At 43.6% G+C, this 71,761-nt stretch overlaps 3 protein-coding genes across 7 annotated transcripts; 2 read left to right on the plus strand and 1 right to left on the minus strand.

Annotated features, from left to right (window-relative positions):
• Nucleotides 1–11,089: 11,089 nt before the first annotated feature.
• Nucleotides 11,090–38,524, plus strand: igf2bp3 (insulin-like growth factor 2 mRNA binding protein 3). 4 transcript variants are annotated; one of them, XM_030789092.1, is made up of 16 exons: nucleotides 11,090–11,456; nucleotides 12,452–12,512; nucleotides 24,231–24,279; nucleotides 29,559–29,610; nucleotides 29,924–29,987; nucleotides 30,497–30,778; nucleotides 32,037–32,171; nucleotides 32,291–32,413; nucleotides 32,715–32,850; nucleotides 32,949–33,083; nucleotides 33,267–33,335; nucleotides 36,489–36,608; nucleotides 36,755–36,829; nucleotides 37,269–37,400; nucleotides 37,663–37,776; nucleotides 38,005–38,524. In XM_030789092.1, the coding sequence occupies exons 1-16, from the start codon at nucleotides 11,282–11,284 to the stop codon at nucleotides 38,101–38,103; spliced, it is 1,821 nt and encodes a 606-aa protein (XP_030644952.1). In that variant the 5' UTR covers nucleotides 11,090–11,281; the 3' UTR covers nucleotides 38,104–38,524. The 4 variants fall into 4 exon arrangements, with proteins under 4 accessions (XP_030644952.1, XP_030644954.1, XP_030644953.1 ...); XM_030789094.1 differs by lacking the exon at nucleotides 33,267–33,335 and having other exon boundaries at nucleotides 36,486–36,608; XM_030789093.1 differs by lacking the exon at nucleotides 33,267–33,335.
• A 3,056-nt stretch (nucleotides 38,525–41,580) lies between these two features.
• gpnmb (glycoprotein (transmembrane) nmb) lies at nucleotides 41,581–49,272 on the minus strand. The gene is made up of 12 exons (XM_030789489.1): nucleotides 49,149–49,272; nucleotides 48,908–49,066; nucleotides 48,488–48,661; nucleotides 48,051–48,212; nucleotides 47,601–47,921; nucleotides 47,334–47,396; nucleotides 45,466–45,483; nucleotides 44,051–44,278; nucleotides 43,848–43,953; nucleotides 43,290–43,510; nucleotides 43,123–43,213; nucleotides 41,581–41,731 (listed from the first exon to the last, which is right to left on the minus strand). The coding sequence occupies exons 1-12, from the start codon at nucleotides 49,270–49,272 to the stop codon at nucleotides 41,581–41,583; spliced, it is 1,818 nt and encodes a 605-aa protein (XP_030645349.1).
• Nucleotides 49,273–60,433: 11,161 nt separating this feature from the next.
• On the plus strand, nucleotides 60,434–71,395 carry oxnad1 (oxidoreductase NAD-binding domain containing 1). 2 transcript variants are annotated; one of them, XM_030789310.1, is made up of 8 exons: nucleotides 60,434–60,550; nucleotides 60,809–60,934; nucleotides 61,201–61,261; nucleotides 63,867–63,973; nucleotides 64,979–65,120; nucleotides 66,257–66,487; nucleotides 67,503–67,611; nucleotides 70,138–71,395. In XM_030789310.1, the coding sequence occupies exons 2-8, from the start codon at nucleotides 60,834–60,836 to the stop codon at nucleotides 70,293–70,295; spliced, it is 909 nt and encodes a 302-aa protein (XP_030645170.1). In that variant the 5' UTR covers nucleotides 60,434–60,550; nucleotides 60,809–60,833; the 3' UTR covers nucleotides 70,296–71,395. The 2 variants fall into 2 exon arrangements, with proteins under 2 accessions (XP_030645170.1, XP_030645171.1); XM_030789311.1 differs by having other exon boundaries at nucleotides 60,827–60,934.
• Nucleotides 71,396–71,761: the final 366 nt, after the last annotated feature.

Below are 71,761 nucleotides of genomic sequence, written 5' to 3' on the forward strand. Positions count from 1 at the left end.
AGAGTGGACAAACAGACAGAGAGTGGACAGACAGACAGTGCACAGACAGACAGAGAGTGGACTGACAGACAGAGTGTGGACAGACAGACAGTGCACAGACAGACGGAGAGTGGACAGACAGACAGAGTGTGGACAGACAGACAGTGCACAGACAGACAGAGAGTGGACAGACAGACAAAGTGTGAACAGACAGAGAGTGCACAGACAGACAGAGGGTGGACAGACAGACAGAGTGTGGACAGACAGACAGTGCACAGACAGACAGAGAGTGGACAGACAGACAGAGTGTGGACAGACAGACAGTGCACAGACAGACAGAGAGTGGACAGACAGAGACAGAGAGCAGACCGAAAACTCAATGTTGCCCTTTGACCTTCAGGAAGACACATCCTGAAATTCCCATCCCCTACTGTCGTGCTCCTGCTCAAAGACTCCTGCACTAGTGTCGGATTCCCGTCCACGGTAAACAAAACGTAGCAAGATGACAGCAGGATGTTAGTGTCATGTCTGCGTTATGTTCTGAGGGAGACAGCTATGGTTTTGTTATATTGGGCATGTATAGGAAGGAACCAGAAATGGCAATCAAACCAGACCCTGACACCAAAACAAACAGGTCTATCACTCTAACAACAGCACCTGCTGGATTTTTCCATTTGACCTATGGCTCTGTAGATCCAATGAAATGGAACAATTTGAATTAGCATATTTTCTAGTCCCTCTTCAGTTCGTCATCCAAACGGGACTAAACACTATACACAGAAACACGCCATCAGAAACGGGTATCATCATACACGATACACAGATACACACCGTCAGACACGGGTATCATCATACACTACACACAGATACACACCGTCAGACACGGGTATCATCATACACGATACACAGATACACACCGTCAGACACGGGTATCATCATACACTACACACAGATACACACCGTCAGACACGGGTATCATACACGATACACAGATACACACCGTCAGACACGGGTATCATACACGATACACAGATACACACCGTCAGACACGGGTATCATCATACACGATACACAGATACACACCGTCAGACACGGGTATCATCATACACGATACACAGATACACACCGTCAGACACGGGTATCATCATACACGATACACAGATACACACCGTCAGCCACGGGTATCATCATACACGATACACAGATACACACCGTCAGACACGGGTATCATCATACACGATACACAGATACACACCGTCAGACACGGGTATCATCATACACGATACACAGATACACACCGTCAGACACGGGTATCATCATACACGATACACAGATACACACTGTCAGCCACGGGTATCATCATACACTATACGCAGAAACACACTGTCAGACACGGGTATCATACACTATACACAGATTCACACTGTCAGACATGGGTATCATCATACACGATACACAGATACACACTGTCAGACACGGGTATCATACACTATACACAGAAACACACTGTCAGACACGGGTATCATACACTATACACAGATTCACACTGTCAGACATGGGTATCATACACTATACACAGATACACACTGTCAGACACGGGTATCATACACTATACACAGATACACACCGTCAGACACGGGTATCATACACTATACACAGATACACACCGTCAGACACGGGTATCATACACTGTGCACAGATACACACTGTCAGACAGGGGTATCATCAAACACTATACACAGATACACACCGTCAGACACGGGTATCATACACTATACACACTGTCAGACACGGGTATCATCAAACACTATACACAGATACACACTGTCAGACACGGGTATCATACACTATACACAGATACACACCGTCAGACACGGGTATCATCATACACTATACACAGATACACACCGTCAGACATGGGTATCATACACTATACACAGATACACACCGTCAGACACGGGTATCATACACTATACACAGATACACACCGTCAGACACGGGTATCATACACTATACACAGATACACACCGTCAGACACGGGTATCATACACTATACACAGATACACACCGTCAGACACGGGTATCATACACTATACACAGATACACACCGTCAGACACGGGTATCATACACTATACACAGATACACACCGTCAGACACGGGTATCATCATACACTACACACAGATACACACCGTCAGACACGGGTATCATCATACACTATACACAGATACACACCGTCAGACACGGGTATCATCATACACTACACACAGATACACACCATCAGACACAGGTATCATACACTATACACAGATACACACCGTCAGACACGGGTATCATACACTATACACAGATACACACTGTCAGACACGGGTATCATCATACACTATACACAGATACACACCGTCAGACACGGGTATCATACACTATACACAGATACACACCGTCAGACACGGGTATCATACACTATACACAGATACACACCGTCAGACACGGGTATCATACACTATACACAGATACACACCGTCAGACACGGGTATCATCATACACTACACACAGATACACACCGTCAGACACGGGTATCATCATACACTATACACAGATACACACCGTCAGACACGGGTATCATACACTATACACAGATACACACCGTCAGACACGGGTATCATACACTATACACAGATACACACCGTCAGACACGGGTATCATACACTATACACACTGTCAGACACGGGTATCATCAAACACTATACACAGATACACACTGTCAGACACGGGTATCATCATACACTATACACAGATACACACCGTCAGACACGGGTATCATCATACACTATACACAGATACACACCGTCAGACACGGGTATCATACACTATACACAGATACACACCGTCAGACACGGGTATCATCATACACTATACACAGATACACACCGTCAGACACGGGTATCATACACTATACACAGATACACACTGTCAGACACGGGATCATCATACACTATACACAGATACACACCGTCAGACACGGGTATCATACACTATACACAGATACACACCGTCAGACACGGGTATCATACACTATACACAGATACACACTGTCAGACACGGGTATCATCATACACTACACACAGATACACACCGTCAGACACGGGTATCATCATACACTATACACAGATACACACCGTCAGACACGGGTATCATACACTATACACAGATACACACCGTCAGACACGGGTATCATCATACACTACACACAGATACACACCGTCAGACACGGGTATCATCATACACGATACACAGATACACACCGTCAGACACGGGTATCATACACTATACACAGATACACACCGTCAGACACGGGTATCATACACTATACACAGATACACACCGTCAGACACGGGTATCATCATACACTACACACAGATACACACCGTCAGACACGGGTATCATCATACACTATACACAGATACACACCGTCAGACACGGGTATCATACACTATACACAGATACACACCGTCAGACACGGGTATCATACACTATACACAGATACACACCGTCAGACACGGGTATCATCATACACTACACACAGATACACACCGTCAGACACGGGTATCATCATACACTATACACAGATACACACCGTCAGACACGGGTATCATACACTATACACAGATACACACCGTCAGACACGGGTATCATACACTATACACAGATACACACCGTCAGACACGGGTATCATACACTATACACAGATACACACCGTCAGACATGGGTATCATACACTATACACAGATACACACCGTCAGACACGGGTATCATCATACACTACACACAGATACACACCGTCAGACACGGGTATCATCATACACAATACACAGATACACACTGTCAGCCACGGGTATCATACACTATACACAGATACACACCGTCAGACACGGGTATCATACACTATACACAGATACACACCGTCAGACACGGGTATCATACACTATACACAGATACACACTGTCAGACACGGGTATCATACACTATACACAGATACACACCGTCAGACACGGGTATCATCATACACTACACACAGATACACACCGTCAGACACGGGTATCATCATACACTATACACAGATACACACCGTCAGACACGGGTATCATACACTATACACAGATACACACCGTCAGACACGGGTATCATACACTATACACAGATACACACCGTCAGACACGGGTATCATACACTATACACAGATACACACCGTCAGACATGGGTATCATACACTATACACAGATACACACCGTCAGACACGGGTATCATCATACACTACACACAGATACACACCGTCAGACACGGGTATCATCATACACAATACACAGATACACACTGTCAGCCACGGGTATCATACACTATACACAGATACACACCGTCAGACACGGGTATCATCATACACTACACACAGATACACACCGTCAGACACGGGTATCATACACTATACACAGATACACACTGTCAGCCACGGGTATCATACACTATACACAGATACACACCGTCAGACACGGGTATCACACACTATACACAGATACACACCATCAGACACGGGTATCATACACTATACACACTGTCAGACACGGGTATCATCATACACTATACACAGATACACACCATCAGACACGGGTATCATACACTATACACAGATACACACCGTCAGACACGGGTATCATACACTATACACAGATACACACCGTCAGACACGGGTATCATACACTATACACAGATACACACCGTCAGACACGGGTATCATACACTATACACAGATTCACACCGTCAGACACGGGTATCATACACTATACACAGATACACACCGTCAGACACGGGTATCATACACTATACACAGATACACACCATCAGACACGGGTATCATACACTATACACACTGTCAGACACGGGTATCATCATACACTATACACAGATACACACCGTCAGACACGGGTATCATACACTATACACACTGTAAGACACGGGTATCATACACTATACACAGATACACACCGTCAGACACGGGTATCATCAAACACTATACACATGTTCATGTTACTGGTCTTGCTGGGGGAAAAATCCTCTGGTGATTATGTATTAATGAAATAGTATAACTAGATTTTTTAATACATTTAGTTATTTATTTTGAAGAAATGGTCATCAAATAGACCCATGGATTCTCTCCAACCTGTGGAGAACTATATACAACATATACAAACACAGACAAGTGGTGAGAAAGATCTCAGTCTCATTGGAAAAACAGCCATTATTCACAGTTCTACTGAAGGACACTGCTTTTCCAGTCTGAGACTTTCTGAAAGAAGAATGGGATTGGGTTTTCCCTCCCAGTGCCGTCAGCTCTGAGACATTCACCCTGTACCTGTCCTCTCTCTCCCCAGTGGCTGGGCACACATTCTTCATGATCATATGCAAATCAAATCTGTGCCTTTGTTATATTCATCCTGATCAATTCATTTCAGACCAGCAGTACTAACAGAGGGATGGAGGGGCTCTTTGAGACAGTCTTTGATTCATATTTAGGGGGGAATCTGGAGCACTTTTCTCTGTGACCTGGAAGCGATATAAAGTAAACACCCAGCCAGGAAGTGGCTTGGACATTTGAGTTGAGGCAGGTGGCATGTTTGTGACTAAACACGCAGAGTGCCTCTCCCTGGGTCTTTTTTGCTCCACTGAAAGTGAAGATGTGAACTGCTGACTGGGAATAAGTAGCAGAGTAACACTGGACTGGCTGGACGATGTTTGCAGGGTGCCTTCACACTACTGCTCACAATGACAATGATTTCTAAATATTTTACACGTTTACATTTGCCTAATCAATCTTTACAGAAATTACTGGATAAAACAGAGGATCCACTCGGCTGTCTTAAGCAGTGACAGACCTGTGTTCGCCTGTGTGAAAACCCTGTCAGTACCGTCTGTGGGCGATGAACTCCTTTTTTCTTACAGAACCCAGTTATTATTCATAAACGGAAAGGCACTGTTTTAACATAAGAGAATATCTGAGTGTGTGAGTTGACCCAAGACGTGACACCAAACACAGGTTTATTTCAACATGTAATCAGAGGGATTGATGTGTTCAAATTTAAACTCACAGAAATGGTTTCAAGACACTGTGCAGGGATACATACAATATATATGAACTCAGTGAAAGAAGTATCACGTTATTCTTTATGATATACTCCCAAGAGTTGACCTATAGCATAAATTTCTTTAAATAAAACTCAAATCTTTTTTCGGACATTCAGAGGACAACCTGAAATTTTATACTCTCACTAAAATTTTTCATTTAATTCCGGTTATAATTTTTAAATTTATTTCTCATTATAAATTTCTTATTGTAGTGAATTTGTATAAATTTGATTTAATATATTGTACTACATCACCTTTTTGGTCCACATATATAAAATATATACATATATAAAATGTGCCAATGTTGTGTGTGTGTCTGTAAGCCATCTGACCTTTATTAAACTCCAGGCCCTTACAACAGAGCGGTGTGGTTGTACAGTGGCTCTCATGAACACATAGAGTTCACGGTTTACGAATACATACATGGACAGAAACAACAAAAAAAAATCAGGTTAAACCTCAAAGATCCGACTCTCCACTTAAATAAACAGACTTAATAAACAGTCGCTTGCTTATCCCCATCTCAGTCACTCAGCCCTTTTAGGATTGAACATTATCATAGACACTGATGTATTCACCTGGACTGAAACATATGGAATGGAAATACCTATGTATTGAAAGTGTTTCAGTCTAGGATCTCTCCTCAGTCTGATCTGTGACCAGGAGGGATTTGATGCCATGTGGCGTATTTTTGCACAAATTCACATAAAATACTGTCAGGTACTGTTCACATTTTATAGCACAGTGAAGCACCAACACAAACAAAACAGAACTGTCACATATTCATGCATCAGTTTAATTCTGCCACACAACCATCAGAAAATAACACTCTAATGCTGTTTTTTGTTTTAAATCAGGCACTCTTTATCCTGTACCATGTGTAGTACGGAGCTGGCGCGGCCTGGAGGGGTCCTACAGACAGAGCTTAGCTTGGTCTTACTACTCAGTCACATGGAGAAATACAGCAGCGCCCTATGGGTTACATAACCTGTTTTTGTTCTCAGTTCACGACAAGAACAATTATAAATCTGAAACTTGCACATCTTTACACAATACATAGCGTTACTTCATCTTAACTTTTAAATTACCCCACCAAAATTGTGAAAGTACAAGGTAATTAATGTACAGAGCAAACCACAATATTAAGCAGTCAAATGCAGTTCTTCAGCCCTAATTAGTGGCCGTTCCAATTATGCCGTTACAGATTTCCAGATGTCTGTATTTTGACAGCATGTTCCCCAGTCTCTATTTTTGACACGAAGGAGACACTACGACACGGCTGATTTTAGACCGATTTAGAATGATTAGTGTTGCATATTTATGAAAAAGTAGGTTATTGCACATATGCTAAAATACGTAAAAATCATTATTTATTATGAAATATTAAAGGTGGCCACATCATCAACCACGGTACTGAGTTACCAGAGGCAAAGATCTTAAAATCATGTTTCTAATTTATAAAATTATAAAAGTTTTTCACTTTGTTGAAGTGCAGAGTACAAAAGACGTTTACTATATACCTGACAAAATTAAATCAGTGCATGCTGAAAGAAAACGGAATACACTATTTAACTGATAACGAACCTTCACTCATTAAATTACATTATGTCACCGCCATTTTCTAAAGAAAACTTCATGTTCGGTTAGCCGGACCATAAATAATCTCTGAGAGTTAGAAGTTCGAGGAAGCAACCCTTTAAGTAGGCTATATTTTTTCACATTGACATAAATCGACATGGTAAATGGTCTTATCGGCTTTAAGTGTACTTAAGATTTTCATCGTTACCGATTATTACAGGGCATAAATCTACAATACACCAAACTTCCTCTGTACTTTTTCTGAGCAGTTGATTCACCTCAACATGGCGATTGCTTTAGAATGCTCCATACATTTCACCGGTTGAGATACGGCTCCGTAACGCGGAGAAAACAAAGGCAAACTGCAGTTCGAAGCGATAAAACTACGTGCGTAACTTACATTGGTCTTAAATCCTCAAGTCGTCAAAAGAACGAATACACTTTTCTTGCCCTTTAAAGTCTGTTGTTTACATATCCTAAACTATACGTTACATCCCTATTGTTCTAACTTACATATGTTTTGCTTCTGCGTTTATTTTCTCGTTAAATTACTGCCGAAAGGCATGTCTTTACATCGTTCTGCCTTCGAGACGGTCAAGTTATATAAACTAATCTTATAGAAAATGGCCACAACGCAATTCGGGCGGAGCGAACCGACGGATTCCTCTAAAAAAAAAGAGAGAGAGAGCATCTATAGGCATTGTGCAGTAACGTACCGTGTGACTATAAAAGCACGTCGGTTCAACACGATCGTTTCAAATGGTTTAGAGGAGCAAATAAAGTCATGCAAAATTGTTTACTGTGATACATACATATGTCTATATATATATGTATATATATATATGATTCAAGTGTGTTATATTATAAATCGTGGCATATCATAAGGCGGATCAAGAAGAAAACACATTGTTTTACGAGACAAAAAAAACGGCTTGAGCATTAAAAAAATTATTTATAAGGCAGTAACCGCTGATCGGAAACACATTATTTGGCTGTGGGATGAAATATTAAACAAAATATAAATCGCTACACCATCAGAAACTTAGGCAGAAAAAATACAGCGATGTAGTTCATCATCCTAAAACAAAAAATATGCAAAATTAGATGTGCAAGCTGGTTGCTTTGGCTGAGTTAAATAATTAAATGATGCAGTAATGTAAGCATGTTAAATAAATCACCTTGTTTCGCGCCCTGATTAGTATCGAATAGCATCGTGTGAAAACCAATGAATGGTGGTAGTAGTGTAGCGTGTAGTAAGGGGAGAGAAAGCTCTCTCTGATTGGATGATCAGTTCATCCAATAGGAGCTCAGCATGTGCATGCCATTCTTCGGTGTGTTTTGGTTGTCAGAGCTGAGGAGGGATCCAGGCCTATCTACATGGACACAGAAAAACCATAGAAGCCTCATTATATTATCAGCGCACTAGACATAACAGACTGTATACGGTCATAAAAGTATTGTCACACTAATAAACAGCAAATACATTATACAGAACCAACAACACACTGAAGCGGCCTATGAGTATCAGTCTCATTTTTGTGTTGTATTTATATCTCATATTTGCAGAGACACTTTAAGTTGATCATCTTGCAGTAGTGGTGTGTTGCTCTAAACAAGAAAGATTCTTGTTGAGAAGCAGACAGGGCACTCTGTATGACCTAAACACAGTGCGTGTTCAGCTGAAGTGTCTCGTTCCTCAGTTTACATTTTAATAGTCATAGCCAGAGATATATAGTAACTCAAATTTCGTGTCAAAAAATTGGGGATGTTTATAAAATATGGAGGTGTATTTTCATGGTTGCATGGCGTCGGGAATAATCCATGCATACAGAAGCCGACTACCGTTCGGTGTCTTCGCAATTATAGTGGTCTAATAGGGCGATACGATTTAATGTTTCAAGCGATTAAAAGCTGGAGGTTTCTGTTTCAATAAGGGTATAACTGTATGATGAGACCAGAGTCGTTATAACTCATGCGCACACACACACGGTTCTGCCCTGTTACGTGCATATGGTGGAGATGGGTGTAATTCCTGCGGGTGTCGGCGTTTGGACTACCGCTGACTGCAGCGCTGCGGATCAGGCCGGTCGGAGACGCATTACACCGTTCATTTGTTAACTTGTTGAAACTGACAATGTGCGTAAAATGGTGAACAAATTCCAAGTCAAATTCCAGACTCAAACACTAAATGCTAAATAATGATAAGCCACTTATGTTACTGGTCGTTTATCCCAATGACACTTAACAAAGAATGCAGCACACGCTTTCGCCCTTGTGGTGCTCCAGCTCACTGCAAGGCCCTCCCCTTTCTGTAGGCAACATACATGCTCCGGAAGTGCACTGGATTCGCCATGTTCGACACGATTAAATCATGCCTATCCTTATTGTCCATCATTTCCAAACATGGGAACACCTAATAAAACGGCAAGTGTCTCCACGTCGCATTTTTACACTGCTGTCCACATATTAAGATAAAGGTGCACTGCCTTATGGCTGTTTCATGTAAAATGTCAATGTTTGCTTAGGCAAACAAAATCCCCAAAGGCTCATAGCCCTGCAGCTCGCATTACATAGACGTTAAGAGTCAAATATGAGGGGCATGGTGTTGAGGTTAGGGTCGATTGCAATATACGGTTGTGCTTATTTCTGAAGTTGAAAGAAAGTGATAGCGCATTGATCCCACTCGTCTGAGCCTATATGAGTCGCTTTTTATGTCTCTATATGCTTTATGAATGGCATTCCCTCCCCCCCTTCCCTATATGGCAGCCTACTACACCCACGGTCACACGAGCCCAGCTGTAGCTCTGTACAGTGAGCGGGCGTGCGCTTCACTGTTTCAACGACAACCAATGAGAGGCCAGGACCGCAGAAAAAGGCCACCAAAATGAAGAGGAGTAAAAGACACAGAGCGTTCGCACGGAATCCCTACATGCACGTTGCTAGGTTTTACCCCAACTCCAATCTCTCTCTCTCTCTCTCTCTCTCACACACTCACACACACACTCGCTCTCACACACACACACACACTCACTCACTCTCTCTCTCTCTCCCCACCCCAGCTTCCCCTGTGCAATTTTCCCCAATCCTGCTCTTAATTGAGCAACCGGGAATCCTCACGTGTGGGGGTTCATTTGTAGTTTGAACACGTGGCTCATGCAAAAAGCCGGAATAACTGAGGGATTTTTTGTCTTTTTCTGTCGATTTTATTTAGAGGCGGTGCCTGCATGAACGCGCGTGACATTTCCAGTCGCTCTGCAAAAGAAGCTGGGGTGAAGACAAAAAGTAGTTTCTCTCTTTTTCCAGAAAAATCCACAACCCTCTGGAGAGACGGAATAAATAATTAAATTTTCTTAGCAATAGGGGAAAAAAACTATCGCACAGCCACGGCGAGCCCGTCCATCAGATACCTTGGCAGCTTGGGCTGATTGGGAGAACACTCCCAGCCCCACCGCTGAGCAATAGTGTGGTCCTCTCCAAACACTGCCCATCTGAGAGACGCGATTTTGGGCTACTCTCAACAACACGTTCACTCTCTCCGGTGCAGCAATATGAATAAGCTCTATATAGGCAACGTGAGTGAGAAGGCGAGCGCGCTTGACTTGGAAACTATCTTCGAACAGTGGAAGATACCTTTCAGCGGGCCGTTTCTCGTTAAAACTGGTTACGCGTTCGTGGATTGCCCAGACGAAAAGATAGCAATGAAGGCCATTGACACTCTTTCAGGTGAGGACAGATACTTTTGTTGTATGCACTTCTACGGCAGGTTAAACGAAACTAAATGTTGAAAAACTGTGTTATTTACAATTAAAACCCGGCTAGACGACGGATGGCGTTCGTGCAGAGTGGGTGGTGTAGCTTGGTGTCTGTTCCCCTGGATCTTGGAAACCTCTCTAGTCTCTTAAAGTGTCGGACGGGAAACACTTATTTTTCTGTTAAAACCGGTGATTGGCATCAATCAGCCACAACTGCATCAACATGAATGCAGCGCCAATATTGAATCCATTGCATTGGTCTGGTTCGATTCAAACTTTCTTATGTAGCCTCCCGCAGCACACCCAGTGTGTTTCAATTAAATTACTCAGACCTGGTGTTATTTTTTGTTCAGACCTCTGTTTCCTCCTTACATGAAGTACACTCTCAAAGTCCAGATTAAATTTAATTGTCCTTCCTGAGGAGTCGAACAGTGCCGAGTGTCAATTTGTATCATAAGTTGCTACAGTCACACACGCTGGCACGCCAGGTGTTTCAGTTGTATGCTACTGGGAAAATGTAGGCCATTAGGATGCGTTTCTACACTTGTAATATACTTTAAATGTGACAATTTTGTAGAAGTACTTAAACACCAGAGAACTGAGTTTCCAGAGGTATTTCAACAGGCACTGGAATCTCACAAGCATTTTCCTAAATAATGCCATGCTTCGCTGTGTGGAAGAGGCCTGTTTTCTGGCATAGGGTCAAACGTGTCTTCCATGCTTAACCTGCAGAAATTTGCAGTTTTTATTATTATTTTTTTTATAGGTACATTGGTTGTCCATGTCTTTGTTTTATTGTGCATTTTATGTTAATTATTTGAAGACGAATTTTAACTACATGCTAAATAAAACTCGGTCATATCTAAATATTTAAATAAATAATTTGAATAGTTTCTCGGGCGAATTTAAAAATCCGAATTAACGGCAATCTTTGAATTATTAAATGACAATTACGACTTTTTACAGGTAAAGTAGAACTACATGGGAAACGTCTAGAGGTGGAACACTCGGTCCCTAAGCGACAAAGGTAATTTTTCAATTACAATTTACCAACATTTTTATTTTTTCCCTCTCTGCAGACTGTCCCTCGTGAATCCTGATATGGTTTTGGAATGTTATATGTTAATTTTGCTTCATTCAAATTTAATTTAATCCATGTGTTACGCGTCATTCTGTAATATGTTAAATTGCTACGTAAATGAGAGACAGGACGACCAAAGTGTGTGTCAGTTTATCCCGCAATTACTTAAATTCGTGTTTGTAATTGCTTAGGAAAATGTTTGTTCTGTTGTCACCTTCTACGGCCTGCGGAATGTAGACTCATTCCGCTGCTGCAGCAGGCTTTCGCACATGTAGCGCATAGTTCCCTGACCCGCTGATTTCATGTGCACATTTTCTGATTAATCACGATTTGCAGTCTTAACATTTGTTTTAAGCACGTTATGTTGAAAAAATTGTTAATCGAGCCCACATTCTTGGAAGGCTTGTGAGTGAAAGATACAGGGTTATACTCTTTGGTGGCTTCCATTTAAGAAAGAGCTACTCGTCACTCATGCCGCCTCGCGCTTCCGCCCCCTCTTTCCCCTCCTCGTGTGCTGCTGATGCACGAGATGGACTCCTCAGCGTGTTTGGAATGAAAGGGTCGAGGCCTAGTCACGGAAACCCACTGTCTGTTGGTCCATACGTGCTGCATGTTAGGTATGCCAGTTTCACGATTAGAAGTTGTATCTGTCACACCAGTTGCAGTTAAAAAAATCAGACTACAATACAGTTTGTCTCAACCGGAGAAGGATAAAATCAGAAAAATGTAATTAACGAGATAATGCCAACGTAATGGTAAATTGACCTCTTCGTTACTGAGTTTCCCAAATACCCACAGTTGCTTAAAAGTACGCAAGGCAATCTAACGCAGTAAAATAATCAAAGGCGACATCAGTAAAATCATTAGAGTAGACAAACCTTTATTTCTCTCTCTCTCTCTCTCTCTCTCTATATATATATATTTTTTTTTTACTATTTTTTAGGGGGGCGGGGCGGGGGGTTGAACTGTTTATTTCGTCGTTGGTAATCTTACTCTAAAAGAGCACGAAATAATTCTGGGCATTTTTAGATTAATTACTTCTTGGGGTTGTTACTGTTTCACATCGTGTTTATAAAAATAAAATTGTATAATTGTAAAATGGATCCAATATAAGTGGGAGGGTAAAACGCCACGTGAACCCAAAGCTTAAATGCTCTCCGGTCCGCGGTTTAATTTTCAGAATTTTAAAATGCCCGCAGTTGTTCCACCTTAGTATGGATTTGGTGTACTGGTAAATTACTCAACTGCAAGAGTTCGTAAATAACGCTTTACTCAGGTTATCCTTAATAAAACGGCTTTTCTGGCTGTTATTTAAGTATACGTTAACACTGTTAAATCTGATTATTGTGAATAGCGTTCTCTCTTGGTGCACATGTACATATGAAGTCACTCGCATGAGGAGATTTTTTTGGCATGTGTGTGTGTTTGTGTGTGTGTGCGCCTTTTAACTATGGCTCTCCTCAGCCATGCTTTCTCTGGCCGAGGCAGGTTAGAGGTCTTGTGTAAAGTTGATTTGAGCTAGGAGCCAATGAGAGCAAAGTGCAGTGAGGTGCATGCTGGGAGTTATTCAGCATTCCATCCTGTTGAATATCAGCTGGGGTCCATCCCCCCTCAACACACACGTATACACACACACACACACTCGCTTTCCCTTCGGTTCACTTCCTCTCTTAAGTGTGTGTGTGTACATACAGTTCTGTGATTTCATAAAGTTAGGCCTCTGAGTGACCAAACTGGCTGTTACTGACCAAGGGTGCTTTTTTTTTGACAGATCATGCTAATTATTTATAAATTATTTCCAGTTGTGTGTGTGTGTGTGTGTGTGAGAGAGTGAGAGAGAGAGAGAGAGAGAGAGAGACAGACATAGTGGCTTAAGTTGCTGTATTCTGTGTGAGGCCATTTTAAGGTTGTGTCTTGGCCTCTGATGTTCAAAACCCAGCGTTCATCCATATAGTAAGTTTTTATATAGCCAGATTTTTGTCATGAGTGATGGGACAAGATTAGGTTTAGGTTTGGGCTAAGACCCTACCAAAGTGCAGGGCGTCTTTACTAATGTGATTTTTATGTGTGTCAAGGCTTGGCTCTGTACAACTCTATGGTAGACTATATTCTTTTGTTTTCATTGTGTGTGCTGTAGCTTCCTGAATTGCTTAATTTACAGTCTCCAGGTTGTGTGTGTGTGTTGTCTGGATAAACACTGAGGGAAATCTACCAGTGGTGTGCAGTACTCCTGTTTTGATGCTTTTAGATATAATAAATGGACTTGTTCTTGGTTCTTTTTTAGGTTAAATATATATATGTACATACTGAGTTAATTGGAAGCACGCATGTCTTAACACTTACATCATATCTATCTGTCCAGCACAATAATATATATTAATATAATAATACTCCTAATGAAAAGAATGAAGAATTGCAGTGGTGGTAATAATGGTGAAGTCATGCTTCGCGTCTCCTGACAGATTTCACTGGGCTTCACTCTGGGCTGCTTATGTGCCGTTGTAAAGAACACATCACAGAGCTGAGCAATATAGACCATAACTGAACCCAGCACAGAGACGTTCTCCAGCTGCACGATATTTCTGAGTGATATAATTTTGTAAGGTGTGATTGACCCTTCTGATAATCTGTACGTGTGTGTATGTGTTACACAGTTTAAAATTAAACAGCACCTTTCCTGGAAAACCACACTCATGTAGATTTCATAATGTTGCTGTAGTTTTGGTTGGGAATTTGAGTTTGTGTGAATTTAGTTGTAGTTTTGTGGGGGTTTTTTGGTTTGTGATTTTATTGAAGTGTGTGTTCTCATTTCCGTGTTTGCAGGCTTTTGTACAGCTGTAAAGTGTGCTTGTTTTGTTTGGCTGTGACTCTTTATGATTGTGTGATACTGATTTGTGTAATACACCATGCATTGGAATGGTTGAGTTGGAATGGTATTTTGTGTTTTAGTGGTTGTATTGAGGGCCTGTATTGGTTAAACTGTATGTGCAGACGAAGACAGTGATGTTTCCATGTTGTATGTTGCAGTGTTGTGATGGTGTTGGCGCTTTCCCATGAATATTCTCTGTAGGAAATCCCCTCAATTTTTAGCACGCACACCCACACCGACAGTTAAATGTGTAGAATATCCGTTGGATTTAAAAGTAAATAGAGACCCTCCTCTACTAATACATCAAGAGTCTGCCTCCTACCATTCGGCCCGCCCATTTCTGTCTGTAGGCTAACCCGTTTCCATAGTAACTGCGGCCCCACCCCCTGGGGGCAGCGAGGGGATGTTTCCCTGAAATGGGGCACTTACCTCCACCCCAGCACTACACACATACGCCCCTCGATCGCGCCTATAGGTTAACTCTTTGGAGGAGAACATTCCATAGTGCTATCCCACAGCAATGCCGACCAGGGCCGGAAAACATACCATTCCCGCCAGATTCCTAGGTTGAAGTAAAGGGTGTGTGTGTTTTTAAACATTTTAAAAACTGAATGTCCAAATATCTGAAACCAAGTTAAGAATCACAGTGTTGGGAGAGTGTATGGTTCAGTTTCTTGACTGTTAGGAGGGTAATTGGTTACAAAAATAGATCCTAATTGTTGTGCTTTTCATAGTCGTAAAATGAGCTCTTCCTGTTCATTAGTGCAGTTGTGTGTTTGTTTTGAAGACTTTTAAAATTTTATCACTTATTTTAATACTCGGTGGTCATCAGTCAAAAAATGTGATTAACGTCAGCCTGTGTGTGTCCTGCCGTTATTTAGAAAAACAGTTATATAATTCTCTCATGAAGGTGAAGCTTTAAAACAATGTGTTTTTTTTCTGTTCCTGTTTTCTTGCTCAGGAATGGTCATGTGATGGGTTGTAAATGGTCCTATGTTTATTTTTACTGGTGGAACACAACATTAAATGACGTTAAAACATGACCCAAATGATTCATCAGCGCTGAATACCTTAATGTTAAACAATACTATTCACTCAAGCTTCACACCTTTTTGCTTTTGCTTTTGGTTTTAATCTTGGTTAGGGAGTCTGATATTTGGAGTGGTCTGTGTATTTCGTATTTAATTATCGATGTGGGAGGGGTGTTTTACAGTGTCCTACATTGTTTCTAACAGTAACTAAAATTACTAGCAAATTGTTTAAAAATTTGTTTGAATTCATAATTTTTTTTTTCCTGGTCATTTGTATACTATGTGTTTAGACTTTGTGCAACTGGAATTATTTTGGATTTGTGAAGCTAACCCTTCCACACATCCATTTAAATTTTTTTTTTCCCTTTGCAAAAATTGGATTTTTGGCATTTAGACTAACTGTTGTGCATCCTAAATTCTGACGCCTTAGACCATTTCATTTGCCTGTAGCCAGTGTTGGGCTGTATCGGAGCCTGTTGACGGTGTTCAGCACTGAATAAAACAGTCACATTGAATGTTGAGCAGGAAGGTTTAAGTTTTGGCCATTTTGCCTTTCAAATGTGATTTTACCAGTTTCATAAATCATTTGGCACAGTGAAAGGATGAGTGCCTCCCAGACAGTCATAAGGTACTTACTTAGCACAACTTCATTTTTAGTAATGCCATTTCAAGTCTTAACGAGCTGTGTTTGTGTGACTGTGCGTGTGTGTGAGACTGGGTGTGTGTGTGAGACTGGGAGTGTGTGTAGGGGTGTGAGACTGCGTGTGTGTGTGCGCGCGCGTATGTGACTGTACATGCATGGCTGTGTGTGCGGGAGACTATGCGTGTGTGTGTTGGAGTGTGTGTATGTGTGACCGTGTGTGTGTGCGTGTTTGAGAGAGAGGCAGACACACTGTCTGTTAAATGAAAGTTTAGGGCTGTAATATGGGAGTTTGATTTTCTGTGTCATTCCAGTTGAGTGATGAATTTCATTGATGTTTGGTTTGTTTGTGCCTTGATTTACATTGTGGACAAGGTGTAGAGCTTTATTCTGTGAGTGTGTGAGTGTGTGTCCAATCCCCCGTGCACGTTTTGTTCCTTGAGGTTAACCTGTGAACTTTGAGTCTTGGGATGCAGTGAACAGTTTCAGTCCTATCAGAATGACTGGGTGTACATGCACACATACGCACACACACACTTATGAAACTGTTTTGGAACAGGAGAGAACCCACTGTCCTAATGAGGCTAACAGGACCATGTCACTTTTGTCCCAAAACAGCATTTGTTTTAAAATCCACCTTTTGTATTCATGTATGCAATTACATTACATTAATTTACATTACATTTTAACTTTGTATTCTGAGGTGGGCACTTTAAGACTGTGTGAAGTTGTGTAAATACACAAGGGATATAAGGGAGAGCTCACTCTGTGTGTGTGTGTGTGTGTGTGTGTGTGTGTGTGTGTGTGTGTGTGTGTGTGTGTGTGTATGCATGCACACGCATGTGTGTATGTCTGTGAGTGAAAACATGATAGGACACTATGAGGAGTTTACACTAGGTGTGTGTGCGAGGGAGAAATTATGATACACTATGAAGAGTTTACGCTGTGTGTGTTGTGTGTGTGTGTAATGTTTGTGTGTAGTGTGTGTGTGTGTGTGTGTGTGTATTGTGTGTGTATTGTGTGTGTGTGTGTGTATTGTGTGTGTGTGTGTGTGAACATGATGAATCGGGAGCCTTTGCAGCACTCAAATACGGCAGCCATTTTTGCTTCATGCTAATCTGTTGCTAAATCAGAGCAACACAGTTTAGCTGTGTGAATATTCCTGCCACACGCACAACACAGTTTAGCTGTGTGAATATTCCTGCCACACACACACGCACAACACAGTTTAGCTGTGTGAATATTCCTGCCACACACACACGCACAACACAGTTTAGCTGTGTGAATATTCCTGCCACACACACACGCACAACGCAGTTTAGCTGTGTGAATATTCCTGCCACACACACACGCACAACGCAGTTTAGCTGTGTGAATATTCCTGCCACACACACACAACGCAGTTTAGCTGTGTGAATATTCCTGCCATACACAACACGACACAGTTTAGCTGGGCAAATATTTCACACACACACACGTAACACAGTTTAGCTGTGTGAATATTCCTGCCTGGCTGCGGGTCACATCCTCAGTGGTTAGCATATGTAAAACTGTGATGTAATTGTTTAGTTAGGGCTGGGCGGTTTGGCCTAAAAATAAAATCTCGATTCCCCCCCCCCCCCCCCCCCCCCCCCCCCAAACTAATGGACAATTTTCGATTTAAACCTCGACTTTTTTCTGTTTTTCTCTGAACAAACTAAAGATGAAGGCAAAATTTAAATGAATATTTAACACAGTAAGAATAAATGAGATTACCAAGTAGTCTAGGCCTGTGTGAACAAATCACTTATTCAAGAATTTAAAAAAAACAAAAACAAAAAAAACAGGACCACGTGGCTGTCATTATTGTGCAAAGATCTTTTGGTTTTTTGTTTGTTCCAAATTGAAAAAAATGTCTCTTGTAGGCCATCAATGAGAGAACTTATGAAACATTAAATACAATAAATAACGATACATAATAAATAATGATAGTAAAATAAATAATTAATAAATACTCTCAAACAAAATAACATCCCTTTAACCTGTCTGAAAGTTTGTTGAGAGGAAGACAAGCTTGTCCACTGCATCTGGCTTGAGGCAAGCTTTTTGGCATGTTACCATGTACCCCCTGTGCTGAAACCCCTCTCTGAAGGTGCACTTGTGGCAGGAATGGAGAGATATTTCTTGGCCAGATTACTCACCCTTGAAGTTTGCTTCATATAGCTTCTCCTACTGCAGTGGGTCTGTGTCGGGCTCTCTCTGAGACGGCAGCTCAGCTTCAGTTTTGTCCTGCTCTGACTGGGAGGTAGACAACACTTGAAGCTTGCTAGAGTTCTCCTCTTTGTTTCAGGTTCAGCTGCTTCTTGGTGCACTCGCACAGATGTGCCAGGCTGGGATTTGCTTTTCACAGCTAGAAGAGACATCAGCTCTTTTCTTGATTCTGTCCACTTTGTCATCTGTTATGTAGGTTGTCCAGAACCGGGGGTCCATGAGTGAGGCCATGTCCAGGAGTTCCTGTGTTACAGGGTCATTGTATTTATTGTTGCTCTTGATTTGTTTGCTGAACTCGGTCTCACCCTCCTCTGGCTGCAGAGGGCTGTGGTTTAACGGGTGGGGTAGCAGTTTGAGGTTTGAAACACTCCTGTAGGCCTCACTAGATAGGGCATCAGGGAATTCCTTCAGTGGACTTGCAGCTTTATTCATTGACTCCAAAACATCAGCGTCCTACAGGGTGGGCACCAGGTGCCAGATTTCCTTCTCTGCTCCCAGGACCTCTGCTGTTCCAACACTTGTTCTACCATCACTTGTCTTGACCCTCACCTGGTCTGGGACTCGGTGATGAGATTGTGAGAAGGTAGACAGAACTCGGGCTGTACGGCTGCCATATCTCTCTCTCCAGCTGAAGGTGTAGGCACTTTTTTTGCAAACCCAAGTGGCACGGTCAATCCATGGCTCTTTTATAACATTTGCTGTGAAAAGGAAAAGGGAAGAAACCGAAAAGGAACATTTAGAATGGCACCATTTAATCATTCCTATGACAAGGACAGCATTCACAGGTTGTGATAGTCTTAAAACGTAATTCTGTTTGACAAAGAAAAAATGTCTCGCACTGTAGGTATGTTTTCATTAACGCATCGCCTACACACAGACACTTACTAGTATTACGTTATTTATGCACTTTTACACAACAGTTAGCGATGGTCGAGTGATTTGATCACTGGGACGTTTTACTAATATGTATCACTTCACCTTACAGATGTTTCGATGCAGTCGTTGATAACACCAATGTCCAACTTAATTTGCATTTGCTAACAGCACAGATGTGGATACATTTCCATATATGATAAAAAATAACCTAACTAGCCTGCGGTTGGGTATGATAAACAATAGCTAGCAAGCAAGGCTACCATATATCTAGCCCATCCATGTATGCTAAAGAGTAACTCGCTAGCCTGTAGTGGGCTATGATTAAAAGTGGCTTGCTTGCCTACCATATAGCCAGCCTTTACATGATTGATTAAAAAGTAGCTGGCGAGCCTACTGTCGGGTATGAAAGAGAGTAGCTAGCTAGCCTTCTCTTATACGATAAAAACAGGTAGCTAGCTAGCCTTCTCTTATACGATAAAAACAGGTAGCTAGCTAGCCTTCTCTTATGATCAAAAACAGGAAGCTAGCTAGCCTTCTCTTATGATCAAAAACAGGTAGCTAGCTAGTTACCTTAACTTAAAAAAAAAAAGAAAAGGGCAGCTGTGGTCTAAAGGTTAGAGAACCGGACTTGTGACCGGAGGTTTGCCGGTTTGATTCCCAGGCCCAACATCCACTGCTGTGTGCCCTTGAGCAAGGCACCTAATGCTCCCCGAGCGCAGAGGAATGCTGCCCACTGCTCCTGCGTCTGTTGTGTGTTCACTACGTGTGTTGGATGGGTTAAATGCAGAGACAAATTCACTGCTCGCTGTTCACAGTGTGTGTGTGCAGTCACGGAGACTTAACTTAGTTAACTAACCTGCTGTCAAGAAACTGTGTTGCTTGACACCACGTGTAAATGTAAACCTTGAAAGAACTATTTTTGTTGGTGGAGCTGAATAAGCGATAACATGAGACAACACTGGGGTTTTTTTAATCGTTACTGGATAAACAGCCTTGTTTGTAGAACTGTTGTATAAAAGCAATATCATACTGAATCACTGCCGTGCTGATAATCTTCGGCACGAGGCCGCAGACCGCGTCACAGTGCAGTATAACAGCACTCTCTTACATGTGATAATGCTTAAAAGACAGCTGCTGCAAAGCTGTATACAACTTGTTGACGTGAATATATTTGATTTAAAATGATGCTTTAATGATATTTTAAAAATGTTACAGCTGCATCAATCCATTTCGTTCTTTCTTATACATCCCATGTTGCCCTTTGTTATGCATCGTGTGGCCACTTACCAATGGCATTGTGAAGCCTTTGTCCAAAGCAGTGGAAGTTGGGCCAGTCAAGATTTTAATTATGTTGGTACTGTTGTCCGTAGTGATACAGACAAGACAGTCCTCTTGAAGCCTCCAGGAAGGCAGCGAGTCTTTCAGCTCTTGGGCTGTTACGTTGGCAGTGTGGTCGTCCGTGAAGTATGATGTCTGCAGGCACATGCTTCACAGGGTCCGTTCTGTAAATAAAACGCACAGTCAGACTCATGGGTGTGTGGTTCGGCTGGACCATAGGTCGGTAATGGTGGAATAATAAGATGTTTTGCAGCTGTTTTGTTGTATTTTGGTATATACCATCTACAGTATAGGTGTATTTTGGTATATACCATCTACGGTATAGGTGGGGGCCATATCTTTTGCGATGTAATTTGTCACCGCATCTATGATTGCCTGCCACCGAGGCCCTTTCCTGTTATAAGGAATGACTGTTGAAAATGCTGCTGCCAAGGTTACCTGTGGTTTTTTGTTTGTTTGTTTGTTTTTTGCAGGAGCTTTGTGGCTTGAGCTGGCATCTTGGTGCAACACACTCCTGCCATTCCACCACATGTCTCTGTCGCAGCTGCTGGAATAAGTCGGTTGTGTTCCCACGTCTTGTAGTGATTGACTTTCTACAAACCATTTCTTTGTCCTATGTCTGACCGCTTGAAGCCGAGCCACTTCCATACAACTGAAGTAACACCATCTTTTATAGGAATGAGTTCTTCATTTGTGTTTGTGGACATCTTTATGGTAAACCTGTCGGGGGCGTGTGATTGTGAGAAACTGGGTTTTGTGCGCGCTCCGGAAAGTGAGAGATCTATCACATTTGCTTTTCTAGAATGTTTTTTAAATCGCGATTTTTGCGCTGCAGCCATCTTACAAATCGTAGGAAAGTAAAAATGCAAATTAATCAATTACATCGAAAAAAATCACCCAGCTCTGTGTTTATTTTTTTTTTTGCATGGACCTCTGTCATTTATGGTGTTAAATATTCAATGAGTTCCACCACTATTAGTGGTTCTGAAATAGGTGATGTTGAGGAATCTAAACTTGTAGAAATGATGAATGGATGAAATGATGAATGGATGAAATGATGAATGGAATGATGAAGAATGGATGAAATGATGAATGGATGGAATGATGAAGAATGGATGAAATGATGAATGGATGAAATGATGAATGGATACTTTGGAGTCTTGGACGTGGGCCGCACACTAGGATTTGATGGAACTGTCTCAGAAGACCTTTGGACTCTGGGCAAACCTTTGAAGTTTGGCAGGGTTGAACTTTAGAAACTTTCAGAGTGGTGTGAGACAATAGCAGCGCTGATATTTTCATTTCAAGCGTGAAGCCGCTTCACAGAGATACTAATGTGTAAGTCAGGAATATTAGTCTCTTGGCTTTTTCAGCGCTTAACTCTTGCCATCCAGAGTCAAGCTACTGAGGTGAGTGTAAAAGACAAATTTGTGACTTCCATTTCTTTATGGAAATATTCAGGATTTAGATTCTAGTGTATTCCATTTCTTTATGGAAATATCCAGGATTTAGATTCTAGTGTGTTCCATTTCTTTATGGAAATATTCAGGATTTAGATTCTAGTGTATTCCATTTCTTTATGGAAATATCCAGGATTTAGATTCTAGTGTGTTCCATTTCTTTATGGAAATATCCAGGATTTAGATTCTAGTGTGTTCCATTTCTTTATGGAAATATCCAGGATTTAGATTCTAGTGTGTTCCATTTCTTAATGGAAATATTCAGGATTTAGATTCTAGTGTGTTCCATTTCTTTATGGAAATATTCAGGATTTAGATTCTAGTGTGTTCCATTTCTTAATGGAAATATTCAGGATTTAGATTCTAGTGTGTTCCATTTCTTTATGGAAATATTCAGGATTTAGATTCTAGTGTGTTCTCCCATGTCTAGATGTACCAAGTTGCGCAGCCTGTACTGTCCGGTGAAAACTGTTGAGTATACGAAACTGCATACATGCCATTATAAGACACTATGGTTTATTGATGCTGTACTGTACTGCTGTTTGTGGAGGGGTACTGCAGTAAATTCAATTCAATTTTATTTGTATAGCGCTTTTTACAATCAAAATTGTCTCAAAGTCATAAAGCAGTAAAGGCTGACCCAGTGTGACTGAAACTGCGTCTGTGGGAGTTTGGCTTGGGGACAGACACGCGAGTGGTGTAGCTGTTTAAACCCATCCGTAGGAACCCTGATGCCGCTGCTTTTGGGTCGCGCTCTTGTTTTGAACTCTCAGGCTTGAGGTGTTCCTCACCTCCCCCTTCTCCCACTGTCTTACTGGCTCAACTTCCTTCTCTCTTACCCACTGTCTGGATCATTCTGTCCCCCTTGCTTTCTCAATTATTGTTTTGGTGTACAAATCACTCTCTGATCACTTCATTGGGGTCCCTGTTTGTTTTAGCGTACTGGTGGAGTTGTCAGACTGCTGTGGTCCCAGTTCCTGTCTGTATTATCCCAGTTTTCACTTCTGTCAGGGGTGCCAGTTGTTTCTATGGCAGGTCAGCTCTTTTATTTGATGACCGACCTCTTTGAGGTGGTGTCGCTTACACAAGGGTGACTTTCAGTTTAGATTTATATTTACGTTTAAGATTTCTAAAGATAAGTCTGTCTTGGTCACCATTGAGATGATTAATCATGTATCCCCTTGTTTCTGTGTGTGACAGGAGCTGTAAGCTGCAGATCAGGAATATTCCACCTCACATGCAATGGGAGGTAAGTCATAAATCTGTCTGACTTTCCTGCATTGATACTGCCCGGTTCATATACTGACCTTATATGGAAAGTGAAAATCTGAAACCCTGATTTGAATAGTATGCCACAAGTATAATATGATTGACAGGCATCGGCAATGTCAGTATGAAAGTCATTTATGGTGGATGAACTACTCTTCAGTGACTAATATTTAAATTGCCTGTGTTTGGTTTTCTCCCTGACGCGGTACTATATGCCTGCAGACAGTCTAGTAGACGGTTGACGTCTTAAAGTTGTGTATGGGAGTTAAACACGCTGCCTCTGAGTTTGTGGCTCTGGGCTGCTCCTCTGGATTCAAGTGTATGGAAGCGTTTTAGGTAAAGCCCTTCTTTTCGATTCCTTTTCCCAAACGACATCTGTCTGATAAGGCACCTGATAAATTAGCCTTCCTTATCAAACAGTTTGCCCTGATAGTGAGCCTCTAAATTTTGAAATATATGGAGCTTTTGAAAGCCCTTTCTGCTGAAGCACTGACTGACAGCCAACCAATCACCGCCCTCTCATTTCTGTTTAAAATATGTGATCAGGTATTGGCTAAAGAACAGATCCAAGCGTGTTTTTTGTAGTGAGGAGAGTTTGCACTGGTACATGCCGCAGCTGTTTTAAAAGGAGTCTGATGGTGAATCATGTGTCATTTGCGGTGTATGTTAAAGTTCCTCCATGAGGAAAGCGTTGTGAAACATTTTTAACAGAAATATGATGAGTCTTAACCCACTGACTCTGGTACAGATTGGGTGTCTGAGCAAACGGGACTTGTACAGCCACACTGGTACCAACAACCCAAACCCGCACGAGGACGGCCAAAACGATGGTGTTCACGTTGCTTTTGCTAACTGGCCTTTTTCAGTGGCTTAGGACCAGAGGCACAGGTTTACCTGGCTGAAACAGATGCATGGACCAGAAGTTCATTCATTCATTCATTTTCAAAGCCGCTTATCCTGATTAGGGTCGTGGTGTGCTGGAGCATATCCCAGCGCTCATTTGGCAAAAGGCGGGGAAACACCCTGGACAGGTTGCCAGTCCATCACAGACCAGGAGAACATGTCCTCTCAAAGTTGTCACGTTTCTCATAACTTATTTAAACCAGTTTGTATATTGGGACCAAGTTGGTTGTTTATTATTTCATTCACATTTTTATAGATCTGCAACATTTCTTTAGACATTCTTGTTGCTGCTTTGGACTTTTTACCTTTATGGTTTGGTGTGTAAACCAGTCTGGCCACATGCCATCCTGGACGCTACTACTGGGAATGAGCATCTGCCTAAAAATCGTGTTCATTTGTAGAAATCGTGTTCAGTTCTAAAAATCATGTTCATTTGTAAAAGGAAACTGTCTTTGCACAGCTCCCCTACATTAAGGCTATCAATAAAGGCAAAAAGGGGGGGGGCGGCGCTGGAAAAATGTCAGACCTCCATGAGTCATGCTCAGCCCCCCCTAACCGAAAATTCAAATATTCTCTATTGATTATTATCCAAGCTCCGTAGCCAAAAACATGGCATTCAGGACAGTCCTAAAAGCGGCGTGGTTCGGATGAGTGCACGCAAAAATGTTTTTACACAACACACCTGCTTTCTTCTCCTTCACATTCACATTTGTGAACATGGTTTGCAGGGAAATGGAAATTCTCATATTTTAGCAATTTTCCAACATTGTTAAATTTATTTGTTTGATTCACAAAGCTACAGACTCTAGTTTGGTCATAAATGTGTAGTTGAGTGGAGTGAATGACTGACTACTTTTCAGGACATGAAAAGTAAGTTGTTTGTTGAGGTGTGACTGGTTTCAGGACTGGCTGAAGGCTATATTTTCTGTGAGTTGGGGGCAAGGGTTTCAACGTGTAGGATCCCTTGAACTATGACCCGTTATGTGTGCACGTGTGCAGTATCTCTCGGTAGAGCAGTAAAAACAGGAAACCCTCTGACCTCTGGGTGACCCTCCAAACGCTGTCTTTCTTACAGTTTTGTTTTCTTACAGTGTCAGAAAGCAAAACTGTTTCTCCCATTGGTGGGCTGTTTCTCTGCATTCATCTGACACACTTCAGTGTGAAGTTGTGTATTTGTATGTGGGTTAAATACAGACATGAATTTTCTAATGGGGATCAGTAGAGTGTAACTAAGTATTTTTAATGTGTATGGTTTAGCTGTTTTTCTGTTTTAATGAAGAAAACAAAATAAAAAATCTCAAGTTTGAATAGATTACCGAGTTTCTGCTCATGAAAACTGCAGTTTTGTGAGGGATGTGGAAAGAGGTCTACTATTTTGCCTTCAGTTTTAGACAGAATTTTTAATTTTATTTTTCTGTTACATATAGCAAAGCCAAAGGAAAATGGAGAGTTCTAAACATGCTGTTTACAGAAGGTGTGTGTGGAATGTGTACTGTCCCTCTGATCAGTGTTGGGACAGTTTTGAGACTTAAATATGCTGGCTGTGTGCGTGCGTGTGTAATCTGTGTGATAGTGTGGCTCGGGGACTTGGTTGACTTGTGCCCATGCTTTAATGAGCTCTTTTGGGGTTGGGTTTTCAGCCCCTGTCTGCTTATGGACCTATTCCTTGTGCGGGTGACTTAACCCACCCCCTCTCCAAACTGCCTGTAAAAGCATGGCTCCCTCCCCCCTTTTCTGTGCTAACTATTGGATAAGCTCCTGTGATGGATGGCTTGACTGGCCAATGACTGGGGCTGCCCAGTGGCTGCTGAGTATTCTTAGTGGTGTCGTGGCATCCAATAGGATGGCTGTTAAGAGAGAACTGGGCATGTCTATGGTTGTGTGTGTGGACAGACTGACATGGCATATCCCGTGTTTACCTTGAGCAAACAGTGTTTGGAAAAGAGAGAAGTGGGGTTATGGTAAAAATGAGACAGACTGTGTGTGTTGGGGAGAGACAGTTAGGGAGAGACAGACTGTGTGTGTTGGGGAGAGACAGCTTCCCAGACTGTGTGTGTTGGGGCGAGACAGGGAGAGACAGGCTGTGTGTGTTGGGGAGAGACAGACTGTGTGTGTTGGGGAGAGACAGACTGTGTGTGTTGGGGAGAGACAGACTGTGTGTGTTGGGGAGAGACAGTTGGGGAGAGACAGACTGTGTGTGTTGGGGAGAGACAGTTAGGGAGAGACAGACTGTGTGTGTTGGGGAGAGACAGACTGTGTGTGTTGGAGAGACAGTTGGGGAGAGACAGACTGTGTGTGTTGGGGCGAGACAGGGAGAGACAGGCTGTGTGTGTTGGGGAGAGACAGACTGTGTGTGTTGGGGAGAGACAGTTAGGGAGAGACAGACTGTGTGTTGGGGAGAGACAGTTGGGGAGAGACAGACTGTGTGTGTTGGGGAGAGACAGTTGGGGAGAGACAGACTGTGTGTGTTGGGGAGAGACAGTTGGGGAGAGACAGACTGTGTGTGTTGGGGAGAGACAGACTGTGTGTGTTGGGGAGAGACAGGCTGTGTGTGTTGGGGAGAGACAGTTGGGGAGAGACAGGCTGTGTGTGTTGGGGAGAGACAGTTGGGGAGAGACAGACTGTGTGTGTTGGGGAGAGACAGCTTCCCAGACTGTGTGTGTTGGGGCGAGACAGGGAGAGACAGACTGTGTGTGTTGGGGAGAGACAGGCTGTGTGTGTTGGGGAGAGACAGGCTGTGTGTGTTGGGGAGAGACAGTTAGGGAGAGACAGACTGTGTGTGTTGGAGAGACAGTTGGGGAGAGACAGATTGTGTGTGTTGTGGAGAGACGGACTGTGTGTGTGTGTGTGTGAGGGGCTGTTCAGGTGTGTGTGTGAGGGGCTGTTCAGGTGTGTGTGTGTGTGTGGGGGGGGCTGTTCAGGTGGTGTGTGTGGGGGGGGGGGGGCTGTTCAGGTGGTGTGTGTGTGTGAGGGGCTGTTCAGGTGGTGTGTGTGTGTGTGTGTGAGGGGCTGTTCAGGTGGTGTGTGTGTGTGTGTGTGTGTGTGAGGGGCTGTTCAGGTGGTGTGTGTGTGTGTGTGTGAGGGGCTGTTCAGGTGGTGTGTGTGAGGGAGGGGCTGTTCAGGTGGTGTGTGTGAGGGAGGGGCTGTTCAGGTGGTGTGTGTGTGTGTGTGTGTGTGAGGGGCTGTTCAGGTGGTGTGTGTGTGTGTGTGTGTGTGTGTGTGTGAGGGGCTGTTCAGGTGGTGTGTGTGTGTGAGGGGCTGTTCAGGTGGTGTGTGTGTGTGTGTGTGTGTGAGGGAGGGGCTGTTCAGGTGGTGTGTGTGTGTGTGTGTGAGGGAGGGGCTGTTCAGGTGGTGTGTGTGTGTGTGTGTGTGTGTGTGAGGGAGGGGCTGTTCAGGTGGTGTGTGTGTGTGTGTGTGTGAGGGGCTGTTCAGGTGGTGTGTGTGAGGGGCTGTTCAGGTGGTGTGTGTGTGTGAGGGAGGGGCTGTTCAGGTGGTGTGTGTGTGTGTGTGAGGGGCTGTTCAGGTGGTGTGTGTGTGTGTGTGTGTGTGAGGGGCTGTTCAGGTGGTGTGTGTGTGTGTGTGTGTGTGAGGGGCTGTTCAGGTGGTGTGTGTGTGTGAGGGGCTGTTCAGGTGGTGTGTGTGTGTGAGGGAGGGGCTGTTCAGGTGGTGTGTGTGTGTGTGTGTGTGTGTGTGTGTGTGTGAGGGGCTGTTCAGGTGGTGTGTGTGTGTGAGGGGCTGTTCAGGTGGTGTGTGTGTGTGTGAGGGGCTGTTCAGGTGTGTGTGTGTGTGGGGGGGGGGGCTCTGTTGGGACTGAAGATGAGTTTTAAGCTGCGAAGGAGTCTTATGCTAGGACCATGTATCACCCAGACCATGAATTCACCCATCAGAGTAAAGTAAAAGTCCTGCTACCTCAGCACCATAGACCAGCTGCTGTTACTTTCTCTGTCTCATTGCTTACACCACTACAGAGCTTCCCTCTCTCTCTCTCTCTCCCCCGCATCTCTCTCTCTCTCTCTCTCTCTCTCTCTCTCTCTCTCTCTCTCTCTTTTCATCCCTCTCTCTCTCTCTCTCTCTCTCTCTCATCCCTCTCTCTCTCTCTCTCTCTCATCCCTCTCTCTCTCTCTCTTCATCTCTCTCTCTCTCTTCATCTCTCTCTCTCTCTCTCCCTCTCTCTCTCCCTCTCTCTCTCTCTCTTCATCTCTCTCTCACCTCTCTCTCCCCCTCACCTCTCTCTCCTGTGGCAGTTATGCAGTGAGGGGGGCGGGGCAAGATGACACTTTTTGGGTTTTGTGTGATTGGCAATATCAAACACAGCTGAAGCTTGTATGGGTGATAAAGGTTTATTCTTTCTTTCAGGTTTTGGATGGGTTATTGGCTCAGTATGGAACAGTCGAGAGCTGTGAGCAAGGTAACACACGCAGGCCAACGGAAATCACGTCATTCACAAAATACACACACACACACACACTCTCGCTTCTGGACAGACAAAAATCACACGCTAACGTGACACACACACACACTCTTACTGAAATCAAATCGCTAATGTAATGCGCACTCACACACAGACCAACTGAAATCATAACACCAACATAACACACACAGACACACGAACTGAAATCACACTGCTAATGTAACACACTCTCATGCTCAGACACACACACACAGACCCATTGAAATCACATGGCCAAGTCCTCTCTCATTCTCACCTTTTTCCCTCTTAGTCAACACAGACTCAGAGACTGCTGTGGTCAATGTTCGTTACGCTGCCAAGGACCAGGCCAGACAGTGAGTGACACACACACACAGAGACACACACACACACACAGAGACACACACACACACACAGAGACACACACACACACACACACACACAGAGACACACACACACACACACACACAGACAGACACACACACAGACACACACACACACAGAGGAATCATGGACAGTGTAACTCTTGAATAGAGTGTAATTAAACTGTAACAATCCAAACATTAACTTTACTTTACATTTCAATGTGTAGCCATGCACTATGCTGCCATCTACTGTTAGATGTGAGGAACTGTTCCAGTGCTGCACAGTTGATCCTAATTCCAAGAATTTCTGGAGCCTTTGGTGCTTTCAGACTTGTTTTTAAACACGGGCCACTTGTTATTCTATGGCTTAAACAAAATTAACTACACACACCTCACATCTCTGAAACTTTGACCTCCAAACAATACCATACATGTAAATAACTGTAACCTCCCTCTTATTCTGTAACGCTGACCTGTGCTCCACGCTGCTGTCGCTTAAGGGCGCTGGAGAAGTTGAACGGGTTCCTGATGGAGAACTACGCCCTGAAGGTGACATATATTCCAGATGAGAGTGTCACAACTGACACCTCTTCCCTGGGTGGTCGGAGGGGTTTTCCAGCGCGAGGACCCCCCCCTCGACAAGGCTCCCCTTCGTTAGGTGCGAGGCCCAGACTGCAGTCTGACGTCCCCCTGCGCATTCTGGTCCCCACTCAGTTCGTAGGAGCCATCATTGGCAAGGAGGGCGCCACCATTCGCAACATCACCAAACAGACTCATTCTAAGTGAGAATTCACACACACGTCTGAACACACACACACACACTCTACCCATCATTCACCTCACCAGATAAACCAGCTTAACCAAAACACAGGAGTGTCTGTCTCTGAGTAGTGTCATCTGTGTGTGTGCATGTGTATAGACAGGTGTCTGTAGACGTGTTTGTTTGTGTGTGTGTGTAGGCACGCGTGTGTGCTCTTAGAACATGGAAGGATTCAGTATCCGTTGGACAGATATCTGTTTTGAGCTGCAGAGGTGGACAGTAATGAAGTACATTTACCTGAGTATCTGTACTTGAGTATCAATTTTTCTGGAAACTTTTACTCCACTACATTTCTATGAAGGTTCTCGTTACTCATTAATTTGAAGCATAGCTTTAAGTCAGCGGACGAATTTTCTTTTCTAAAATGCGATAGGCCATATTGTGTCACAGGAGAAAACCAATCACGGTAAACTACTCCAATGCTGTCAGTCAAGTTCAAAGTGCATGCAGCATTTTTTGCACAGTTGAACTTGGCAGTTTTACTGATGGCTACTACCACAGATAAAGATGAAGAAGATAAAGGTTCCTCACCAGAGCACCCATGGCCATATCTGGAGTCCATGTTTGAGATTTTGAAATGAAAAAAGATTCATATCGTTTTAAATGTTTGGTCTGTTTAACACGCGCAAACTTAATGCCTTCAAAAATTTGCCATCTGACCTGAGAAAGCATTTCGAGGCATGTCAACATTTGTTCAATTCCATTAAACATTTTATGAAGTTGTCTGTGCTTAGAGTAATTGCGTTTTTTAAAATAAATAAAAAAATGAAAATGACAGTGGCTGGTCCTTTTGTCGACTCAGCTGTGTTTCTATAGGCTTTGTAGCAGATTCCACAAGCTTTGTATTCTACAGGTTCTACAAGCAAGTCAGTGCATTCAGTAGGTTGTTTCAGAGTCAGGTTCTGTAAATGCATTGTGGCAACAATACTATAATGCATTGACATGAAAAAGAAAATGTACTTTTGAATACTTAAGTATTTTTAAAAGCAACTACTCCAGTACTTTAACTCAAGTAAGAATTTAACTGAACAACTTTTACTTGTACTGGAGTAATATTTGACCAGGAGTATCTATACTTTGACTCAAGTAATGGAGTTGTGTACTTTGTCCACCTCTGTTGAGCTGTGATATTTAGTGTTATACTGATCTGTGTGGTTATGTATTTTATGGGCGGGGCTGTGTGAGTAGAGGGAGTGCCTACTAATGGCTTGTTTGTGCAGGATTGACATCCACCGTAAGGAGAATGCAGGAGCAGCAGAAAAACCCATCACCATCCACTCCACTCCTGAGGGCTGCAGCTCAGCATGCCGCAGTATCATGGAAATCATGCAGAAAGAGGCACTCGACACCAAATTGTGAGTATACTCACTCACACACATGCACACCAACACACACACACACTCTGTCTTAGTGCCCATGGAGGGGTGTGTGTGAAATAATGTTTGTGTTAATCTGTGATGCGCTCTCTCTCCAGCACTGAAGACATTCCACTGAAGATACTGGCCCATAATAACTTTGTTGGGCGGCTGATCGGAAAAGAAGGACGGAACTTGAAGAAAATAGAGGCTGATACTGAGACAAAGATCACCATCTCTCCGTACGTCACTTCACCTGCCCCCGTGGTGCCCTCCCCTGACGCCCCCCCCGGGCCCCTCCCCTGACGCCCCCCCCGGGCCCCTCCCCTGACGCCCCCCCCGGGCCCCTCCCCTGACGCCCCCCCCGGGCCCCTCCCCTGACGCCCCCCCGGGCCCCTCCCCTGACGCCCCGAGGCCCCTCCCCTGACGCCCCAGGCCCCTCCCCCGACGCCCCCAGGCCTCCACCGACAGTTTCAATACACTGAAACAGGAAAGGCTGTTTTTCCCTTAAATTAATTCAGGTCTGATTTTTCTGTGGATCAGTCTGCAGGACCTGACTCTGTATAATCCAGAGCGGACGATCACAGTGAAGGGATCCACAGAGGCCTGTGCCAAAGCAGAGGAGGAGATTATGAAGAAAATCCGCGAGTCCTATGAAAATGACATTGCTGCTATGAATGTACGCCTGTCCTCCACTCTGTTTCACTGCAGTAAGCGGAGAATCAACTTTAGCCTCTGTTTTAATCTCTTTCTCTCTCTCTCTCTCTTTCTCTCTAGCTGCAGTCTAATCTGATTCCTGGATTGAATTTGAATGCACTAGGGCTTTTTCCAGGAGGTGCTTCAGGTGGAATGACTCCCTCTATGGTGGCCACACCCCCTACAGGGCCTCAAGCCACCTATCCACCATTTGGGGTAAATGTGTGTGTGTGTGTGTGTGTGTGTGTGTTATCTGTGTGAGGACTGGTATGGTGTTAGCAATCAATGTCACACTTCGTGTAGTGGTTTGTTTCTGTGTGTGTGTGTGTGTGTGTGTGGTTTGTTTTTCTGCAGGCACATGTGTATGAGAGAGTGAGTAAATGTGTATTTCTCCCTCAGTGCAGCGCGTTGGGAAGTGAGGTGCCAATCTGGGCCTCTACGCTGTCCTTTAGCGGCCCAGCCCTATCTGTAAGTCCCTCCCCCAAACCCCGCCCACAATGCAATGCACGGCTTCTGGCTGCTCACGACTGGAATGGCCCTAAAGCACGGACGTCACCCAGTGTCCGTGTGTGATCTTTGACCCTGGGGTCCTGGGCTAACATTTAAGCTAACAGAGCTGTGGGTGTGTGTGTGTGTGTGTGAGAGAGAAGCCCACTCTGGCTTGCTGTGTGAATAGTAGAGGCAGTATCCGTGTTACCCAAAGTCCCTACTGGTAAACTGCTCTGTGTAGATTAACTCAGAACTGTCCTGCCTGTCTGAATCAATACTCCTCTCAGGAACGGACGGATAGGACTGAGAAACAGGCAGGACTATAACCACAGCATGGCAGATATAACTGAAACGGCTCCTTAGACGTATGGGCTTGCTCTGTCATTGCAGTGACGAGTGTGCGGTTTTTTGGGGTTTTTTTTCCTGATTTTACTGTTAAATTTTATGAAGTGAAGGAGTGGCTGCATTACCGGACCTCCCCGTAGCCACAGATAATAACAGATAACAGCGGTTACTGCGTGTTTCTGTCAGTATGTACCTGTGTTACTGGACCGTAGCCACAGATAATAACAGATATCAACAGCGGTTACTGCGTGTTTCTGTCAGTATGTACCTGTGTTACTGGACCGTAGCCACAGATAATAACAGATATCAACAGCGGTTACTGCGTGTTTCTGTCAGTATGTACCTGTGTTACTGGACCGTAGCCACAGACTAGGGCTGTCACAATATCAGATTTTCACTACACGATTATCGTGGTTAAAAGCATTCACAATAATGATATTATTGTGATATCTGTAGAAAATTTGAAAAAATAATAATAATAATCCTGTCAGTCAAATTCATCTTTAAATTTGTGTGTTTTGTCTCTTTTTTGGAAATGAATTACACTCATAATATGAGTGTAGTGAGGTGGAGAGTCTGTAACCATCACTGTGCAAAAACATACATAAAGAACAGTTACGCTACTTAATGGACTTTGAAAAGGCAACCAGATGAACTGATAAACAAAATAAACAAAAGATCCCCAAGGATCTAATATCTGCCATCAGTACAATTTCAACTGAAACAAAATCGCTTGTGCTTCTACCAGTGCAGTTTTCACAATATCGATCCCATTCCAGCGATAACAGGTCTGTCCTAATGCCTAGTAGTATGCTTGTATACAGCCAATTGATTGGTCCACTCATTATTCTTTTTTAGTTGCCGTTTTTAATTGCTTAATTTCCTATTGAGAATGTATCCAGGAGTCTCTAGGACCCAGCAGAAAAACAAGACACCACATAATGTGTAGCCCCTGTTGTAATGATTGGTTGACAGGCATGTTTGGTATTTTGTAGGAGCGCTGTAGCGTGAGGCAAGCACCGGCCCGAGGTGTTGTAATGTACTGTTAACCAATGTAAGGGAACTCTCTTAATGTGTTTTCAGTTTTAACAATACTATTTGGTTTTTTAGTTATTAATGTGATTGCTGAATGTACATAGCAAATGTCGTGATCTGCAGGGTAAACAAGCTCACATAGCCAGCGCGCCGCTGTCTGTGACTGAAAAGGTGCATAGGAATATATGGTCTCGTTTTTAAGGATTATGATTGTTGACTGCTGTTTGTTTCAGTAGTCCACTCGGTTTTTTTTTCACTGCCATTTTTAATCGCCTGTTTCCCATTGAAAATGAATGGGGAAAGTTTTAGGTCTCCAGTGCTATGATGAGAGACTGCACACAGCGGCATTCGACAGTTGGACTCCGTGGTCTTTTGATCTGTGACCACACTTCCGCTGGAGACAGATCCAGTGTTTCTACAGTTAAGATCCAGTGACGCTGCGGTGCAATCACATTCACGTTTTCTCGCGGAAATGCATCTCTAGTTTCCAACATTATCATATGTGTATTATTAACACGGTATCAGTATTTCATTTTTTTTAAATCACGGTTATCGTCAATACCGGGTATATCGTGACACCTCTGCCACAGACAGTAACAGACATCAACTGCAGTTACTGTGTGTTTCTGTCAGTGTTGTGCGCGAACTGGACTGTGTGCGCTGACTCGCATGTGTCCGTATGTCTGTGGGTATATTCAGGAGGGACTCATCTCATGTTTCTCTTAATGCTCCAATGAGACTTCTCATGGGAGAGTGACCAACCCCTCCTGTGTGGACTGCTGCATGAAGACCGGATGTGGAAAATGCCGTCAGTAAGGCATTTCTAAATGGTAGGAGAAGAGAATGTGGCTGTAGCTGTTTATGAAGCCTTTGAGAGATTTAATCTGCTGATATGGTCTGAAACTTGGAGGCATGGAAATATGTGGCCACTTCTCCTGTTAGACTTTGACTTAATGGGCAGCAAATGGGTCCTCCATTAGAGGAGGCCACACACTACAGCAGGGAGGAGGACTCTGAGCAGCATGCTGGAGGCAGGCACAGCTGTGTGTTATGTTTCCCTGGACTCTTGGCCACAGTGAGCGTGGCATACCTGGGTTTGGACTCTTGGCCACAGTGAGCGTGGCATACCTGGGTTTGGACTCTTGGCCACAGTGAGCGTGGCATACCTGGGTTTGGACTCTTGGCCACAGTGAGCGTGGCATACCTGGGTTTGGACTCTTGGCCACAGTGAGCGTGGCATACCTGGGTTTGGAGCAGTAGTTCCCAGCATGCTTTGTGGAGTATGACAGCCATCACAGCCTGTTCTCACTGACCTGCAGTCCGAAGCCAGAGAATCTTCCTCTGTGGGGACCTGATGGATGGTCAGGCAGGTTCCCTGTATGAGCCTAGGCTGGCCTTAACTGACACTGTGTCTGCGTCTGTGTCTGTCTGTCTGTGTCTGTGCGCGTCTGTCTGTGTGCAGTACACCCTATATGAATTAAGTCTGGTCTGTACAGAGTGAGTTTGTGTGTGTGTGTGTTATGAGACTGGGAGAGATGAACTGATAATATTGTTTGCTGCAGGATGCTGATCATGGATGTGCGTATTAATGTTGTACTGTGACGGAGTTTGTATGAATGGTGTTTGTATATGAGGACTTTAGGAAGACTGACCTGTCATTGTGCGTGTGTGTGCGTGTGTGTGTGTGCGTGCGTGTGTGTGTGTGTGTGTGTGTGCGTGTGTGTGTGGGGGGGGGGGGGGGTGCGTCAGCAGCAGCAGGTGGAGTCTGAAACTGTTCACCTGTTCATTCCTGCCCTTGCTGTGGGTGCCATCATTGGGAAACAGGGACAGCATATTAAACAGCTCAGCAGGTTTGCAGGAGCATCAATCAAAGTGAGTGACAAGCTTGTGTTTCAACTCCAATATTTAAAAAAAAGCCTCCTAATTGCTCTAAGCATGAGGGCTGATGAGGCTGCTGACAGAGGAGACAACAGTACGTTAAGTTCGCTCCATTTTCCCCGTTTTCTCTCTCTGTTCAGATTGCCCCTGCCGAAGGGATGGATGCCAAGCAGAGAATGGTCATCATCGCTGGTCCACCAGAGGCTCAGTTTAAGGTGCGTTTAGACTGGGATCCAGCACAGGAGAATCTCCTTAAACCCTCGGGTGTGTCTGTCTGCGTGCGTCTCTCCGCGTGCATGTGCGTGCATGCGCCTTTCTGTCTGCGTGCGTGCATGTGTCTTGTCTGCGTGCGTCCGTCTGTCCATCTGTCTGTGTGAGTGCGTCTGCCTGTATGTGCATGCGTGTGTCTTTCTGCGTGCGTGCGTTTGCCTGCCTGTCTGTGTGCGTGTGTCTTTCTGTCTTTGTGTGCTTGCATCTGTCGATGTGTTTGCGTGTGTGCCTGTGTCTGTCTTTCTGTGTGCTTGCGTGTGTGTGCCTGTGACTGTCTGTCTGTGCGTGCGTCTGTCTGTGTGTGCGTACGTGTCTCAGTCTCTGTGCATGCGCATGTGTCTGTCTGAACTGGCACTTTGACTCCTTCCTGCTCCCACCATCCAGGCTCAGGGTCGTATCTTTGGGAAGCTGAAGGAGGAAAACTTCTTTGGCCCAAAGGAGGAGGTGAAACTGGAGGCTCACATCAAAGTGCCATCATTCGCTGCTGGGAGGGTCATTGGCAAAGGAGGCAAAACGGTACAGTTTTCACCTCACACGGTTTTCACCTGGACCTGATCAGCCTTAAAAAAAAAAAATCTCAAAATATACTTACTACACATGCAGGACTGTATATTTTATCAAGTCCTCCTCAAACCTTACCCCCTTCACAGTCTGCAGAGCCACTCATCTCCCTCCTCCTGTAAACCTACAGCACAGGCAGCAGGGCACCCGGAACCTTCTCACAAACTCAGCCTGCTTAGCACCCTCAGTATCTCCCTTTTCCTCATCCTGTTTCCAGGTGAACGAGTTGCAGAACCTGACAAGCGCAGAGGTTGTTGTTCCACGTGACCAGACACCAGACGAGAATGACCAGGTGGTTGTGAAAATCACGGGGCACTTCTATGCAAGCCAGGTAATGCTAACGCTGGGTCAGGTGACACTGACGCTGGGTCAGGTGACGCTGATGCTGGGTCAGGTGACGCTGATGCTGGGCAATAGAACAGGAGAGGAATACTAACTGTCAGACTGTAGTCGCAGTGTGTAGTCGCAGTGTGTAGTCGCAGTGTGTAGTCACAGTGAACTTAAAGTTAAATAAGTCAACATGGATCAGTGAGTTCTGACTGTGTGTGTCTGTGCTTAGCTGGCCCAAAGGAAGATCCAGGAGATTCTGTCTCAGGTGCGACGGCAGCAGCAGCCTAAAGCCCCGCCCACTGGCCAACCAATGGCCAGGAGGAAGTAAAATGACTGCGTCTCCACGGAGATGAACGGGAACTGGGACTTGCCCATCTCAGGGGTTAGGGGTCAGCCTGACTGCCCTGCCCACTTTCATGAGCCCGTGCTCCCGGTGTTTCTGTGAGAATGTCCTCAACTGTCCTTTGTTTCTGTTACTTTTCCTTTTGTTAACATCAAAAGAAAAGAGTTGAAAAATAGCCTCCCCTTCACTGCCCTGGTGTGGTAACTGCACAATCTCACAACAGTTTGTTTTTGTTTTTTTGGGGGGTTTTTTTGTTTGTTTGTGGGGTTTTTTGGTGAATTGGTCAAATGGAGTCATGAGTTTACGGGGTATAAGTTAAGGCATTGCTCTCCTAGCCCCTGTAAGGCTGTGGGTGGGCGGGGTTATAGGTGTGGCTTAGGCGATGTGTGATCAGAATGGGACTGAAATTTGGGGGGTTGGGGTGCTATGTCCCAGCATCTATAGTGGCATTTTATAAATTCGGATGCATTTTATATATATATATATCTATAAAATCAGACAGACAGACACACACACACTATGTATGTGTGTGTATATATATATATATATATATATATATATATATATATATATATATATATATATATATATATATATACATACACATGAATACATTTAAAAAAATGTGTGTGTGTGAGCATTATGTAAGAGAGCAACACTGCCACTGAAGACTGAGGGAAGTGTTGATTGGTGTTGATTGGTGTTGGCCAGAAAACCAAGTTAATATGCATTTGCTGATCTACCTCAGGCTAAAGTACCTCAGATAAAGAGAATTATATATATATATATATATATATATATATATATATATATATATATATATATATATATATATATATATGAATGATGATAAAATGTTCCTTTCTTTTTTATTTTGCTTTGTGGTATTTTGTATACTTTATAAAGCTAATAGTTCTTGAACATTTTTATTTTTTTAAGAAAATTTAAAATTGCCAGCAGCCAACCGGTCCATCCTGAGCTTCGCCCCTGTGGGGGGGGGGGGGGGGGGGTTGGGTATTGTGTACATAAAGCAGGGGTGTGTGTGAGCGGAGTTCAGGACCCACTGTTGATGACTGGTGGGAGCATCAGAAGAAAACACCTCAGCTTTTCTGAGGCAACAATATCATCTGAAAATGTCACAAACAAATAATGAGCAGATACCGAATAATGCCAGCAGTACATTCTGCAGCGATGCCATGTAGTCTGGGATTTCCACTGACAAACTTAGGATTGGTATGTTGATTTCTCACTTGTTTCATTTACATTAGGAAAGGGGTGTGGAGAGGTAGGGGTCACAGGTCACCTTACTGTGGTCCTGTCGTCTGTAACAAAGCCGGATTCACGCTGTACCAGATCGACTGTTAATCTAGCCTGACCGGGTTTCTGTCAGTCAGGTTGCTGGCCTGGTGGGCCGGCTGATTTGCGAGCTGTCTGTAGTCATGCCAGGTTTCATGTGCTGTTTGGAGGCAGTCACTGCATGTTGCAAGACAGGGGAGACACACTGTTCAAATGCTTTGAGTTTTGCAATAGATAACGACACTGTTATAACCAGCAGAAACTTCAATGGATGTGAGAACGGTTTCAGTTGACTGTGTGGTTTTTTTTGTTTGGGTTTTTTTGTTTGTTTGTTTGTTTGTTTTAAGACAAAAATAGGATGAACTTTAGACTGGGAATTAATTTAAACTAAGATAAAAGTCAAACAAATTTCATTTTCACGCCGAATGTAAATATGATTTGATTGTGGTTTAAAAGCTTGTGTGTATTCATGCTTCCACACTAGTAAAAGAACGTCGTCTACCTCAGCTGAGGAGGGGACTGAAGGCAGTTCACCTCCTGCCTCAGCCTGGACCTCCAGCGCGTGCAGCGATACCTCACCTCCCTGGCGAACGATTAACTCTGCATTGGGCATGGCTGTGGCGCCTCGTGCTGACAGGAGGGGGCGCAACTGATCTTTTCTTTTCTCCTACACAGTTTTTGATCTACCTCTTCTTAGACACATATTTGAATTAGAGGCATATTTCTATTTGTTAGAATCTAGGATCATATCCCCCTTACCCTTTCCCCACTGAAAGAAATAAAATAAAAATGATATCATGTATCCTTAGAATTGAGAGATGAGTGAATTAAAGAATTTTATTTTGCCTGCATTGTATTCTCTGCTAACTGATTTAAAACCTCAAAATGTTCTTTTTCTTTCTGCAGATTGACTTTTTTGTGGTGTGGCTTCAGTGTAATGGATTTTTTTCTTGCATAGATATTTGTCAAAATATTTAATTTGGGATCCAGTTAATGATGGAGGAAAGCTGTTTCTGTATGAAACAGGAAAAAGGAAAGTCACCGTTCTTTTCCCTTTTCTTTGTGTTGCTGATTCTACGTTCCTTATTTTCGCTGGGATTTGATCCGTTTGAATTCCTTGGCTGTATTGCGTGGTGAGTCATGTTTCAGTGGGAATGTGGTGTGGAGTTGAGGAGTTGGAACAGTTTTGGAAAAGTGGTCTGATTTCAGCATGAGGTACATCTCTGACAATGTGCTCCTGCTCCTGCCCTCACTTCCACTTGTCAAATGCCTCTGAAAAAATGAATAAAAGTCAAGTTGGCTCCTAATGGCTGCACATTGGTGTTCTTTCCCTTGCCCCAAGTTTTCACAAGCTCCTCCCCCTCCAGGCTAGATAGCCTGACCAAGCTCCTCCCCCTCCAGGTTAGATCACCTGACCAGGCTGAGGGTTTAAGGCATTACCCATATTGCTCTGGTGTACCAGCGCGCATATGGAGGGAGGTGACCTTGCCGATTGTGCAATTGTGGACCTGGAGGCTGAATGTTAAGGATAAGAGTGGTGTGTGAAATGAGTAGATTTAGATCTGAGAGTGTAAGGTCTCTCCTGTCCTGAAAGAGTTCTCTGGGCCATTTGGTTTAGATGTCTGTTTATTAGCAGAATTACAGTATTCTCCAGCAGGCTTTAAATGGTTTAGTCAGATTGCAGCTTGGCAAATAAAATTAGTAATATACCGGGGTAACATAAGTGCTCTTATTTAAATTCAGAGAGTTTAAGTCAGATGATTACTGCAGGTCTCTAAACATCAAAACCATGCAATACATACTCCTCTCAGTCACAGAAAAAGTGTGTTAAAGCTACTGCAAAAATGTGGCTAATTATCAAACCAAAGCACTTCAGAGTGTATAGTTTGGAGAGATCCTTCCACTCCATGCACTTAATCTCACTGGCCCTCTTCACACACATCTTTGAAGAGGTCTGAGTTCTCATTCTGCTTCCACAGAAACTCAGTCACAAAGGTATGAACCAATATTCTTTGAAATACACAAAATAAATGTGAAGTTATTAAGGTGAAGTTTTTTATTTGACTTTAGTAATTTGTGAATTGAGAACTCTATAAAACATTTACCATAATCCAAACTATCACTGCCTAGCCCTTAAGAGAAGTTTCTCCAGGTGCTGGGCATTGCCTACAGGCGGTGCCTCTCCGTCAGCAGATGGCTTCTTTCCTCATTGACTGGGAACAGCACTGCTCTTAGCCTGCTCAGGCGACCTCCACTGCTAATGCCCTCGGTGTCCTCCAACAGTGTGCGTCTCACGGGCTGATAGACTTTATACCGTCTGCTCCAAACAGTTGGAAAATGAAAACAAGCATTAGGAATGGAACAGAAACTCGGCTTAAAATAAGAACGCAAGTCCTCACATCCCCGATAGAATTTTTTATATGAAAGGCCATCCCTTTTATCCTGATCTATCTAAAGCTCTGTTCACATAAGACCCAGAACACTGCCAGACAAATTCTTGAGGCAATGCTGGCCAATACCCCCTTTCACACTTGCACTCTGTTCCTGGAACATTACTTGGACAAATGTGTTCACATTCGACATGAAAATCCCAGAAAGCCTGGACGTGAAGTCTAATCTTTGCAGCAAAATACGCTTTGCTTACAACAAAATGCAGTGCGAACAGATTCTGGTGGGAGTCAATTTGCTAATAATGTCATTAATTTACAGTATGTTTTGTAAAGAGCTGATGTTAAATTCGATACTGGTTCACTAGTGTTTTAACTGATTTTAATCTCCCAGCTCAGCCCGCTGTGAGCTCATTGTACAGCAAACACGTCAATAAAAGCCTCATCCTCTTATCCAGCCCTGTTGCAGCTTGATTCCTGCTTGAGTCTATCCGGAACTTTTCAGGAAAAACTACTAGGTTTTTCCTGAAAAACCGAGTAAAAATTACCAGAAATTTACCGGAATTTTGACTTCAGCTTGCATTAACACATGACCCTTTTCTGGAAAATGAATGGAGCATTTACAGGTAAAGCTGCATGTGTGAATGATGTTTAAGACGGATACGAATGCAGCAGTCAGCATATGGTAGAGGCCCCTACCTATAGACAAACATGAGTATAAGCCAGGCCAGGGCTGGGTGGGAGCTGACGTGTATAAGTGCCTTTCAGACATGCAGTGCAACCCTAAAATAATCTCAACTCTAACCGGAGGAGCTGTATGTGAGAACACAAATGTCCGAATCAGTCGGATCGGACCCTAAACAGACTTTACCAGTTCGATTGAGTCCATGTGTGAATAAAGTAGATGATGGTCCGTTTTTAACACGCGACTGGTGTTAAAAATCAGAAGAACACAAACATCTGAGGGTGAACAAGGGTCATGTAAACAAAGACGCCAATGCAAACATCTCTTACTGGAGAGACGACGAAACTGGTGAACTTCTGTCGGTAAAAGGGCCGACGCTGAAATCGTCAGACAAAAGTCAGTAGCCTTTTTGCAGTGTACTTTTTGCACCAAAGGAAGAATTTCGATTAGGTGAGAATACGTCTGACATGGACAGTCTCCTGTTGTGTGCAACGTGTGTGAAAGGGCAATTTCTGGCTAAATAAGAACCTGATTCTGCGGACATAGTCCGTAGTTCATATGTGAAAATGGCTTTAGTCTCAGATCAAGGAAAACTTTTGAGTATGACTGTGCAGTTCAGCTCATGTTTCTACTTACTTATACACCATAAAGGCAATGCATGCAAAGACGACAACCAACACCGCACTGGAGGACAGGACCACCTCAGCGGCTCGGGAATCTGACACTCCTGTGTGAATTTAGGAGGGGGTGTCAATGAATGGCTAAGTCGTAAAAAGAAGTTGAAAGAGTGTAAAAAGTTGTACCTTTGTTAGAGTTATTGCCGATGGTCACAGTTGTGGTAGCAAGCATAAGTCCTCTAAGGCCAGCCAGAGTGATGTTGACGCAGTAGGTGCCAGGCTCACGGAAGGTGCGCTGAAGACTGACCTGGCAGCCGCTGGCGGGAGGGATCACATCATCACACATGATGTCCTTCACCTGCTGGCACGTGACATCTGACACGACAGTGCAGGCTGAGGTTGGCACACTGGCTCAGACATAGAGACAGAGAGCACAAGAGTGAGTTCAGCCGGACATGGGTATGATTATGATCCTCCTACTGTCAGAAATGTCAATATTAACTGTGAACTCTAGTGGAGCTGTGAGGAGCCCTCTGCCTCTACAGAGGTCAGATGTGAAGTGGTAAACAGAGTAAATCTGGAAAAACATGGTTGTCCTCTGACTTAGTTTACTGTCCTGTCTTAGTGACTTATTTGGGGTGGTTTTAGCTGGACCTTACTGGTTGGAGAAGGGTGGAACTTTTATCTAGGCACAGTGATCAGTTTGGGGAGAATCTAAGGCTACTGTGAATCAGAGTCGCTCACCTGCCTAAGCAAGTAACTAGGAAATTCACCGTGGCGTTGGTCAGTTTGGCTGCTGACACCTCGACAATCCGACTGGCTGCCACTTTGTGCAGGCTGGCTGGGGGTTCTGTGAGAACATGCGTTCAGAGGCAGTAATGAGGCAGTAATGAGTTAGTGTTTGTTAATAATCACACAGAAATGAAGTGGATTAAAACAAAACTCACCAATGATAATAATTTGGTCTTCAAAGTTTCCATACATGTAGCGGAAACACTCGTTGCCTGTCAGATGTTTGTGTTTGGTCATGGGTGGAGCTGTTAGCTCAGCATGGGTGGAGTTGGCCTCGGGAACAGTGGCTGCTGTGCCAGTAGGGGGCAGCATGGTGTCTGTCTGGAGGGGTTCTGTGGTTAAGTCAGTTGTTTTGATGGGTGTAGTAGGTGGCGCAGTGGTATCTGGGGGAAAAAACAGGACAATTTAAACACTGGCAATCAAAACATCATTAAAGTTACACTGTCCTAGCGCCTTCATTTGGATTATTGAGGATAGCTCACATGACAGAGGATTGATGTTTTATGTCTGTAAATGAGGAAGCGTCTCTGACATTAAACACGTGTAAATTTAAAGGTAATCTGTATTTTAACATTTTTATACAGTATTTCCTAATCCTGCTCCTGAAAGCCCCATAGCACTGCTCATGTTAGACTCACCGCTCATGTTTGACTCACCGCTCATGTTTGACTCACCGCTCGTGTTTAAAAGTTAGACTCACTGCTCATGTTAAACTCACTGACGCACTGCTCCTGTTAGACTCACTGCTCACTGACTCACTGCTCATGTTAGACTCACTGCTCCTGTTAAACTCACTGACGCACTGACTCACTGCTCATGTTAGACTCACTGCTCCTGTTAGACTCACTGCTCCTGTTAGACTCACTGCTCATGTTAGACTCACTGCTCACTGACTCACTGCTCCTGTTAAACTCACTGACGCACTGACTCACTGCTCATGTTAGACTCACTGCTCCTGTTAGACTCACTGCTCCTGTTAGACTCACTGCTCCTGTTAGACTCACTGTTCACTGACTCACTGCTCATGTTAGACTCACTGATCCTGTTAGACTCACTGACGCACTGACTCACTGCTCATGTTAGACTCACTGCTCCTGTTAGACTCACTGCTCCTGTTAGACTCACTGTTCACTGACTCACTGCTCATGTTAGACTCACTGCTCATGTTAGACTCACTGCTCCTGTTAGACTCACTGTTCACTGACTCACTGCTCATGTTAGACTCACTGCTCATGTTAGACTAACTGATCCTGTTAGACTCACTGTTCACTGACTCACTGCTCATGTTAGACTCACTGCTCATGTTAGACTAACTGATCCTGTTAGACTCACTGTTCACTGACTCACTGCTCATGTTAGACTCACTGCTCACTGACTCACTGCTCTGAAACACCTGATTAAACTCAGATAATACAGATAAAGATAATGGTCAAGGCCCTGAATCGTTACGGAAAGTGTTTTGGAGCAGGACGTGCTGAACCCAGGGGTAATGTCGTCTTCACATTAACATTTTATAAATAGTGTAATGATACTTAAACTTTACAGCCAGTGAAAGAACATCATCAGTTACACGGTGTTTGACTCACCGCTCGTGTTTAAAAGTTTGTGATTAAAAGTAACACTAAAGCTCTCCATATTATTGTCCTGGTTAGCTACACTGTATTTTCAGGTTTTCTCAAATGTAGCAGACCTTGCTAGCTAGCTAACTAACCAGTTGTCAGTCTTGTCCCGTTTAATGGGAGCTAATGTCAAGGACCAAAGCTCTCACTGGGTAATCTCTCCTTAGTGACAGTGGGTAGTCATATTATAGATACACAGTTAATGTGAACAGGTGTGTGTCACGTCGTAGCTGCTTCTATAATCATGTGTGTTAACATCGCTGGAACACTGTATTGACCAACTAGCACTCAGGACCGGAACTATCAGTTTTATAAGTTAAATTTAAATATTCAGCACAAAAAAAACCCCATTCTTTTGAAAAGGCATGTGTAATGGACAGGATATTTTTATAACCCAGGAACCGTAATGTGATTACTGAAATTTGAACTGTAATGCTCTGCTTTAATTTCATTATGGGGGAAAGTAACATAATTACAGTAAAACACGTTACTTTGTAACTCGTTACCCCCAACACTCCTGTTCACTGACTCACTGCTCCTGTTAGACTCACTGTTCACTGACTCACTGCTCCTGTTAGACTCACTGTTCACTGACTCACTGCTCATGTTAAACTCACTGACTCACTGCTCCTGTTAGACTCACTGTTCACTGACTCACTGCTCCTGTTAGACTCACTGCTCACTGACTCACTGCTCATGTTAAACTCACTGACTCACTGCTCATGTTAGACTCACTGACTCATGTTAATCTCACTGACTCACTGCTCATGTTAGACTCACTGCTCCTGTTAAACTCACTGACTCACTGCTCATGTTAGACTCACTGCTCATGTTAAACTCACTGCTCATGTTAAACTCACTGACTCATGTTAAACTCACTGACGCACTGCTCATGTTAAACTCACTGACTCATGTTAAACTCACTGACTCACTGTTCCTGTTAGACTCACTGCTCACTGACTCACTGCTCTTGTTGGACTCACTGCTCACTGTCTCACTGCTCATGTTAAACTCACTGCTCACTGACTCACTGCTCCTGTTAGACTCACTGCTCATGTTAAACTCACTGACTCATGTTAAACTCACTGATTCACTGCTCCTGTTAGACTCACTGCTCACTGACTCACTGCTCATGTTAAACTCACTGCTCACTGACTCACTGCTCATGTTAAACTCACTGCTCACTGACTCACTGCTCATGTTAGACTCACTGCTCATGTTAAACTCACTGACTCACTGCTCCTGTTAGACTCTGCTCACTGACTCACTGCTCATGTTAGACTCACTGCTCCTGTTAAACTCACTGACGCACTGCTCTTGTTAGACTCACTGCTCACTGACTCACTGCTCATGTTAGACTCACTGCTCCTGTTAAACTCACTGACGCACTGACTCACTGCTCATGTTAGACTCACTGCTCATGTTAGACTCACTGTTCACTGACTCACTGCTCCTGTTAGACTCACTGCTCATGTTAGACTCACTGATCCTGTTAGACTCACTGTTCACTGACTCACTGCTCATGTTAGACTCACTGATCCTGTTAGACTCACTGTTCACTGACTCACTGCTCATGTTAGACTCACTGCTCACTGACTCACTGCTCTGAAACACCTGATTAAACTCAGATAATACAGATAAAGATAATGGTCAAGGCCCTGAATCGTTACGGAAAGTGTTTTGGAGCAGGACGTGCTGAACCCAGGGGTAATGTCGTCTTCACATTAACATTTTATAAATAGTGTTATGATACTTAAATTTTACAGCCAGTGAAAGAACATCATCAGTTACAAGCTTAATGTGTGACACTCAGTCTCACCTTTGGGCGTTGTCTCTATTTTGCTAGTGATGGCATGAGTACCAGGAGGGAGTGTGGCTGCTGCTAATGACAACACAAACATAATGTTAATGAACCTTAGATCCCAACCCTTTATGTGGTTATTATTTAATCACAGTCACTTCCCTTTATGAAAGTCTCCTTATTAAATACAGTGTGTGTGCTGTGTGTGTGCATCACTTATTGTAAGTCACTTTGGTTAAAAATGTCTGCTAAATGCCAAATTGTAAATGATGTGTGTGTATTTACCTGTGGTGTGTGGTTGTGTAAAGTGCATGGGTGTAGGAGTTGGTGGAGGACAGGGAATACGGAACGTTGCCTCCACTATTAGCTTGATGGTAATATTGCCAAGAGTGCTGTAGGCATGAGTTGCTACATTGCTGTGGGTGATGAGTTGATTCCCATCATGGAAGTCCCAGATAAAGTCAATAGCTGCAGCGGTTTTCAGGTAGTTACTGGGGTCGTGAACCTGGACATTAAAGATGATGTCGAAATTCTTCATGAAAGTGTTTTTGGCAGTAATGTTTACTGCCTCTTTCTGAGATATATTCACGGCCAGTGGAATTTTATCTGTTTGGAGAGAGAGAGTTACTGTAATATCACTTAGAGACTCTGTGTGTGTGTGTGTGTGTGTGTGTGTGTGTGTGTGTGTGTGTGTGTGTGTGTGTGTGTGTGTGAGAGAGAGAGAGAGAGACTGACCTGTAACGAAAAAAACAGTGCTGTCAGTAGACAGAGGACTATACTTTCTGCGTTCTCGTTTCCTGTAGACCATGACCTCCATCACACCAGCACCAAAGGTCATATTGGTAGTGTTCAGAGTTATACTGGATGATGAACCATCGCACGTCTCAAAATACTGCCCTGAAAGAGAGAGAGAAACTAAATGAGGACAGATTTAATCATGACTGCATTAAGTTTACAAAAGTTACATATATACTGTGTGTGTATATATATATATATATATATATATATATATATATATATATATATGTAATGATGAAGAAGAGGAGAGTGATGGGAAAATAAAGAAATGAAGTCCTTTTATTTGGCTGATGAATGAATAAGAGGAAATGAGAACTAAATAAACAACTGGCAAACGGAGGATTGCACGAGCAGACAAATGATCAAATTATTACCCATCGCGTGCCACACATAGACGTAACCTCTGCGCCTCCAGTCGTTGCTCTGTGGAAACGGTTTTCCATCGGGAAACACGTTACAACGCTTCAGATCCGCGCACTTCCCAAAGCCGTAGTCATCCAGCCATGAGGTCCAGTTATAGACGTATCCAGACCGCACTTGTCCATTGGCTAGGGCGAAATAAGCCAGACAGACCCTCAGGAAGTTCAGGAAATTTTGTTCTTTTTCTTCTCGCAGTTAATTGGTGACCAAATATGGTTATCAGACCATATTTGTTGGTTCCTGAACAACTTATTTCATATGTATGTATTATAATGCAAGTTTAACGATGAGACAGAAGTATAAAAGCTAAACTGATTATTTTGCCCAGCCTGACGGTATCAGTGTGATGCCATAGCGGAGTGTGTGAGAAGCACCTGAGGCCTCCATACCGTCGTCACAGTGTTCGTCATACACAAGATTTCCGCTGGCATCTTCTCTCTGGCACTTCGGGTACTCGAGCGCGGCTGTGAAGGTGATGCACGAGCCGCTCATCGCTGGGCTATCGCTCGTGAGGCGAACTCTGGGAGGGTTACCTATATAGCCATCAGTTCAAAGTTAAACATTAGCAATGGAAAATTACATTATAATTTACCGTGGATAAAATATGTCTCCTACCATGCCTACGCGTAAGCTCCGCCGACTTGAACGGTGGATACAGGGATTCATCCCAGGGGTTAGTGTCTGGGTCCCATCCAGGAATCGGGAATGGAAACGGAAAACTGTGCTTATGAGGAAACATGTCTCCGTAGGCTGCGTGTGAGTGAGAGACAGAGAGAGAGGGGGGGGGGGGGGGGGTTGATTACTTGAGAGTGGGTACGAGCACAAAAAGAGCAGACACATGCACTCTGCATTCTAACATTTACTTCATCACCCCATGCGCATTTAAGTATGACCCACTATGGGCTATGTATCCTAATGAACAATAAGAATTTGGTCAAGACCTCAGATAAATGGTAGTCAATCGAAACATTGCTGTTTAGGAGTGTTAAGCAGTTTTAAAAAACTAATGCAGACATTTAATTTAAAGTAGTGTAGCATATTTGAAGGTTATAGATTATATAAAATAGATTTAAGGCAGCGATTATAGGAAACAGATTTTACGGCAACGAAATTGCAAGCGCTTGTATGCTTAAAATGGTAAATCCTTCAACTAAACTGTATTCACAAGATTCAGTTATGAGCTCGCGCGTAACGCGGATAATTGGGTTCATGAGACCAAGACCTGAACGCCAAGAACTTGTCGCACAAGCACCAAAACAGCTCAAGTCGTTTACAAAAATATATAAAACAACTAAAGCATATGTGGAAATATGTTTACACAGTTTAGATATGTTCGTGAATTCACAGCATATAAACTGGACTTGAAAACATCTTTTAGGTCAAGTCTACAGGTGTCTCCACGGTCCCTTTATGTAAAACACGTTTTGCGTGTATGAACGTACTTCAGTAATTTCAGTCATCTTAACTGTCAGCACAAATGATTTTCAAAGGGAAATATTAAGGAGAGTCGGGCTCTGTTTTTCTAGCAAAGTGAGGTTACATTTCTGTGATCCATAACGAAGCCTTACTCTTCATTTTCTGTGCGTTATCACCAAATATTTTTAAGCACAGTTTACTTACTTTTTTTGCAGTCCGTCATGGGAACAAACAACGCAGAGGAAAGCACTAAAATTATTACTGAACTCTGCATTTTCATTTTTAAAGTCCTATCCCTTCCAGTCCTGAGCACTCTCCCAAATGAACCCACTCCTCACAGAAACTCCGCAGCCACTGCAGGACCCCTCAATCACAGCTCTCCTCCCACGCGATTCAGTACATCTAGCTCGCTTCTCGGTAGAGCCATAATTTAATACTCGTCACTTCTCGCGCAATCATGTGATGTATCCATAACAAGACGCATCTGACCCCTAATTAGGGAGCCCAGCCCGGGCAGAGCTCGCGACACTCATGTGCGCTGAGGTCACTTGAAGTATTGGACACAACACACACTCACACACACACACACACACACACACACACACGCAACAAAAACAATTCGCACATGCTGACCTGTCGAGGATTTCTGCTTGCATGTAAATATTAAGTGAATTGGAAGATTTTGTTCCGGTGAGCGTTGTCTCACTGTTGAGGAGACAAATAGACAATGTGAAAGATCGGACGGATATTATCCGTCAGAACAGATTATCAATTCAAATTAAGGTCATTTTTTCCTGTCATGGAACTAAAAAGTAGAATATCTTTAGAATACAACCTTACATACAATACATTTAAGTGATGATATAGCGTTTTCGAAATATTTCAGTGTCATAGAATAAATCTCAACATACATATGGTGAAATAGGAGTAACTATATAGGCACAAACCTAAAATAATCCCTCTGCAAATACATTCACGAATGCAGTATTCGTCGGCGGAGAAATGGTTGCAGTGTGATATTAATAATTGAGATAATGTAAATCTGTGCGTTCTACATTATGTCTACTTTTAAGGAAATCTTTCTTTGAACGAATCGAACAAAACAAAATGAGACATGTGTTGAGGTCACACAGGCTGAAACCAGTATAGTAATTATTTATGAGCAATTTTCCTCAATATCAATGGGCAGGCTGCTTTGAACAGTTTTATTCTGTTCGAAGTAGTCGCCTATGTTTTGAAGTGTTATATTAGCGTACAAACGGTGGACTATCAATTAAAATATTAGACGTCTAGTGCTTTCAGCATTTGAAATAACCATCTGAAATCGAAAAACCACCTTTACAAATGTGGTCAGTTACACGAAGCAATTTTGAGTGACAGAGACTGTGGGTGAAAAAGAGGAAAAGTATGAAACAGCGAAGTCATGGTTATGCAGCACATTCTTGTTGGGCAACTTTAAATGTGCGACCATCATGAGACAGTCCTATGTTTCAGACGGATGATTTAACGACACAGGTTTCCACTCACGGGAATCATCCGAGCAGACGAAGAGGTCGACGAGACTCAAGACCTTGAGCAAACGCCTCGCGAAAAAAACTGTCATGTAGTTTCAGATGCAGGCTATGCACATTTCACTGCGTTAGGCTGAGAGCATAAACAGTTCATTACTGAATAAGAATGATAGAGGTAGACTAATTTTGCACTGTAAAGTGCTGACAATCATGAGTGTCGATGCTCACGTGACCATATGGTTACTTTGTAGTCACCTTAAATCTATATTATTAATGTAGATGAAAGAGCCGTGACAGACCGTGACACCGGGAGAGTATTAAACGATGATGATGATGGAGGCTGAGACTTGCCACGCACTGTTGTTTATGATTTTTGGTGTAGTGTGTATACATCTGGTCAGACAATATCAGAGTGCAGAAATCACTGGTTTTAATGAGTCTCTGACTAAAATCTAATTGGTTAAGGGGGCCTGTCTTTAGATTATTTGGCTAAATGATTGTCCTGTTTGTTCATTATGAGCCGCCGTACTTGTATGTGTGTTTGTGGCTAGGCCAATCAGTGTGCTCGATTTCTGTCTAGTTCTGTCATTCAAATAGACTCCTTCAGTCTCAGCTTTGTCCGCCCAGTTTCTGTATTTCTGATTAAACCAACGGTTTTTCCCAAGTCAGTGTGATCATTGCCTCACTCACAAACGAACTAATCTTTACACAGTCTATTTCTTATCAAATCACAAAACCGCGCAACTCCCCTAGAAAGACTCCACTTCTCCTGCCTGCTTTCTGAATGGATTGTATTTCGCGAACAATGTAGATTTTCATAAAGTCGGCTACGACGGAACTATTCGTCACTTTTGTTATTTCTGCTCTGTAGCAACGCGAGTCGTGGCCCGAAGTTGAAAGGCCTGTACTAAACATTCAATGCAATTTTAGTATCAGGAATGTTCCATGTCGTATAAATGGAGACTGTAATACGCGCTGTCTGTATGCTGTGTGCCATGCATGTGTGTGTGTGTGTGTCTCACTGCTGGTATTGTTGGTGGGGACAGTAGCTTCTAACAGAAGACAAAGAGGAAGAGGAAAAAGAAGAAGAAAAGGAATACACAATAATTTAAAATATTTCTATTATTTATTTAACTCCGTAACTACTTTAACCACTGCAAAAACTCTGTGTTTTTCAAAGCTGTGCTGACAGTGACTGTGTCGTGAAAGCTGTTTTCTGGTGAAATATTAAGGCAATATAAAACTTACGTTCTAAAGGTTATAATTATAATATATACTAGGACTAAACATGACCTTACACTCAGGCCATTCAAAGGAAGCCTCTTTTGGGCTGTTTTGATTTGATCTTACTGTCTTGTGAATGGATGTAAAATGTTATTTGGCATTTGGGCACACATTTATATACACAAAATGTGAGATCAATGTTTAAAAGTTAGAAACCCAAAACGGAAAACTGTAAAATGCACCACTGTCTTTTTCCCTTTCTCAGACAGTAACAGACAGGTGCACACATTGTCTCCCAATCGAAACAACACACGTTGTCTCCCGTTCTTTATCCAGTTTGAAAAAAAACAGCAACACATGTTGTCTCCCGTTTTTTCTCTTTCTTTACTGTTCTCCTCGTTCTTTCTCCAGTTTGAAAACAAACAAACAAACATGCATGTAGAGATCGCCTGTCTCACAGCCTTGCTGCCCAGGACGTTTGTAGTGACTGGATCCAGTCCATTAGGGGGCTCTGGTTAAACTGGGGGGGGTTCCCTCTGTCCTGACTACAAGTACCAACACCAGTCCCGTCAAGGTTATTCACTGCAACTTAACCGAGAGTTGCAGACATCCAAAAGTGACTTGATTTCTGTCCTTGGTTCCTGTTAAAACCACATTAAATCATCTCTCTGGTCCAGAGCGTGGCTCAGAACAGGTCAACAGCTCCTGGGATTCTGGGACAGTAAACGAAAAACACAAGACAAGGTTAGTAGTTTATATATATATATATATAAAGAAAGGGAGGTTAGGCAGTGGGGGACAGGTGGGTTCTGAAGAGTTGGGCTTTCAGTTTCCTGCGGAAGATGGCAAGAGATTCCGCAGTCCTAACTGAGTGAGGGAGGTCATTCCACCACCGCGGGGCAATGGCGGAGAAGAGGCGTGGTCGGGAAGAACGGCTGCCGGGTTCCCGAAGTGAGGTGACCGTCAGCTGACCAGAGGTGGTAGAGTGGAGAGCTCTAGCAGAGATATAAAGAGTTATCAGGGACTGAAGGTAGGATGGGGCGGAACCTCTTGTGGCCTGGTAGGATCACAATCCAGGGCCATCTTTCTCAATCCTAGGAGGGGTTTGTGGTCTGGAATGATGCGGAATGACTGGCCTGTGAGGTACTGATGGAAATGCCATATGGATGCCACATGTTAGCCCACAGCTCCCGATCAAATATTGACCAAATATTTCAACTGTGAGAGCACACATCCAACTGAGATGTTGGAGGCATCCATAAAAAGTAAGAACTCCTCAGAGAAATCTGGATATACAAGAATGGGAGTATGTGTGAGTGAATGACTGAGAGCATCAAATGCTTTTTGTTCCACATCAGTCCACGAAAAGGGTTTTCCTCTCTGAGTGAGAGCGTGCAGAGGCTGTGGCATCTTTGCAAACTGAGAGATAAATCACCTGTAATAAAACAGAGTCCCAAAAGTGCCCTAATCTCTGTAGGATTTGCTGGTGACAGCCAATCCCTCATTTTCTCAGTTTTCTTTGGATCTGGCTGCAGGCCTGTCAGAGATGCAACATGCCCTCGGAATGTCACACTTTCATGGCTTTAATTTCAGGTTTGTAGATGAGATGGTCAAACACCTCTTTTACATTTTCCAAGATAGGCCCTGTAGTACCAGTTGTATAAGATGTTGAAAAGGTGGAGGTGCATCGACCAATTCCATTGGCATGACTTTAAAATGATAGAGAGAGTGGCCGATGGTGAATGCCATTTTTCTTTGCCTTGTTCATCAAGCTGTACCAGCCAGTAACCACAGGACAAATCCCTGGTGCTAAACACAGAAGAACCACACAGTGCATCTAGAGCAGTGGTTCTCAAACGTTTCGGGCTCAGGGGACCGCTATACGTGTTTTTTTAATCCAGGGGACCGCTATACGTGTTTTTTTAATCCAGGGCACCGCTATACGTGTTTTTTTAATCCAGGGCACCGCTATACGTGTTTTTTTAATCCAGGGCACCGCTATACGTGTTTTTTTAATCCAGGGGACATTCTTACTTTTCACTCTCAGCACCTCATATTCATGCCATCTTTCACTACTCTGATGTTTAGCATAACAGCATGACAGACCCTACTATTTTTATCATTATCATTATCGTTGCCATTGTTATTATTATTATTATAAGATGATGATGGTGACCACAGTATTCAAATGAATTAGTTTTGTTATTCATTAAATCAGATACTTTCAATTTAATTCAAGAAATTCCATATTTCAGATAACATATTTCCAACATATTTTCATTTTCATCAAATGTAAACATATTTCATGGGCAAATTTTAAACATGACTTTTGGAAAACATAGGTAGGCCTACGATATGAACAGAAAATAAGAAGCATAGGCCTTCGTCAAAACATGTTACAAAGAACTTGTGCAGCGTGTGGTGTCCGCGCAGTGAGCTGCTCAGTTTAATGGGAGGGTTGTGGACAGTGGCACGTGACAGCCTTTGCCTCGGCCTATTACCTCCGCCAAGGAGCTTATGTTTCCGCTGCGGTTTGTCTGTCTGTTTGTCTGTCTGTTTGTCCGCAGGATTACGGAAAAACTGACAAAAGGGGGCGCTACCCTCTCAGATAAAATTTTTACCCCTTCAGTTTTAACTGTAGCCTCAGCCCTGGGTGATAAAACGATCGTGATATGTACCACAATAGACACTTCATCGACAGCAGTAAGAAAACTGTTCGATAGTTTCATTAAATGCAAACCGCCAGGAGGGCACATAACGAATACGCAAAGTTCGGCTGCATGAATAAACCCTAAGCGTGCGCCCCCCGGCTCATAAAAAGCCTATCATATCCCTTGATAATGGAAAGTGCTTCGAGTGACATATAAACAGCCAATCATTTAACAGGTGTATGGTTCGGTTGCACCGTCGACATTTGACAAAACAACAGAAACAGCGTGGAGTGAGAGAGTGAGTGCAGATGGTGAGGAAAGTGTTGATGAAAGTGAAGTGGTTAAATTCAAAATTACGATGGAGTAATAGGGCCACACTGAAGAAGAGAAAAATTCTGAGAATTTTGAGAATAAGGTCGAAATATTACGAGAATAAAGTCATAATTTTACAAGGAAAGGTCATAATATTACGACAATAAAGTCGTAATTTTAGGCCACATGTTATTATAGAGGGGAAATATCAGAGGAGCAGCCTGCTGCATGCATTAAAGTGAGGAAGGTGGAGCATCTTGTGAGGTAATATTTTAGTATGAGTTTCACAAATAACAACATACTTTATCTTTCGGCTCAACAGCACCACAATGTCATAAGTATCAGGACTTTGAAAAGAATGTGCAAGAAACTGTGTCTATTCCGAAGAAAGAACCACACAGACTTGGAGAAAATTGCCTCTTTTGTTACGATTTTATGTTCGTAATGTGATATTTTTCTAGTAAAATTACAACTTTATTCTCAATTACGACTACGGCCTTATTCTTGAAATCTCATGATTTTTTTTCCTCAATATGGCCCAATACTCTGTGGTACAAACCAAAGTGTTTAAAAATCCAAACTTTTCTCTCCTGCAATCATTTAAAAAAGGTCAATTATCAATAATTATCGATACAGACTGAAAGGAAACATTTTATCATGATCATTTTTTCAGCTATATTGCCCAGCCCTAAGCCTAATCGTAATGTACACATTTGCAAATCTCAAATACAACCTCAGTCATTGCACCCTGCCGCCGGCCCTGGTTTGCCATTAACGTCAGCCTGCGTTACCCCTCAACCGCAATGCAGTAGTGCCTATCAATGTTTTGTCCGAGATATGTCGCAAGGAAATCTTGAGAGAATATCCGTTTCGGTTACAACTGATTGAAAATAATTTTGTACTTGATGTTTAAACAGATCTAAAATAATGTTATTAGTGACATTGGTAAATTCCAAACATTACCAAAGTATTCCACGACACCCCTACACTGGCGTCACGGCGCCACTTTGAGAAATCCTGATCTAGAGTGTCATCAGCTCTGGGCAAAGGGTGTGCGTCCTTAACAGTAACTGAATTTAAACTTCTGTAGTCAATACAGAAATGCCAACTTCCATATTTTCTCTGCAACAGAACCACTGGTCTGGCCCATGGGCTATGGCTAACCTCTATGATGTCTTGTTGCTGCATGACATCTACTTGTGACGGTATCACAGATTGCATATGGGGAGAGCACTTTCTGAATGGTGGTGCTGAATTTGTGTTGATTTTGTGCTGAACTAAACTGGTTCTTCCAAAGTCATCTGGACCCTTGCTGAACACATCACTGTAGGACAGCAGTAGAGATTTTAGTTCAGAAAACTGGGAATCTGAAAGGCTGCCACATCTCACGTGAAACGGTAAAGATAGGCTCCAGCACCCCTCGTGACCCTAATTAGGATAAGCAGCTTTGAAATTGAGAAAAAAAAATGAGATGGGGCATGGTGGTGCACTCAGAAATCAATGGCACGGCTGTCTGGTGTCATTTCTGTAGTGCATAGCAGTGGTAGATCATAATCGTGAAGATGACATAAACCTCTACCTAAATCTAGCACGGCTTAATGCCGGTGAAGAAAGTCCCAACCAAGTATAATGGTCTGACTGACATTTCTAATAACTTGGACTTTCCTACAGCACATTCAGTGAGCCCATGCCCAGTGTAATGTTAACAGTGCCTGGTGTGTCCAAACTTTGCCCAGTCACAGACCCTGATAAAATAAAATTCTTTTTGAGACACCTTCTGTTCAGTGAAGGGAGTGACATTCTTAAATGCTCACTGATGAATGAAATGCTTGAACCAGTGTCCAACAGGATGTGCATGACAGACCCTTCAACTATGCCCCTAATGTATGTAGTGAAAGTGCCTGTGTTGCAGGTGACATTATATGTAACATCAGAATTTTTGGGCAGTGTGTTTTGTCCACCACTAGAGGGCGCTGTTGGACTATGAGAGAGAGGCAGATTCAGTGACTTGTCATCTGGGGCTACTTGAAGACTAGCTGATGGAGGCCCCGCTGCACATTTCCCTGCCGACAAACATGCTGATTCCCATATTCACTGCGATGTTGCTGATTGCCATCCCGGTGATCTCGGAAAGAGACACGCTTGTGCACTGGACTCGGACTATGACGAGGTCTGATGTCACCAGTTGGTCTGCCATACTGAGGCATGTCATCATCTGAGTAATCTGTATATTGATCAGGTGAGATCCTGGAGAAGTACTAGTGGTCTCTGGGCCTCTCCACCCTGCATGGGGAGAGCTCGGTCACAGTGATGATGTACATAGCAGCCCTGTCTGGGTCTTTCCATACCGTGGCATGCAGGATACTTGTGATATGTTTCCGGCGGAGGCAGGGGAATGTCCCGTGCAGCTCTCTGAGCAAGCCGTGCAGCGCCAGCTTCATTCCCTTGTCCGGCAGCACGATTCATAGCGCGAGCATCCTCGTCAGGCATAACTGGGGCAAAGACTAAACTCACGTAGTGTCGGCTAGCCAAAAAAACCCCCCAAACAAACAAAAACAAAACAGAGAGTGTAGTGGCAGCTAACGATGATCCAAGGCACAGTTCAGCGCTAGCAATACTTCGTAACGTCGGAGAAAACTTCAGACGAATCTCAGACGTGAAGAACACCGCTGCGACCACTGTAAAAAGATCCTTGTGAAGGGTTATTAGGCCTATGTGGTGTAATGAGTTCCCGAAGACAGACAAGTTCGGAACTGAAATAGTTTATTTCTCCAGTGCCACCAAAAATACTTGAGGACGTTTGAGCCTCTGCGCTGTGTGATGCACCCGCTCCAAATTTCATACCGTTTCATATTTCATACGACACCGGAACACCGATGCCCTCGTATTACAATAATCAGTCTTTGATTGGTATTGTTGGAGAAATATTACTCTCCTTTAAGATAACCACTGTAGTAACCATGATAAACAATGTAACAATAATATATTCATTATATTATAATCGTTTATATTAACAGCTATAACTATACAATCCTTTGTATTGCAAGAAACATCAAGTTCTCTCTGGTCAAAAAGAAGAGGCCTGTGTGGCCCTTTAGAGGACAGCATGTGAGATAAGGTCGGCACCTCTGCCAGAGTGTTGTGGTCAGTCATAATATATGGAGAAGGTGAAATATTCCAGGTTTGTGATATATCTTACTCCACCACTTAGCAGGGCAGTAAATATTGGTGATGATGTATGGTAAACGTAAAGGAACTAAACAATAATAAAGTGACATAAACCAGCGATGAGAGGGGTCTGTGAGGATGGGCTGGCAGAGGCGCCCCACATTTAAAGAGACAAAGTAATGTGTATCTTTTTTTTTTTTTTGAAAACGTGTATAAAAACCGGTGCTTTGTGAGAAGGCGTCAGTCACTCCCCGGGACCTGACTCAGTTTGTTGTATGCCTTTTGAACTGTACAATAAACTTACACTGCATCTGACTCAATGTTAGACTCAGTCTCATTTAGCCCAGGCTGAGAATTTCACCCACAGTATCCTTTGAAGGGAAAACACATTTTGTAGAAATTTATCTGCTGTAACCCAATACAGCAATTCTACCTGTGATAAATGCCCAGGGAACAAAAGATGTTCCGAATTAATGAATTAATCGTTAACGAATTAATGTTTGCTTTGCAAATACTCAGCATGTCCGACAGAACATAGACACGTGCCTCCTGGGACGAGGCATAGGCGTAACTCATGGGTGGGACACATCCCACCCAATATTGAAAACAGTGGTGTTTGTTCCACCCAATATTTTCCAGGATTTTGCTTTTAAAAATATGAATACATTTGACGGGAGAATTCAATTCTCATCTGACCGAGGGGAAAAACTTTAAGCCGACGAATTCAGTTGCATACGCATTAACGTCTCTGTCCTTATGGCAAAGTTTATCAATGACACATGGGCACATCCCACCCAATATTCAAATCTGCCCTCCCCCTTATATTGAAAACACAGTTACACTCTTGGGAAGGAAACAACGCGCGCAGTCGGTGGAACAGTCTGAGAACACGGATCGCACAACAATGCATACAGTTCAGTCTGTTTGAACGACAAACTGTCGTTTAGGAATCTGTCAGAAAAACCACCAGGCACATCTGAGGGACTTACGTATCCCTTAACACTCTAGCCCTACGTAAGGATGATTTTACACTGTTCTCCACCAAATGTGACATATGTCCTTGGATTAAGTGGTCGAGAGGCAAACTATATCTGAGTATATCTGTGAGACTAATTTCTATTTAACCTGGCGTGAGGCGATACCATAGCGAGACGTGCAGTTAAAACGTCTGCCTCGAGACACAAATAACTCAGCTGGACTCGAAGTCAAGTAGCTAACCCGCGAAGCGCGTGATTTTAAACCATATTAACCATATTAAACGCATAACAGCCCGTCTATCTGTAGTCCCTGTAATGATTTTTATCACCAGCAGATGTCAGCACGGAGCTTAGTGTCAAATGTTTCAAAACAATAAGTCTATTCCACCACAGTCACTTCAATTATGTGTGTCATTGTTTTGTTAGTTTAGCCCTGTCTATCAGTAGTCTATAATTACGCTTATTTATTTGTTAGTTACGAACTGTGCTTGAAGAGGACTTCGAGGATTTCGCACGCGGGCCGTTTCATAATAAGCCTCACGATCCGTACGTTTGCGTAAATTTGCGCAGTGTTGACGACAACTACAACCACTGATTTCTTCCGGAACAAACTTACATATGCCAGAGGTCAAGACAGACAACGGTGATCGTTTCGCAGTAATGATGATGGTTTCATAATTTCTTTTTCTGCATAGCTCGACATTGTTTGATGAGACTAAGCATTGGTAGCTAATCAAACAGACGAGAAAGCTGTGTTGGTAAGTTTATTTTAAGTAGTCTAAGCTCTCGAGGTTTGCGAGCAGATCACATGAGCACTTACTTGTCTGATGAGTTTCGATGTAAATTGATTTGAAACATCTCATTTAGAGACGGTTAACGCAGACAGGTACTGTATAACTCGATGAAAACAGTCAGGAATAATTCAGACCAATGATTTTTATTCGACATTCAGTCAGTTCATCATTAACCACTTTCTCCTCTCACTGTTTGTTACCGGTCTGTAATGATGTAACCAGACATTTCCCTGGTCCAAGGTCTGCCATGAATGCCTCATATATTTTGAGAAGTTTAGCCGCTCGAAGTTTTGCCGGACTCGGTCAGTCTGGATCGCTCCGACGCGAGGCAGTGTGTCTCGTATCCCGGTAAGTTTTGTCCGGAGTGTTGTTGTCTGTGATTTGAAGCCTATACTATAAAACCTATATAGTTGCACTCAAACATTTTTGTAAAAGTTTTGGGGACTGACGATAAAAGACACCTCGCTGATTAGCTTTCTTTTTTCAACAACAAACTGTCTTTGTCACGAAAGTGAATCGCACGTGGTGTTTACCAAAAGACACTTCATTTCCTTTGATGTGTTTGGACCTTTTTTAATGTTTTCATTTATTTATTTATTCATTTATTCATTCAGAAAAATGTCCCAGAGACAAGCAGACCACTTGGAAAGAACGGCAGATATTTTCAGGCAGATGGTGAGTTTTGATTATTTCCTTCATGATGTTGATAAATATCCACGACATACGTAACGGATACGTTTATCACACCTGTGACCACGCCGTCAGATGATAGTATGACATAGACAAACACAGCGTAAAGTGGGTGACAGTTGACAGGCTGGGGCTGTCTCTGCTCGCGGTCTGATGGTGTGCAGTGCCCTGTTAAGACAGTTTATTTCCATCTGACTCCACTGTCTGCTCATGTCCATAGCTGCGTGTGTTGTCTGTGTGAGGTCATGTTCATCTCCTGTTGTGTTGTCTGTGTGAGGTCATGTTCATTTCCTGTTGTGTTGTCTGTGTGAGGTCACGTTCATTTCCTGTTGTGTTGTCTGTGTGAGGTCATGTTCATTTCCTGTTGTGTTGTCTGTGTGAGGTCACGTTCATTTCCTGTTGTGTTGTCTGTGTGAGGTCACGTTCATTTCCTGTTGTGTTGTCTGTGTGAGGTCACGTTCATTTCCTGTTGTGTTGTCTGTGTGAGGTCACGTTCATTTCCTGTTGTGTTGTCTGTGTGAGGTCACGTTCATTTCCTGTTGGTCTAAAACTCTCCTTCCCTTGATCCCACCTGTGATTTTGCAGGAAGAGTTATAATCAAAAATATTCTTCAGGGAAAATTCTCTCTCTTCGTTTTTCATATGTGGAACTGACATGTATGTGTTTATGTTGTGTGATGTGTGTGTGTGTGTGTGTGTGTGTTTGTTTTGCGACTAACTGTCACAGGAGGTTTGTGGTAAGGGTCGACCGATACGCATTTTTTAGGGCTGATACCGATATCGATATCTAATGGCTTAGGATGGCCGATAACCGATATTTTGGGCCGATATTCATTTACCATATTTTACAAAACTACATAAAGGGAATCATAATGAATTTGTTTGGAAATACCTTCTGTTAGAAACAACAGCCAATATACAGCTCTAATACCGCTTTACTGCGTGAATAATTATTCTTTTACTAACTTTAAAATAGAAAATATCTGTTTACATAGTGTGGAAAAACCTAAATGAAAATAAAACACTGCTTAAACTAAGAAGATAGATTAAGTGTTCAGACATCATATTAAAGATTGAGTTTATTTATGATGTGATTCAGTACAGTTGTGACTGCTCCAGGGCATCCGGCAAGAATTCAACATTGCCACTCTTCGTTTTCTTTAATGCACAGGTATCGTTCTACAGACACGACAGTTCAACGCAATTATCACATTCCAAATATTAAGCAACGCTGAAATGTGAAGCAATAACAAGGCACAGCTGAGCTTTGCTAGCGATATATATCTTACTTATTTAAACATTAATGATCTGGCTTAGACAGGAGGGATTAAATTACAACATTTCACAACATACAACATAACTAGCAGCACTGGGTACTAATGCTTCAACATAACATGGTTATATCAGCAGCGTAGCATGGTTATCACGAATGGGCACCGTCTCCCCGCACTGGCTTGTGCCTGCGCTTTAGAAATACGGGCGTTGCCGTCTTGCGGCTGGTAGCTGGTTATCTGTGGTTCTTATTTATGTGGCTGATCCCGCATTTGTACACACGTAAATGTGTCCACCAATAACGATTCAGTTGCATCCTGGTACTACTGTGGATTACCAGCAAGAACACTCGTTTTCATAATCAAACTTTCAGATAACAGCTTCAGTGTCCAGGACGTGGTAGGCTACATGCTGCTACCATTGCTCAGCATTTATTAGTGATACTAGATGACATAACATTGAAACCTTCTGTCTTAAGTTAACTGCAATTTTATATAATGAATTAATGATCTACATATATTTACAGAATGTGAAAAAGGGCTACTTACAGGTTTCAAGAACACACACACACACACACACGTGTGCCTGTAAACAATGACATGTTATGAAACAACAGTCATGTCTCCTGTTAACCAATAAGAATTTAGGTAAATGAAAACAGAAAGACTCTCTATGCTAAGCCTTTTTAGCTCATCACATAACACTTCAGTAATCCCAGTTCAGGAGAACCAAACTGTAATATCTGCAAAACCGACGTGAGGAGGCCGATACCGATATGGACCGATAAGTATCAAAAGGGGCCGATAGTGGCCGATATATCGGCGAATCCAATATGTTGGTCGACCTCTAGTTTGTGGTTGGTGCAGTGATCTGTCAGACAGTTGAATGTGGTGCAGCTGGCAGGGATATCTTGCCTTTAATGTTTCCCATGGGGTGGCTCACACTGTCTGTTTATTTGTTTGTTTGTTTATGAGTGCTCTTTCAAACTTAGCATTTGTCATCTGTAAATTGTTGCACAGTCCTCTGTTTTCATGATTCATCTCCTCGACAGGTAACAGTAGTTTCACATTGATGGTTAGGGTCAAAGTTAAAGTTAGGGTTAGAGGTAAGTTATTCCACTGAGAAATATCTAGACAGTTTTGGTTTTGTGTTTTACACTTTCTAAGGTTGTTTGGTTCATCCACATTTCACTCCTTAATTTGTCTCTGGATGAGGCAGTGGGGTCACACAGGGTCACTGGAGCACAGTGAGGGAGTGCTGTCTGTATTTGTATGTGAATGTCACTTTGGCAGTTTTCTGACATTACGCTGTGTTTGCAGGCACTGTTTCCAGCACGGGTGTGTGGCATTAAGAACGAGTCGGCGACAATCAAAAGACTGCGACTGGAAATCCCACATCCTGACTTCAGCTTTCGAGCAGGACAGTGGTAAGAGAGGCTCTCTCAAAAGTTTTGTGTCCAGAAAAGACTGTGCTGAGCACAGCTAATAAAATGTAATTCTACAGAATAGCCTAAAGAGGGCGCCATTGCAGCAGGTTAAATGAATGATGCTAAAGGTGCTCTGGGCGTGCGGCTGAGGCAGTGACTGTGTATGACGAGCCCCACTCACAGAGTCTCTGCAAAGACCGTCACTCACAGAGTCTCTGCAAAGACCGTCGCTCACAGAGTCTCTGCAAAGACCGTCGCTCACAGCGTCTCTGCAAAGACCGTCACTCACAGCGTCTCTGCAAAGACCGTCACTCACAGAGTCTCTGCGAAGTCCGTCGCTCACAGTCTCTGCGAAGACCGTCGCTCACAGAGTCTCTGCGAAGACCGTCGCTCACAGAGTCTCTGCGAAGACCGTCGCTCACAGAGTCTCTGCGAAGACCGTCGCTCACAGAGTCTCTGCAAAGACCGTCACTCACAGAGTCTCTGCAAAGACCGTCACTCACAGCGTCTCTGCAAAGACCGTCACTCACAGAGTCTCTGCGAAGACCGTCGCTCACAGAGTCTCTGCAAAGACCATCGCTCACAGATTCTCTGCAAAGACCGTCACTCACAGAGTCTCTGCGAAGACCGTCGCTCACAGAGTCTCTGCGAAGACCGTCACTCACAGAGTCTCTGCCGTCTGCAAACACTTTCCCTCACTGGTTTGTCTAGCACGATTGGGCTTTAAATTACAGGGTTTTTTGTTCATGTAAATCCGTGATGCAGAACTACATTGGTAAACATTACAGTAGTTAAAATTGGAGGAATAAGCACCTAGCACCTGACCCCTGACCCTTAACCTGTTTGGGCCTGTGACTCAGGCAAGGTTCCACGTGGGTGCTCAGAGTCAGGATCAGGGTTAGGAGTGTAAAGGTCATTAGGGTTGTACATTTGTAACAACTTTAATACCAGTTCCAAAGTGAAGTGAATTTGGGTTTTGATGGTGAGCTGTGTGTGAATTTGCAGGGTGGATTTCTTCATTCCTGGGATGGAGAAGGTGGGAGGGTTCTCCATCTGCTCCAGCCCAGGCCTGTTACAGAGAGAGAGAGTGATAGAGCTTGCCATCAAATACACAGAGCACCCACCAGCACACTGGGTGCACACCAGGGTAAAAACACAGAGAGAGTGAGAATATACTTTATGTGTGTTTGCTGCATGTGTGATTGTGCGTATGTGTGTGTGTGTATTTGTGTATGAGCGTGTATTCGTTTGCATGTGTGAGTGTGTGTGTGTGTGTGTGTGTGTATTTGTGTATGAGCGTGTATTCGTTTGCATGTGTGATTGTGCGTGTGTGTATGTGTGTGTGTGTATTTGTGTATGAGCGTGTATTCGTTTGCATGTGTGAGTGTGTGTGTGTGTATTTGTGTATGAGCGTGTATTCGTTTGCATGTGTGAGTGTGTGTGTGTGTGTGTATTTGTGTATGAGCGTGTATTCGTTTGCATGTGTGAGTGTGTGTGTGTGTGTGTGTGTTTGTGTATGAGCGTGTATTCGTTTGCATGTGTGAGTGTGTGTGTGAGTGTGTGTGTGTGTGTGTGTGTGTATTTGTGTATGAGCGTGTATTCGTTTGCGTGTGTGTGTGTGTGTGTATTTGTGTATGAGCGTGTATTCGTTTGCATGTGTGAGTGTGTGTGGATGAAAAGATTATGTCAGGTTCTATCACTGTTGTTGCAGACTGACTGAGATGAGAGACAGACTCTGTATATTTGTGTGTGTGTGTGTGTGTATTTGTGTATGAGCGTGTATTCGTTTGCATGTGTGATTGTGCGTGTGTGTATGTGTGTGTGTGTATTTGTGTATGAGCGTGTATTCGTTTGCATGTGTGAGTGTGTGTGTGTGTATTTGTGTATGAGCGTGTATTCGTTTGCATGTGTGAGTGTGTGTGTGTGTGTATTTGTGTATGAGCGTGTATTCGTTTGCATGTGTGAGTGTGTGTGTGTGTGTGTGTGTATTTGTGTATGAGCGTGTATTCGTTTGCATGTGTGAGTGTGTGTGTGAGTGTGTGTGTGTGTGTGTATTTGTGTATGAGCGTGTATTCGTTTGCATGTGTGTGTGTGTGTGTATTTGTGTATGAGCGTGTATTCGTTTGCATGTGTGAGTGTGTGTGGATGAAAAGATTATGTCAGGTTCTATCACTGTTGTTGCAGACTGACTGAGATGAGAGACAGACTCTGTATATTTGTCTGGTGATATACCACTGCCCTCTGTGCTTCATTTTCAAATCCCTCACTCTCTCTCTCTCCCAGTGTTCGGTTGGCTCTCGTGTTGCGGTGAGGGTGGGGGGTAATTTTTATTTTGACCCCCGTCCATCTGACCCTGCAGTAGACCTGTTGCTGGTGGGTGGAGGAGTGGGCATTAATCCTCTTTACTCCATCCTACTTCACACTGCAGACCTGCTTCAGCTCCAACAGGGACATACACCTGGACGCACACACCTCTGCTACAGTGCCAAAACCACGCACGAGTTGCTTTTTAAGGTGAGTGTGTGTGTGAATGAGGGTACTGTTTGGCCCTGTTTACACCTTGCATTAAGATCCGATTTTGGTGATCCAATCACACGTGGACAGCTCTAAGTGCGTCCGTTCACACCTGGCTTTAGAATCCGTGTCTTTAATGACCACTTGAGATCGGATGCCACTTCCCGGCTCTATACGCAAATAAACACGTAAATCATTTCCAACATGTTACCCCTCTCCCTGAATTTCACTTTTGCTTTTTTTAATTAGATATAGTGCTTATAACATGTGAGATGTCAGACGAATTTGGTAATCACTGATCGCTGTTTTGGGACATTAAGGCACGTTAAGCTGTTTCTGTATAATGGCCGTCAGTGGAGAGGAAAACGCTTAATGTGAGATAACGTCCAAACTCCGGGGATTTCGATTTCGATTTTTTGCCAGGAGGAGGCGTTTCTGACGAGATGTCCGAGAGAAATCTCGTGATCACTGATCGCAGTTTTGGAACATAAGCCATGTTAAGCTTTTTCATGTTAAACGTTGTTGTTTTGAATCGGCGGGAGGCATCAATGCACTTCCCGTGCCTAGTCTGTCAGAAATTAAAAGGGGAAGAAATCAAAACTATATCCATTTTGCCTGTTGTTGTTGTCTGTTGTCGCACCTTAATATGACGCCGTTGGCGAGCGAATGTGTACCTACGCGAATGAGTTCATGCTTCCGTGTAAGAAGAGGATGTCAGTTGAGTAGGTGTTTGTTCAATGTGGTTGAGTTTACACTGCTACAAGAATGTGGTCACATGCGGTCCAGACCACCTCCGAATGTGATCTGAGTGATTGGATCTCAGTGCGACCTCAATGCGCATTGGATGTGTTTACACCTGTAGTTTTGAGCTGTCCACTTGTGATCGGATCTTAATGCAAGTTGTAAACAGGGCCTTTGTCTTAAGGTTGGCCCATGATTATGTACAAAGATTTGGGACTCCAGATGATTATGTTTTTGATTTTATTGTTTTTAATAAACTTGTTCTCTGTTTCAGAATACCATTATTGACATCCGCCGTGAATTTCCTGATAAATTCTCCTGCAAGTTCCACGTTACTAAGCAGAGCACTGACATAGAGCAGGAACTGCAGCCATATACCAGCCGTGAGTGTATCTCTCACACACACACACACACACACTTCATAAGTTCAGTCTGGCCTGCATTTCATTATGATACCATTATTTGATGGTGTATGGCAGTGTGAGTGTGTGTGTGTGTGCGTGTGTGTGTGTGCGTGTGTGTGTGTGAGCGCTGGTGTCTGTGTGTGTGTGTGAGCGCTGGTGTCTGTGTGTGTGTGTGAGCGCTGGTGTCTGTGTGTGTGTGTGTGTGTGTGTGTGTGAGCGCTGGTGTCTGTGTCTGTGTGTGTGAGCGGTTTTGTGTGTGTGTGTGTGAGCGCTGGTGTCTGTGTGTGAGCGCTGGTGTCTGTGTGTGTGTGAGCGGTTGTGTGTGTGTGTGTTAGCAGTGCTGTGTGTGAGTGAACGGCTCTGCATTGTGTCCATGCTGTGTGTGTGTGTGTGTGTGTGTGTGTGTGTGAGCGGTTGTGTGTGTGTGTGTGTGTGTTAGCAGTGCTGTGTGTGAGTGAATGGCTCTGCGTTGTGTCCATGGTGTGTGAGCGGTTGTGTGTGTGTGTGTGTGTGTGTGTGTGTTAGCAGTGGTGTGTGTGTGTGAGTGAACGGCTCTGCATTGTGTCCATGCTGTGTGTGTGTATGTGTGTGTGTGTGTGTTAGCAGTGGTGTGTGTGTGTGTGTGTGTGTGTGTGTGTGTTAGCAGTGCTGTGTGTGAGTGAACGGCTCTGCATTGTGTCCATGCTGTGTGTGTGTGTGTGTGTGTGTGTGTGTGTGTGTGTATTAGCAGTGGTGTGTGTGTGTGAGTGAACGGCTCTGCGTTGTGTCCATGCTGTGTGTGTGTGTGTGTGTGTGTTAGCAGTGGTGTGTGTGTGTGTGTGTGTGTTAGCAGTGCTGTGTGTGAGTGAACGGCTCTGCATTGTGTCCATGCTGTGTGTGTGTGTGTGTGTGTGTGTGTGTGTGTGTGTTAGCAGTGGTGTGTGTGTGTGTGTGTGTGTTAGCAGTGGTGTGTTAGCAGTGGTGTGTGTGTGTGAGTGAACGGCTCTGCGTTGTGTCCATGCTGTGTGTGTGTGTGTGTGTTAGCAGTGGTGTGTGTGAGTGTGTGTGTGTGTGTGTGTGTGTTAGCAGTGCTGTGAGTGAGTGAACGGCTCTGCGTTGTGTCCATGCTGTGTGTGTGTGTTAGCAGTGGTGTGTGTGTGTGAGTGAACGGCTCTGCGTTGTGTCCATGCTGTGTGTGTGTGTGTGTGTGTGTGTGTGTTAGCAGTGGTGTGTGTGAGTGAACGGCTCTGCGTTGTGTCCATGCTGTGTGTGTGTGTGTGTGTGTGTGTGTGTGTGTTAGCAGTGCTGTGTGTGTGAGTGAACGGCTCTGCGTTGTGTCCATGCTGTGTGTGTGTGTTAGCAGTGGTGTGTGTGTGTGTGTGTGTTAGCAGTGCTGTGTGTGTGTGAGTGAACGGCACTGCGTTGTGTCCATGCTGTGTGTGTGTGTGTGTGTGTGTTAGCAGTGGTGTGTGTGAGTGAACGGCTCTGCGTTGTGTCCATGCTGTGTGTGTGTGTGTGTGTGTGTGTGTGTGTGTGTTAGCAGTGGTGTGTGTGAGTGAACGGCTCTGCGTTGTGTCCATGCTGTGTGTGTGTGTTAGCAGTGGTGTGTGTGTGTGTGTGTGTGTGTGTGTGTGTGTGTGTGTTAGCAGTGGTGTGTGTGTGTGAGTGAACGGCACTGCGTTGTGTCCATGCTGTGTGTGTGTGTGTTAGCAGTGGTGTGTGTGAGTGTGTGTGTGTGTGTGTGTTAGCAGTGGTGTGTGTGAGTGAACGGCTCTGCGTTGTGTCCATGCTGTGTGTGTGTGTGTGTGTGTGTTAGCAGTGGTGTGTGTGAGTGAACGGCTCTGCGTTGTGTCCATGCTGTGTGTGTGTGTGTGTGTGTGTGTTAGCAGTGGTGTGTGTGAGTGAACGGCTCTGCGTTGTGTCCATGCTGTGTGTGTGTGTGTGTGTTAGCAGTGGTGTGTGTGAGTGAACGGCTCTGCGTTGTGTCCATGCTGTGTGTGTGTGTGTGTGTGTGTGTGTTAGCAGTGGTGTGTGTGAGTGAACGGCTCTGCGTTGTGTCCATGCTGTGTGTGTGTGTGTGTGTGTGTGTTAGCAGTGGTGTGTGTGAGTGAACGGCTCTGCGTTGTGTCCATGCTGTGTGTGTGTGTGTGTGTGTGTGTGTTAGCAGTGGTGTGTGTGAGTGAACGGCTCTGCGTTGTGTCCATGCTGTGTGTGTGTGTTAGCAGTGGTGTGTGTTAGCAGTGGTGTGTGTGAGTGAACGGCTCTGCGTTGTGTCCATGCTGTGTGTGTGTGTGTGTGTGTGTGTGTGTTAGCAGTGGTGTGTGTGAGTGAACGGCTCTGCGTTGTGTCCATGCTGTGTGTGTGTGTGTGTGTGTGTGTGTGTGTGTGTGTGTGTGTTAGCAGTGGTGTGTGTGAGTGAACGGCTCTGCGTTGTGTCCATGCTGTGTGTGTGTGTGTGTGTGTGTGTGTGTGTGTGTGTTAGCAGTGGTGTGTGTGAGTGAACGGCTCTGCGTTGTGTCCATGCAGGAGGAAGAATATCAGAGGAGGTGCTGCGGCCATATGTGGACCTTGAGCGAACTCTGTGTTTCCTGTGTGGACCCCCACCAATGATTGAGAGCGTTTCTGAAGCCTTGCGTGGCTTTGGCCTATCAGACGACAGAATTCTGTTTGAGAAGTGGTGGTAACTCCGGCTGTCTACAGGCTCCGCGCACTTCACTCAGTGATTCACAACCCCTTGCGACTTTGTGACAGACTACAGTGTGAGAGGACCTATAAGGATGGTAAAGCCATTGTGACGCACAATTCGGCATATCCTGTTCACAATTTACCTGAACACACACCTGGACTGTGTTCCATGAGTCCAATCACCCTGAGGGGACACGTGATCAAAGGAGCTCCGTTTAAACCGTCTGTCTCCGCTCAGGCTGGTCTCCATTTAAACCGTTTAAACCGTCTGTCTCTGCTCAGCCTGGTCTGCGTTTAAACCGTTTAAACCGTCTGTCTCCGCTCAGGCTGGTCTCCATTTAAACCGTTTAAACCGTCTGTCTCTGCTCAGCCTGGTCTGCGTTTAAACCGTTTAAACCATCTGTCTCCGCTCAGGCTGGTCTCCGTTTAAACCGTTTAAACCGTCTGTCTCCGCTCAGGCTGGTCTCCATTTAAACCGTTTAAACCGTCTGTCTCTGCTCAGCCTGGTCTGCGTTTAAACCGTTTAAACCATCTGTCTCTGCTCAGGCTGGTCTCCGTTTAAACCGTTTAAACCGTCTGTCTCTGCTCAGCCTGGTCTGCGTTTAAACCGTTTAAACCGTCTGTCTCTGCTCAGCCTGGTCTGCGTTTAAACCGTTTAAACCGTCTGTCTCTGCTCAGCCTGGTCTGCGTTTAAACCGTTTAAACCGTCTGTCTCTGCTCAGCCTGGTCTCCTCACTGCAGTTACTTTTCCTCTTATTGTCCCCAGACTGAAGGTCTCCACAGGTCTGTCTGAACAGCTCTATCCAGAGCTGCAGTTAATAGTTTCTGTTCATTTTTTCTGACATTAAGGTCTGTACATATATTACATACGGCGTACTTGAGAAAACTGTCTGGATACCTAACAGTGGAGTTTTTAAAACAACAGAGTATTGGCTTGATCATTTGTTTTATTTGTTTGTCAGAATTCTGTACAGCACTGGTCACATGACCGAAGAGTCAGCCCCTCTCGTTAGCGCTGGCTCCCAGGCAACACTGAAATCCCCCCTGACGGTGGAAATGGTTTGGCTGATGATTTAAATAAATTCTGACAGAAAACAGAGCAACTTCTCTTCTTCCTTCTGCTTCCGGAGTCCTTCCTACAGACAGAATACTCTTCAGACTTAAAATGGACCAGTTTTAATTGACCAGAATTGATCAGTAAAGAATAATGTATTGTAATTAAAGTCCTGTTGGCATTATGCATCATATATAGTAGATAAATCAGTTAGTGCTGTACACAGTCAAATTATATGGCACGACGAGAACAGCAATATATTTACACACCTCCCTGTCAGACCCAGTGATCCCAGCAAGACCACAGTCATGACCCACACTCACTCAGGGGTCAGCAGTGGTTCCTGATTAGCTAATAAAAGTGTACCAGAACTGCAGAGGTGACAAGAATATGAATGAAGAATCTGCCCCA

Source organism: Chanos chanos, chromosome 12, assembly GCF_902362185.1.
Source record: "Chanos chanos chromosome 12, fChaCha1.1, whole genome shotgun sequence".
Taxonomy (NCBI): domain Eukaryota; kingdom Metazoa; phylum Chordata; class Actinopteri; order Gonorynchiformes; family Chanidae; genus Chanos; species Chanos chanos.

Bases quoted from the DNA above. Each gene is read 5' to 3' on its own strand.
- igf2bp3 (XM_030789092.1), top strand. From the start codon at position 11,282: ATGAATAAGCTCTATATAGGCAACGTGAGTGAGAAGGCGAGCGCGCTT. The intron at 32,172-32,290 runs GTGAGTATACTC...CTCTCTCTCCAG, and splicing joins GAGGCACTCGACACCAAATT to CACTGAAGACATTCCACTGA. The intron at 37,777-38,004 runs GTAATGCTAACG...GTCTGTGCTTAG, and splicing joins GGCACTTCTATGCAAGCCAG to CTGGCCCAAAGGAAGATCCA.
- gpnmb (XM_030789489.1), bottom strand. From the start codon at position 49,272: ATGTTTCCTCATAAGCACAGTTTTCCGTTTCCATTCCCGATTCCTGGA. The intron at 48,213-48,487 runs GTAATAATTTGA...TCTCTCTTTCAG, and splicing joins CTATGTGTGGCACGCGATGG to GGCAGTATTTTGAGACGTGC. The intron at 43,511-43,847 runs GTGAGCGACTCT...TGTCTGAGCCAG, and splicing joins CTAGTTACTTGCTTAGGCAG to TGTGCCAACCTCAGCCTGCA.
- oxnad1 (XM_030789310.1), top strand. From the start codon at position 60,834: ATGAATGCCTCATATATTTTGAGAAGTTTAGCCGCTCGAAGTTTTGCC. The intron at 61,262-63,866 runs GTGAGTTTTGAT...CTGTGTTTGCAG, and splicing joins CAGATATTTTCAGGCAGATG to GCACTGTTTCCAGCACGGGT. The intron at 63,974-64,978 runs GTAAGAGAGGCT...GTGAATTTGCAG, and splicing joins AGCTTTCGAGCAGGACAGTG to GGTGGATTTCTTCATTCCTG.